The sequence below is a fragment of the Mytilus trossulus genome, chromosome 12 (genome assembly GCF_036588685.1).
Source record: "Mytilus trossulus isolate FHL-02 chromosome 12, PNRI_Mtr1.1.1.hap1, whole genome shotgun sequence".
Taxonomy (NCBI): Eukaryota; Metazoa; Mollusca; class Bivalvia; order Mytilida; family Mytilidae; genus Mytilus; species Mytilus trossulus.
This window is the reverse complement of record NC_086384.1, coordinates 11,572,013-11,644,101: the sequence shown is the minus strand read 5'-3', so window position 1 is coordinate 11,644,101 and position 72,089 is coordinate 11,572,013. Positions and strand designations below refer to the sequence as shown.

At 31.4% G+C, this 72,089-nt stretch overlaps 2 protein-coding genes across 4 annotated transcripts; one reads left to right on the top strand and one right to left on the bottom strand.

Moving 5' to 3' along the window:
* Positions 1-1,404: 1,404 nt before the first annotated feature.
* On the bottom strand, positions 1,405-6,924 carry LOC134692211 (uncharacterized). The gene is made up of 2 exons (XM_063552661.1): positions 6,729-6,924; positions 1,405-2,999 (listed from the first exon to the last, which is right to left on the bottom strand). Exon 2 carries the CDS (start codon positions 2,986-2,988, stop codon positions 1,405-1,407), a length of 1,584 nt encoding a protein of 527 aa, XP_063408731.1. The 5' UTR covers positions 2,989-2,999; positions 6,729-6,924.
* A 25,509-nt stretch (positions 6,925-32,433) lies between these two features.
* Positions 32,434-58,675, top strand: LOC134692857 (period circadian protein homolog 2-like). Of its 3 annotated transcripts, none has more exons than XM_063553465.1 (23): positions 32,434-32,698; positions 37,871-37,957; positions 39,822-39,908; positions 40,593-40,762; positions 41,386-41,477; positions 42,203-42,289; positions 43,005-43,128; positions 44,823-44,883; positions 45,265-45,425; positions 45,753-45,834; positions 46,480-46,586; positions 46,972-47,125; positions 48,022-48,133; positions 48,606-48,687; positions 49,335-49,390; positions 50,865-50,956; positions 51,583-51,671; positions 52,258-52,331; positions 52,877-53,438; positions 53,969-54,087; positions 54,607-54,726; positions 55,331-55,582; positions 56,077-58,675. In XM_063553465.1, the coding sequence occupies exons 2-23, from the start codon at positions 37,911-37,913 to the stop codon at positions 56,995-56,997; spliced, it is 3,651 nt and encodes a 1,216-aa protein (XP_063409535.1). In that variant the 5' UTR covers positions 32,434-32,698; positions 37,871-37,910; the 3' UTR covers positions 56,998-58,675. The 3 variants fall into 3 exon arrangements, with proteins under 3 accessions (XP_063409535.1, XP_063409534.1, XP_063409536.1); XM_063553464.1 differs by lacking the exon at positions 32,434-32,698 and adding an exon at positions 33,728-33,906; XM_063553466.1 differs by lacking the exon at positions 32,434-32,698 and adding an exon at positions 33,755-33,933.
* The last annotated feature ends 13,414 nt before the right edge of the window (positions 58,676-72,089 follow it).

Here is a 72,089-nt window from a genome sequence, read left to right as displayed (position 1 = left end):
CAAAACTAAAATGTGCATTGATCCAATTGAAAAAGAAGTATTTTTCAATAGTTATTCATAATCTCTGCTTTTTGTAAGTGCAAATTCACTAAGAACAGTAAGATATTGGTTTTCTACAAAGAAAAAAAACGTTGTCATTTTAGCTTCTATGGTCCTTTTAATATAATTTTTTATACTTTGCGTAATATTAGTACCAAAAAAATGCCTTCGTGGTTATTCATACTCTTTTTCGAAGCGTTAAGGTCCATAAACTTGAGGGAAATTAACAGAGAAAGAGATTTCGGAAATTTTATTGAAAAAGGGGAGTGTGTAAAAAATGTAAAAAAATCCAGAATAATACAGTGATAATGATATGTTTTAAACAAGTTATGAACTCTTGAATAATACGAACATCATTTATTTTGGTTTCGAGCCGAAAATATCTAAGAAATGAAAAAAAAAATATGAAAATTGGCACCATTTTTATAAAAAAAAATCCAAAATTGTTACAAAAATCTTTTATTTTTCGCAAAGATTACTTCTTTTATTTTTGTAAAGTATTTTTTTATACATTGACATGTTAAACGTACATAATTTTTGCATTGTGACAACAGAAAATAAAGCTACACGTTATTGTTTTCACGCTTCAACACTGTTGGTCATTTTTCAATTTGGAATTATTTCTCGATTTTTATTCAATTTTTACAAAAATTGCAACGTACGATTTTTTTACGACCGACCAAAAAAGGAAGTTCAGATATAATACTTTAACATATAAAAAATTCAGCTGTGTGTTAGGTGGGTGCATTAAAGTCACTTACTAAGCGTCTTTTCTGGAAATGTCACTCGCCTATATACTGAGTTAATGTTTTTCTTTAAATGTCCTGTACCAAGTCAGGAAAATGGCAGTTATTATCTTATAGTTCGTTTCTCTGTGTGTTGCATTGTCGTTTTGGTTTTTTGTTCCACTTCAGTGTTTCTGTTGTTTCATTGTAATCCTCTAATTGTTGGTATGTTTACCTCAGTTTTAATTTGTAACTCGGATTTGTTTTATCTCAATCGATGTTTAACTTTCGAACAGCGGTATACTTCTGTTGCCTTTATTTAATACTGGTATAAATTTAAATCTGTAACACTCAAATAATTGCCAAATGATTGATCAGTTAACTCGTCAATTCCATGATTTATAGAATTTAAAACATAAAACAAAACCAGACTAAATTACAATGCTTATATTCTTAGTTTTCAATAAAATCATAAAAGTGAAATTGTTAAATTTACATACGCACACACACACTCAGGTATAAAAATATATTCTACTTTGCCACATGTTCTAATGCATCATTTTTCAAAAAGTTAACTTCATATCATTGAATTATCAGTCATATTCAATTAAGTACTCTTTGTTCTGTTAAAACTACGGAATCAACGGCCAACATCAAAAAGCATTGCTTTGTTACTATTATCGGCAACTAATAACTGATTAGTATCTTTATTATAGTCAAGAGTATACGGTTCAAAAAGGTCATCACTGACTATAAATAGTTCCTTATATTGTGTTCCATCCGCAGATATAACTACGACATTAAAAGATGCTACCCCCACTACGTACACATTACCGTCGTTGTCTACAGATATACCACGTGGCTCCTTTAGAATATTCTCATTCTGGAATGTCCATTGGTCAATACCGTGTAGATCTAAACACGTGACGCAGTCTGTTTCATTATTTGTATGGTAAACTTTGTCACAAAATGTAGCAACGTAGCCACCAGATGGTATTTGTTCTGAGACTATATCATTCGTGGAGTTGTTGAACATGTTGATGACTTGTATTCCATCATCAGCCGCAGAACAAATGAGCTCGTTCTCTTTTATTGCTATGCCATAACAATAAGAACCAACTGGTATTGTTTCCTTCATTTGTTTGTTTTGTATGTCAATTAGTGAAATGGATGGCGTATCTGATCCTCCTGATGATACAGCTAACGTGTTGTCTTCACTAATGTACGCTATGTCACATGCACATGTTGCTGTTTTCACATCAAATGAAAATGATCCGTCAGTGTTGAATACTCTGATAGTTTTACTATAGTAATCTGGAAACGCAAGTCTACCATCTGGAAACGTGCAACATCCCCATGTGTTATCTCCCGTAGAATCTATAGTTTTTATCAGATTTAATTCAATATGGTCCACCGTTGATAATGATGGCACCAATAGTTGTTCTTCTTTGAAGTTTCTTCTTTTTATGACTATATTACTTTGTTTTGTCTCAATCGTTATAGCCCCGAAATTGTTGATATCGATAACGAGTTTTTGAATGGCGGCATGTGCTTTATATGACAAATTACGTTCCTGAAAATTTTCTGTGTCGATCATTGATTGGAGGAATTCACCTTTGCTTGATACTTCGTTTTCAAAATATTTCATGAGGAGATAACTCTTAAGATCTTTTGCATTTTTCTTGATTTCCCCCATGCTTTTCTGGCATTCGCTTATCTCATCTTCTTTTTCCTTTAATAGTAACAACAACGTGACAATCTTGGTGTTTTCTTCTACTTCCACTGCATTTAACTTTTCTAGTATGTCATTTTGTATTTCATCTAAATGGTTGTTAATTGTAATCCGGGTTTCTTTAATTTCTTTGACAATCTGACTCTTCATCTTAGCTAACCTCTGCAGATTGTTTTGTTGGTCATGTCGAACTGCTTTGATATTGTTAACAAGTTCCTTTAATGAATGCTCCATCTCGCTAAAAGCATTCGTTGGTTTGTTCTTTTTAATATAATCAGCAAGCTTAGCTAAGTTCCGACATTCGTTATGATCTTCTACAATACAACCACTGCAACAGGGACATTCATGTTTTTTGCAGTAAATTGTGTACTTCTCGTTATGTTTGTAACATACTTGACTCATTTGAATTATATCCTTCGGAAATGGTTGAGTTATTGTTGGTTGTGCTATGGGTGGTTTTGTGATCTTGAAGACAGACTTTGATGAAGCCATAATAAATGTAACTACAGAATTAAAAAAATCAACTTCAATATTTATATTTCATAGAAAAATTATATTATCATTTTGTGAACAGTATATGTAATAATTACTAATACAAATAGTTGCTGTTACTTGGATATGCTCAGATCAGTAAACTGGAAAACTTACCAAAATTGCTGGGATTGGAGTAGCGTAACTTTTGATTTTGATTTGTTTTCCAACTTTTCATTTCAAAGCTATTGTAGTACAACCGTCAGATGTAAGTTGATTTTTTACGTGTCACACACTAGCACTAATGCACTTGACTTTATGATGTTTTTTTATGTTTTTGTTCATGTTTTCAATTTAAGTCCATTCTTTACCATTATCAATCGCAATTTACATAACAAATGAAAAACAAAATACATTTTTTTCAACTTTGAATGATATCACCACTGTGACAAAGCATTTTTACTACAACATATTTCACTGTTTCACCTGTAGTTTTGTTGTTTTGTAGTTTTATTAAAAATACCCTATAAAGAAAAAAATGTAAAATATATTATTTTTAATTAAGTAGTAGATAATAATTTTTTTATCAACTCCTTTTCAAAAGCTTTTAAAAGATGGGCGGAAGATTCCAGAGAAACAATCAAACTCATAGATGGAGAATTAACTGAAAACATCTAGTATTTGTATGTATATTTCAACGCATCATGTAAATGTAACGGAATTTGATGAGACTGTTATTAAAGTGAGAGGGTTAGCGCTATAGAACCAGGTTTAATCCACCATTTTCTACATTTGAAAATGCCTGTACCAAGTCAGGAATATGACAGTTCTTGTCCATTCGTTTTTGATGCGTTTTGTTTTTTGATTTTGCCATGTGATTATGGACTTTCCAAATTGATTTTCCTCTGAGTTCAGTATTTTTGTGATTTTACTTTTTTCTTATAACAAAGACAGATTATACTTTCTTTACAAAAGCACGATATTTTAGAAACAATTTTTAACCAGTATCGATCGTCCATGACATTGTTTCACTATTGATTAAATCGACTTTTTCATAAGTAGAGTTATTTTCCTACTGATCTCGCATTATTGGTTTGGTCACTGCTAAAAGGTATTTTAAAGCGTTTTAAAGGGCTCGTTTAAATGAATTGAGGCATAAAAAATGTGAAACGTTCCGTGAGGTAACCTTTTGATAAGAACATTTCATTTTGGTATGATTTTAGATCAAGATAATGAATATACATTACAAATATAAAGAGAGATAAAGAAGAATACCAAATTGACTTCGGTTCAACGAAAATCGTACATCAAAGACAAAAATGTTTTAAACAATACAAAAGCATATCAACTCAGGGAAAGGCACTTTTATTTAAGAAATAATAGTGTCCATTAACATTTTGTCAAAATAATAACTTTAAAGGTTATACACAATGTTAAAACCCTTCCTTTATTCAAAATAGCAACACAAGCATAATCGTGAAAACTTTTGTCTTTTTCTTTTTCACGTTTACTAGAAGCCCTTGTTACGGTATTCATATTATGATTTTATTGATACAAATAAATGAATATTACAATTTTATTGATACAAATAAATGAGTATTTCAAATGTGTTTATTTTCCTAGGAAATTTTTTATAAATCCATATTTTTATTTTTTCTATAAAAGGTCCCTTAAAAATTGTATTTCTCAAGATATTCTTTAAAATTAATTAAAATTAAAATAAAGGAAGGAATACTACGTCCATCATTACAGTCTGTGATACATGCATGGATTTTCCTAGGGAAAAACACGCATATTTAATAAAAAGAAAAATAGGGAAATATTAACGTTTGAAAACATAAATGAAATAACATTCCATTGTGTAGACGAAACGCGCGTCTGACGCAAATATAGAATTTTCATTTTGGTATCTATTCTTTCATTACAAAATTCCACATTAAAATAGAAGACATGGACAAAACGTCCTTGGGGTATTAATGCCCTTGACGTCAATTCCCCGGAAATTCTTATTAGCGCATATATTTTATTCAAAGATTACTGCGCAACTGTTAAACAACAACAAAACATAAGAATTAAACGTATTAGTTTCGTAATTTTATTTTTAAATTAAGGAAGATGTATTTATAAAAAAGCATCGCTCTTGATTTCTAGTCCCAATCGTTCAAATATTTGTATATTTCGTGTTTGTTTACCTTTGTGGCCATACAGTTCTACATATGTAAATAATTTAAGAATTGTCATTCTGTATTCTTACTTCAATAAATTAGCTTGGAAGTTCCTTGTTGATTACCATGCTAAGACTTCCGACGTTACCAATAAAAGTAAAATAAAACGTTACTAATGATCCAAACGGATATTAAAAGTTTCTACTCACCGGTGCCATATTGGTAAATCCAGCGTGGAAAATTATAAAAATTATAAGTAATGCAATATGTATCTATTGTTTTTTTTTTTTTTAATGTTTACTATTTCCTCCCTTATTAAACACTACGGTGGATGAAGATTAAAAACGTACGATGCAATCGAACACTGTATTATGCGGAGATTGTATTTAATCGTTACCGGAAAATGAAAAAATATCTAAAACAAGAATATGACAGATATTTAGGCCGCATGTCTTTCTAACCAAAATTTTGTAAACGTTGGCTGCTTTTCTTTCTTACCGAAATTTTGTAAACGTTGTGTGGCGTTTGTTGTTGTTTTTCTAAAGGCTACGAAAGTAGAAACAAATACAACGTTTAATAAGCCTTTACTGACCCTGTTTGAACTTTGAATTATACATGCACATGTTGTTAGTTAACAGATTTTTTACAAACGTACAAAAAATATATCATTTAATCAAATTCAAGTTAGAAACAAATGTAGCGTTTGTACTAACAAACGACGAAAGACAAACTGTAGACGCATCTTTAGCGAATGCATAGTTTTTCAAAGTTGATGTAAACTTTGCAAACGTATGCTAGAAACAAATGATCAAATCATGTGCGCGCTTAGTCGTTTGCATCGTTTGTGTTAGAAAGAAATGCACCCGTTGGGTCGCGTTTGTTGTTGTTTTCTTAGCGCTACAAAAGTAGAAACAAATATATCGTTTAAAAGTCTTTACTGATCCTGTTTGAACTTTCAAAAATGCATGCACATGTTGTTGGTAAACAGACTTTTTTACAAACGTAGAAACAAATACTTCGTTTAATCAGGTTTAAGTTAGAAACAAATATAGCGTTTGTACTAACAAATGACAAACGGCAGACGCATTTCTAGCGTGAGCATAGTTTGTCAAAGTTTATGTAAACTTTGCAAACGTATGTTTGAAAGAAATGATCAAAACATATACGCGCTTAGTCGTTTGCATCGTTTGTGTTAGAAAGAAATGCACTCCTTGAATGCATCATTAGGGTACATTGATCAATGAATACAATCTTTAACAAATCATGATAATTTTTAAGAACAGGTAAACAAAAAATAACACTTTCATAATTTAAGCTGAAAAGCGCTATTCTGGATTTACTTTCATCGGAAACGTTCATAAAATAACCCTTGCAAACCATTGATGTACACATACGTAGTAATGATAGGAGCTGTATATGCTCAAATAGGCACAAAACAAGCAAAATTAATTCATCTAAGGCTAACTTTGCCACACACTGTGTATGATTATTTCTTATTTTTCTGTTATTGAAAACCGAAAGCAAGTTCTTTTTGACAAGAACGACAACCCGAAACCTTTTGATTAATAATTTATAAAGTTGACAAAGGTTACTCACCTCATTTAAGATATACTATTATTTGTTTATCTCTGTCATGCGACATTACTAAGACAGTAATATACTGGTGTTCGTGTTAAGTTAACCAATCTATATATATTAAAAAGTTTAAACCAGTTAGAACTACATATCTTATGAATATGATATTTTCCATTGGTGAATTCGATACAAATGAAGTTGAAGATCTATAGACGAGTAAACAAAGGTTTATGGATTTTGCACGTTTATTCGTTGGAATATTTGAAAGTCAGGTTGGCTAAATAAGATTACCAAGATTACAAGTTATTGATGTATGACTTAATAAAATAAAGCTGACAATTTCGTTAACAATTTACAGAATTAAAATAAACTATAATCTTTTAAATATGGGGTTTTATTGATCAGTTTAATAAGTCTATTAATTCACATATGTTAAACAGAAACAAAAGACAAAAATCGTTTTATTGCATATTAACGAGTTAAAGCAAGGCATTTATCCATCAAATATTTAACCATATTTGCAGAGTTGAAAGGACACGACGTTTAATCGCAGTGACTATCATTTTCCATCAAGTGAATATTTATAGATAATAATAACATGTCCATTGTCATATTGTCTCTGGTATCATCCCGAGACTCCCATATCAGTTATTGTAATATTTCCCTTTATTTTTGAATATGGTATTACAAAAAAGCGATAATTTGGCATAACTAGGGCTAAATCGATAATAGTTGTTTGTGCATTCTTACTAGTGGCCATTGTAGCAGAATTCTTATATTTTTTTATACAAACACCTGTACCTGTATTTTGACTATTTTATTAATAATATCTGTTTTGTTCACGCATCGCTTGTAAATAAAACGGCATTTGATGAGACTGTCGTAAAAGTGAGAGGTTTAGCGCTATAAAACCAGGTTCAATCGACCATTGTCTACATTCGAAAATGCATGTACCAAGTCAGGAATATGACAGTTATTTTCCATTCGTTTGATGTGTATTGTCATTTGATTTTGCCATGTGATTAGGGACTTTCCAATTGAATTTTCCTCGGAGTTCAGTATTTTTGTGATTTCACTTTTTTCATTGATCGCCGTTCTCTTTCATGACGCAACGAAGTCTCGACATTCGGAATCGGTGCACAATAACGAATAACCAGTATTTTGCCCGAGAGCAGCAACTCGAGTAGGACAAATTTGCGGTTATTACATAGGCAAAACCTAGCGTTTCCAATTGAGATTTTCGTTTTCGTTAAATCAGGGCCAATTAATAAGAAGCTATTTATTATTATTTGAGGTACTTAATCAAGTTCATTTGATAGTTTTAATTTTGTTTGCAGAAATGATGACTCAGTCATTATGCTTGGAAACATATTAGAATCAATAAATCATTTAATTTGATGTTGAGACAACACTTTGCGGTTTTATGATAAAAGTTGTGCAGGCTGTTCTTGTCCTTTTGCTGATGCATGTTTTCTAGCTGCTGTATATCTTTAATTTGTTAAATTTGGAATATAAGTACTCAATTCCTTGAAAGCGTAGTTAATACTGAAAAAATCTGCCTCTGTGTTACCCAATCAGATGATTAATCACAAGCTATTGATAACATTTTAAGTGTTTTGTCTGAGGATGTTGATGGGAATGAATTACTGAATCATGTACATTTAGCCGACTTTCTTTTTCTGGAGCAAAAACATTAACCACCTGTTCAAATATCTTTTGGTCTTCAAGGCTAAGACCACAGAATTGCCAAAATTAATCAAGTGCTAACGGTTCATTGTATTATCATACTGAGGGGTGTCAGAGTTTTCCATATGTTTACTTAGTGTCCGTATGACTTTTATGTAAAGTTTGTAAGCAAGAGAGCCGGTTTACACATAAATAACCTCTCAAAAAAATGTGTTTACTCATAATAATTCTTAAACCAACTATTTACGATTTTTTTTAAATTAACATTTGAGGCTACTATAATTATCATCAAATGCACAATTGACAGGTCGTAACTAAGGAGTTGGCCGCCATATTGACTTTCTAAAATCCAAAAATGTTCGATAAATGCAACAGAATATAAAAATAACTAGTATCTCAATTGTTTGTAAAAAAGGGTCTTTCCTGTAAAAGTGATGTTTTCGTAATATACTTTGTACGACCTTTCGTTTGATAAACGACAAGCATACCTTCTCAAACTTTTCGATTTTAACACTTAATGACCTCATCCGCCTACATTTTGGAGATCGGAAGTATGATATATGTAACAAAGAGTAGATGAGCTTTCATTTGATATGCGACAACGCCATGTTCTAGAAAGTTTGATTTTTGCACTAAATAACCCTATCCAACTAATTTTTGGAGGTCGGGAATTTGATATTTCAAATGTACACATCATGACCTTTCATTTGATATACAACAACCCTATCTTAAAAGAAAATTTATTTTTTGCACTCAATGACCCCATCCAATCCATTTTTGGGAGACGTCAATTTGAAATTTAAAATGTACGCTTTATGTTCTTTTATTTGATATGCGACAACCTTACCATCTGAGAAATTTGAATGTTTGCACTAAATGACCCAACCCGTCCCCCTGGGATGAAAAGGGGGTTTAAAATATTAATTTTTAAGTAGAAATTACTAAGACCTTCAATTTGATATATAAGATGACCCAATTTGACAAAGTGAAAATAATGATGCAATATCAACTATAGCAATAGAAGTTATGAAACTTACAAAGTCGATGCAAAACTTCGAAAATTTCAAATTGATTTGCTTGTGTTTTTTTCCATGGAATGTTTTGGGTATTTGGTCAAACATATAACTATGTTAACCCTTTTCAATTTCTAAAACATTTTAAGTGGTAAGCTCTTGTTGATTCAGAAATACATGCCGCCGCTCGCAAAACTTCAAACTGCATTATCTCTAAAACGACAATAGATATCTCAAATCTGTTAAATGATAAAGGATCTACAGTCGAGGGACAACATTATAGAAAAGAATTGGGACAATTTCAAAGTTCACCAAGGTCACAATTAATTATCAAATATATGATGCAATACCAAACTTAAGAACCGGAAGTCGTAGAGACATGGGACTAGCACCATTCAACTCAGGACCACTTAACCTTTCAACTATCACAAGGTCAAGGTCATAGTATACTGTGAAGTAAATAACCTCCTATTTTTTTTATGTTTATTAACATTGCCATATGTTCCTGTACATACTGTCATTTTCAATTCTATTCTATCTCTAATACTTTTTAAGAAAAATGCAAATAAAAAAAAGCTTCAAGGGGATATAACTCTCAAAGGGGATGATGACCTCCTACACAGCCTCATCTGGTAATACGTCATAATGAGATCTATCGATGGTCAATATTTGGTCTTGATGACTTCAATAGAAACGGGGGGAGGGCATGTCAAAGAAATGTTGGAAGAAAAAAAAACATTAGAAAAACAATAAGGTCTTTCCTCACGTAGGGGAAAGACCTTAATAAACACAATGTTAAAAAAAAATTACAGTGTTGAATCCTTCTACATGGTCTACAAAGGGTTAACATGTATTAAAAAATCTATAAATCTAACGGATCGTTTCCTAACTTCCTGGTTCGGTAAAGAACATCTCCGTCAAAATAAGGATGTGCTATAAATAAATTTTACAACAAAACTTCAAAAACAAATATGTATATCTTTGGAAGAATTTAGTAAAAGTTTTAAGTTATGTGTGGTAACGAAATCCCTTCGGTTTTTTGGAACATTCCTATCCTTGGATAGAAAACCCTTATGTGTTTGTTTCAAAAGATAAACACAAGCCGATCTTTGTAAAAAAATAAATTAAAAAAAAAACATTTCAAAAATGTTCTCAACATAAGTAATCTATTAACTTGTATAACAAGTGTTCGGAACGATTAATTATATCAAAGTTACAGGATTTTAGAAGAGAAAAATACAGATCTTTTTTGGCTGTAAATTTATCTTCTTGAGTGGTGATTTAAACTCCCCGGTTGTAGTGACTCAAACTAGTATGCCATCATATCGTATGTCCTTACAATTAAAACATGAGCAACACGGCAGGTGTCATTAGTGGAGCAAGCAGATTTTATCAATCGGGGGCATCTAATTTAAGCTACTTCAACTTGAATTTTAATTCGCAATCAGATGTTTATGCCACTGAAACAATGGTTTTATGTGTAATCATAAAACAAGAAAAAACCACGTGCACAATAAGTAACAGTCAGAGACATTATGTTTTAGCAGCCATGATAAACCTTCCAAATCTTATACAATTAAACTTGATTGCGTTACATAAACACGATGACCAAGACATCCGTTTGCCATCATTGTTTTAGTGAGTGGGCTTGTTGTGAAACAAACCGCGGGAACTTGATTGTGTCAACAGAACGTGTAAACTGTAAATCTACTTTTAGACTTTAATTGAAAGTCGATTTCAAAATATTAACAAATATATCGCCCTGTGTGAAAGACACGTGCTTCGCTTAACAATTGACAATCCCAGTTTTAAGATGTTATATTTCTTGACTATTTTGTGGCAATACATTTGCCTTCAAAAGTTTACATGATGTTTATACATTCAATGTACACTTATTGATGTCGACAAGCTGAAAACCAACAGAACAATTGAACGACATAACATAGGTAAGTCTAGATCTATATATTGGTAGGACGCGTTACAACTTGTGGATTTTTTTGTTTGGCAATTGTCCCAACTACTTTTATGGATCTTCGTACAGATGGAAACATCTGCGTGATTGGTCAACGATGAGTTTACTGGAGAACTCAAGATCACTGAAAGGAATATATTAACTTCAGAAACATTTCTGATAACGATCATATTGTTAGGAAACGATTATTTAACTTAAAAAAAAAAAGGGGGCGATATGGTTTTTTTTATTAAAAAAATATTTTGATTCATAGCCCTGTTTTTTTTTTATAAATTTCCTGTTAACAAAATTTTGAATTTTACAACAAAACTTCAAAAACAAATATGTATATCTTTGGAAGAATTTAGTAAAAGTTTTAAGTTATGTGTGGTAACGAAATCCCTTCGGTTTTTGGAACATTCCTATCCTTGGATAGAAAACCCTTATGTGTTTGTTTCAAAAGATAAACACAAGCCGATCTTTGTAAAAAAATAAATTAAAAAAAAACATTTCAAAAATGTTCTCAACATAAGTAATCTATTAACTTGTATAACAAGTGGTCGGAATGATTAATTATATCAAAGTTACAGGATTTTAGAAGAGAAAAAAAAAAAGATCTTTTTTGGTTGTAAATTTATCTTATTGAGTGGTGATTTAAACTCCCCAGTTGTAGTGATTCAAACTAATGTGCCATCATATCGTGTGTCCTTACAATTAAAACATGAGCAACACGGCAGGTGTCATTAGTGGAGCAAGCAGATGTTATCAATCGGGGGCATCTAATTTAAGCTGCGTCAACTTGAATTGTAATTCGCAATCAGATGTTTATGCCACTGAAACAATGGTTTTATGTGTAATCATAAAACAAGAAAAAAACCACGTGCACAATAAGTAACAGTCAGAGACATTATGTTTTAGCAGCCATGATAAATCTTCCAAATCTTATACAATTAAACTTGATTGCGTTACATAAACACGATGACCAAGACATCCGTTTGCCATCATTGTTTTAGTGAGTGGGCTTGTTGTGAAACAAACCGCGGGAACTTTATTGTGTCAACAGAACGTGTAAACTGTAAATCTCTTGTTAGACTTTAATTGAAAGTCGATTTCAAAATATTAACAAATATATCGCCCTGTGTGAAAGACACGTGCTTCGCTTAACAATTGACAATCACAGTTTTAAGATAGCATGTTATATTTCTTGACTATTTTGTGGCAATACATTTACCTTCAAAAGTTTACATGATGTTTATACATTCAATGCACACTTATTGATGTCGACAAGTTGAAAACCAACAGAACAATTGAACGACATAACATAGGTAAGTCTAGATCTATATATTGGTAGGACGCGTTACAACTTGTGGATTTTTTTGTTTGGCAATTGTCCCAACTGCTTTTATGGATCTTCGTACAGATGGAAACATCTGCGTGATTGGTCAACGATGAGTTTACTAGAGAACTCAAGATCACTGAAAGGAATATATTAACTTCAGAATATGTTGGGAAGGAAACGAAAATACGGCAACGTTTCTGATAACGATCATATTGTTAGGGAACGATTGTTTAACTTCAAAAAAAGAGGGGGCTATATGGGTTTTTTTTATTAAAAAAATATTTTGATCCCCAATTTGATGAAAACAAATATTGTTGTCAAATAAATGATAAAAAAAAATATTCTGAATCCAGATTTTCCCCATAACCTATAGTGTAAATTTAAAAAAAAAAAAAAATGATTGATAGCGTCGAAAAACTGTAAAACAAATGTTCGTCCTTTGCAATTTGATTCATATTCCGATTGGTCATAAAGCTTCACTAGTTTGTAGTTATTATTTAACCTTTGTTTTCTCATGTTTGAATTAACACGTTCCTGATTGAGGAAAATCCATGAAAGCGTTTTGAAAGTTATGTTTTTTTCTGTTCTTTTCCTGTTTTTATTTTTAGCTCTTTTGAATGGTTATGTTTCAGTTCATATTTTCTAAATTAGTTTATATATATGACAGAGTTGTAAAGTCACAATTGGAGATTTGAACATTTTCAGCTGGGGTTTAAGCCCCACAACTTGTAATGTTTGATCGACATATTTCTAATGATTTTCAGTGTTCATTTTGATGATAAAGCAACATATTTCCCCTTTAAAGCTCAGCTAGCCTACAGAGTCAAGTGAGCTTTAATCTCACTTGGCGTCTGTTGTCGTCGTTAACTTTATAAAAATATTCTCCCTGATACTACTGGGCCAAATTTAATCAATTTTGGCTTCAACCAAAAGACAATAACAATCAAAATCAAGGAGTAAACAAAGACTCATAAAACCAAAGACATTTACATCAACAGTTATAAATAATGAATAAGAAACGCACGAACTTCACAAAAAACCGGGGGTGAAATCAGGTGCCCCGGAAGGGTAAGCATTTCCTGCACCGTATACGGCACCCGTTGTATTATTTCTTTGTTCAGTTCGGTAATGATGGAATGTTATTATGACTGAAGAAGAATATCAGATATGATTTCTGACACACTTTTGTCATAATGGCCAATCAGCTCATGATGGCGACCGTAAAATGTCTTGAGTGATGACCTCAATTTGATTGATTCATAGCCCTGGTTTTTTTTTTTAAATTTCCTGTTAACAAAACTTTGAATTTTACGAAAAACTAAGGATTTTCTTATCCCAGGCATAGATTACCTTAGCCGTATTTTTGGAATTTTGGATCCTCAATGCTCTTCAACTTTGTACTTGTTTGGCTTTATAAATATTTTGATATGAGCGTCACTGATGAGTCTTGTGTAGACGAAACGCACGTCTGGCGTACTAAATTATAATACAGGTACCTTTGATAACTATTTAGCAACATTTTTTATATAGTAGTATTATTCGTTCAACAAAATCAACGTACTTTGAGCTAGCTCTAGAGTTACGTATCAATTGAGACACATATACTCCATATTCCAAAACTTTGCTGCAAACATTTCCACAAGATTGCACCAAACATTTGCTGCAAACTTGCCGCAACCATTTTACCATGAAAATGAAGGTTGCGGCAAGCTAGCTTGTTGCAAACATAATTATTCAAATAAGATTTACTATCTTGCGGTAATTGTTTGTTGCAAACTTGCAGGAATTACACAATATACTAATGTCATGTGTGAAGACACATTCAATTTAGGGGACGACCATTTGATATTCTGGGGGGGGGGGGGGGGAGGGGGGGCAGAAGGATTTTGAAAATAAATAACTCAGCCTTGATAATCACAAAATAAATGGTTTGTTCTGTGGTAGTTTGAAAATAAATTACCTGACTTGCAATGTATGGAAAATAAATTACTCATCAGGTATAATCTAAAGTATGAGATGGCACCAGATTCTTCATAAATTCATCTTTTTCCAAAAAAAATCGGGAAACACTTCCATATTTTTTTAATAACAAAAGTATAAATATTATTTAAATATACTTGAAATGCCTGAAAATTGGTTTCATTTAATTTGAGGTATATATTGTCTCAGAAAATCTTACCTCACTTTTATATTAACAGGGCCGTAACTACATGTAGGAAATTTCAAAACCAAACGCTTGTCTCCATATCAAATTGTGTTCACGGCCTTGCAAGAAGAAAGTTCTGATTTCCCGCAGACTTATAGCCCTGATTTTTCGGGATCAATGTTTCTTATTCTTTGTCTTTTGTTCATTGATTGCCCTTCTGTATTCTGTTAGTGTTGCATTCCTTTTGTAATCTAGTATTTTGTTATGAACTTGATTATAAGATGGAAAAAAAACAGCAGCCACAGACTTAACTATGTGAATTCCATTTTTGCTTTATCATGCACATTGGTCTTTTGATGTTGTCCCTAGAAACTTCAGTCTTTCACTGAATTTATACATTTTGCTTTGCATGCTTTGAGACCAAAATATTGTCAAAAAATTATTCAAACAAAACTTTATTTTCAGATTATGAAAGGGTCTTCGGAACACCCAGAAAGCATGCATGTTTTGCATCATTTGTTCCATAGCTTCTTCGGCCTTCAGTGTCCCAAAAACCCTTTAAAAATGTATGTTTGCCAATACATTTAAAAGTGCCTAGTTATAACAAAACTTTAATACTATGTATGCAATGCAATACATGTATATGCAGTTGGGAATTTAAAAAGATTCATTTCTGCAGAGCGGTTTGTTAATCTAATTAAATGGTACATAATGACTGGACTATACTATATGTATTATTTATAATAAACAAATCATTTTAAAATTGTATGTTTTTGAATATCAAAAATATAGTTGTGAAAATGAATTATCAGTCCCTTGCTTTAATGAAAATGAAAAATCTTCCTTCAATAGTGCAGAAAATTAATAATCTGTCCTCTTGGCTTACAAAAGTAAATAACCGATCAAAAACAAATCCTCCTGTCCCCCCCTTCCCCCCCCCCCCCCCCCCCCCCGCGAATATCAAATGGTCGTCCCCTTATTTCTTTCAAATTACACAGCTACATTTCTAAAAAGAATCCCTGCCTGTATACAAACAGACAAAACAGACATGGAAAAGGAATAAGTTTTGGGTATAAAGCTAGGTAATAATTGCAATACAGAATATAACTTTAATTTTATTAAACATGGTAGGGTACATCAGTTACAATTTATAGTTGCTTACTTAATTGTTTAAGATGGTGACATTACTGAATTATTTTATCAAAGCATGCAATTGTTTGTACTTACAGAATTACACATTGAAATATTATATTATTGAACTAAAATGCCTCCTTGATCTCATGTGAAATGCATTTTCCAGACACAATCAACATGACCTAGCCACAATTTCATAGTGCTAGCTTCCAGGAAGTGCCAACTCAGCATACCCAGTCAATATTGTGTATTCTTGCAATGTTCTGGCAAACATATAGAAAAGTCATAGTTTTCTGCGATCTTGTGGCAAATTTACGGCAATTATTGATGTTTCTGCAAACTTGCCGCAAGCTTGTAGCAAAAAGCTGCAATGGTTGCCGGTAGTTTTCAGGTAGTGCTGCAAACACTATTTCCTGTGTTCCTGCAAACTTTTTGTTTACAGCAAGTTTGTAGCAAATCTGCTGCAAGTAGTTTGCGGCAAACAATTCAGTTCCAAAAGGGTTTGTTTCACTTTCAATGTTGAAATTATTTCCCTTTGACAAATCTATTATTATAAACACGCACAGTGCATGTGTTATCCATCCCTAGCTAAGGGTTTAATTGAAATTTATACAATGATGAATAAGGATTCAATGAGGTCAAAATCATCACTTAATTTTGCAAGTGAATAATTCAACATCAATGTTTCTTAAAAAATTAGCTTAATTTGACCAAGGACTTTTATAGTAAGATGTTTCTTAATTACTATACAAATCCTTGATTTGACAATATAACTTATGTCTAAAAGTTAACTCCTAATTAGATTTGAACTACTATAGAAGTCTCAGATCGGCGGTATCTAATTATTGTCACACACTGGCATTTTCATATTCGTATGCCAATCTCTGTATTATATGTCTCTGGAATAATGAAGCAAGATTTAAATTTTTGTACATACGACGTGCATGTGTTGAGACCGATATAATTATAATTATTGTTAAATTTATATAAGTAACATGGCATTTCTAGAAATGCTTTATTAAGCACTTAATAACTTTGTGGTACCACCTCCTCAAATAATGTTAATAAATTTGGTATAATATCTATATATATATATATATGTAGAAGGGTACAACGAAATTTGTTTGACATGCACACGAATAAAAATTGCGGTTTTTATCCAACGCAGTCATAGGTTTGAACGTAGTTTTCAATTTAGACTCGTATATATATATGTATATATATATATGTTTGTATGTTTGTTTAGAACATACTCACCCCTTCTCGTCCAATGAAAAGTCAGTTTTTCACCCTCTAATTTTCATAGTACATGGTTTTCCATGCACTATGAAATGCTATATATGAATGACTTTTCATTGTCAGTTAATTATGAAAGTGAACTCTTAATAACTGCACTAATGAAGTGTACAATCACCTGAGGCATTTTCCCTTGGAAAAGAGTCTACTGATGAAAGATGAAAGAGCAAAGATTAAAACAAATTATTTTGAATTTTGCAAATTTTCATTAATGTTCTAATGGTACATATATATAGAATAAACAAAAACAGTGGGGGTAAGGATGGAGGTAAAATAATATTTATTTATTATAAACCGGGCATTTGAGGGATATTTTTTTTCCGTTTCAAGAAAACAATTTCAGACTGCTGATATATAAAGCAAGGGATTTTTTTACGGAGAAACACAATACATATAAAGTTATCAATTAAAAGTAAGCATTTAACGTTAAATGGTCTTTATTTAAATGCTTATCAGAGTTTTATATTTATAAAAAAAAAAAAAAAAAATCAAAAAGGGGATTTATATAACATTGTGCTGCTTTTTAAAATAAAAAAAATCTCAAGATATATCAGTATTAAATTTTACCTGAAGCAGAAGAAAACAATTTATATCCGTTCCGTCCTCACAAACTATGTCAGTGCTATTTCATTCCATCCATTGAAATGATGATAACCTATGTTTTGGTTTTCATTATAAAATGTGAACTCTTTTTAAGGTTTGAGTATTTCAATGGGAAGGCTAATTTTGTAAGGTCACTCGAAAGTGTGAATATGTTCTAAATTGGTCAGACAATACTTGCTCATGTTTTATGAAGATTTAAGCCCTCGGCTTCGCCTAGGTCTTAAATTTTCATAAAACATGAGCAAGTATTGTCTAACCTATAATTAGCACATACTCACAACTTCTCGTCCAATCAAATTGCTTGAATTTGCCTTCTAATTTTCATAGTACATACTTTTTCCGTGTACTAAGTAACTACGCATGAATGACCACAAGGGTAAGATGTCATTGTATTGTCATCAAGATATTAGAACAAAAATTGCTACTGGCTATTTTGAAATAAATTCTGTGTTCCAAATTAACTAAATAGTTTTCAAACAGATTTTTAACATCCTACTGATCAATCTTTTTATCTAAATTTTGTTTTGACGATTAAAAAAAGTTTCTTACAGTAAAATAAAGAGTAATAACTATGGTGCTTTCACTAGAAGCCCGATTTCAGTCTGAAACGGCCATTTTGGTCTGATCACATCTTGATTGACTGGATTTACCGCTAGAGAAATTCGTCCAGATATTTCAGATCGTTTAGTCGCCGTTCAGATCGATAGCCTCATCAGGTAAATCAGTTAGTTAAGGCGTATCAAGACGGAAAAGACTGAATCGTCTAGCGGGTTGTTTAGACCCGTTAAGACCGTGTCAGACCAAAACAGACCATTGATACAAAATTACGTTCAACATGTTCAGACCCTGTTTAGATCCGTTTAGTATACCGGTTTGATAACACGAGTTGCGCCCCTTCTACTCGATAATGCATTTTAGATTAATTTGTATATATGTTTTTTTTTATATTAGGATTTGTTTGAAGTATTATTTTGATTAATTACAAAGAAAAATTAAATCTTCTGTTGATTCTTTATTCCTTTTCTTGTTTTGTCGAGGAACTAATAAATTATTCGTCTATATATGTTGTTTATTTTTTTAATAAATGTTAGTTTATATAAATGTATATTGGTAATTAAATGCAAGGACGTATGTTAATTGTATACACACCAGAATGTATGCCATAAACCTTAAAATGTTGTGAACACCGGTGAAAATGTTTTTCGTATTTGAAGATTAGTAACGGAAAATCCTAAACGTAACCTAAAAAAGTTAAGGATCCACAGAAATGCACCGGAGGCAAATTAACACATGCATATTTTGGTTTTATGTATGACATTTGCTTTAATTCGTTTTCTGTTGATATATGTCCTAGTTAACCGTTGAAGCTGTTGCTTTTTGTTTGCATGTGTATTAATTTAGTGAGATTTACTCTATTTAAGTTGGAAAAAAATATTCCCGACATCCGGAAATTCGAAAAAAGACTTCTCGGATCCCGAAACCTGATCATCATACTGCATTCATTCAGTCTCTGTCGGGACAGTGTTAAAGTATCACCGTATAATATGCATTTTCTAATCCATATGATAGGTATACTGTACTTAGTATACATATGGCGTTAACTTAAACAAAATCTATTTTAGTTAAAATGGTTGAGTTCGATGGCACGTGCTAGTAATCAACCGGGTCAACAGGTAATAAAATCAATGATCCGTAAAGTAAGAAAGTACATGCCTATTATATATTACAATTATTCTCATCATCATTCTTAATAGAAAGGTGCCGTAGGGCTAAACGTTAATAAAGAATTAATGAATTTGTGTATACACGTATTAGTGATGTCTGATCGTCAGCTTTTAATATACATGCTTATGTTTTCAAGATTTTAAATTGAGCAAAAAAACATGAACTGTTCGGAAGTTTGTTAAGTATTCAAAAGAAACTTTTCGCTTCTCTACTTATATAGTTTACAGAGTATTCCTTTAAATTATGTCAGTTAAATAAAGTAGTGTGTATTTGTATTCTATTTATTTTGCTAATTGTATCATTATAATATTCATTTTGTATTACACTACTATATATACTTTAAGTTGTAGTGCGATTGATTGTTGGTTGTTAAAAGTCCAGTGGCAAATATTTCATGCATTTTCAGGACCAGCTGTAAGTTGAAGACATATATGGAACTCACCGGTGTAGTTTTCACGTGTTATAATAGATAGAAGAATAATTAATTTCTAAAATATCGAAACATAAAGGAGGCAAGGCGCATGGAATACCCGCACTTATCAGTTCTTTTCTCTGTTTTGTCTTAAAAAATAATGTTATTTTTTTTTTATATGTTTATATAATTCACGATAACTGCGGTGTATACGTGCTGTCAGACGAAAGATAAATATGTGCCCTTTAAATGTCTTTTTTACCATGGATCGCTTGCTTTCGTCGTATTGAATGGAAGCTGCGCTCAAAGTACTAATTATTTGGCGTATAACGACCAACCATGATGTGAACAATCTTTTAAAGATTAATTTTGAAATGTCTGACATTGTAAAGTTCGTCTACAGTAAAACTTGTAAAATGCATTTTTTTGTACAAAAAACACTTCATTTTGTTATAAAAATTTTAGTTCGAAAAAACCTTTTTTTCATACATTTTTTGTTCGATTTAAAGCCAATGTTATCATTAACTACGTTTCAATATTATTTTACAAATATTTTATCATATTCCATCCAAAATAAGAGACTAATTTTTCATATTTTAAAAAATTAAGGTGTTGCAATACTTTTTTCCATGTGTATATATGTTTCTGCATGGGTGATTTGTACAGTTATATAAATACAGATTTAATGTTTTTACAAAATGCATTCATTTACACGTAATGAACGAATTTGGTAATTGTCATTGTTTGTCGGGAATACACGTACTTGTAATAATTATCCATTCATTTGACTGTTTTTCCCCGAGGGCTAATCATAACCTATGCCATATGGCATGGAGAGATTAATAGAATAGTTTGAAAGGGTTTAAGCTATTATTTCGGGCGATATCTATTTGTGCCAAAAAGTAACTCATTTGCGCCACAACTTAATTGCGCCAATACTTCTTTGGCGCCACTTAATTTTCAAAACTATAGGTATCATTTGCGCCAATAAAATAATCATCTAATTGCGCCAATTTTTTTTTATTTATATAAAATAACTAAATGATTGACTTCCCTCCTTCTTTATCCGGGCTCGGGATCGGCAGTTTACCGACTGGCGGAGTTAAAGTCATTTTAATAAAAAAGTATGCTGAATTAAAACGTTCACTTGCATAAATATACACAGTTACACCTTAAAATGTCTCTGTACATCATTGAACTAAAGGCTGGTATTTGTAGTTGAGAATAGACACATATATAATGTCCTATCTTGAAGCCATGCATGTATAGTATAAAGTTGTTTGAAATATTTTGGACAAATTTTATAGATACCAGCAAAAACTTCCTCTGAAATTGTACACAGAAATTTTAAATTTTAAATTAGCTTTGCATCCTAATAAAATGATCCCGCTTTCTGGATCGTTACACAATACAAAGTCATCATCTTTGTTTGTAACAACACCAATAGCATCCACTATTCAGTGAAATTCGGCTGGAATTTAAGTTGAGCCGGTGAAGTTTTCTTCTCTCTATATACATTTACTGACGCACATATTTTAAATCTTTCTTTTCTTAGTTTTCTTCCTCAATTTTGAAGAGCTCTGGATTTATTATTTTTTTAAGGTAGCTCTGACAACATACCATTTGCTTTTCTTTTGCTATAGGTAAAAAAATATTTACAGGTAAATATGGCGCAATTTCATTTAATTAATTGGTAAAAAATAAAGTTTCCGTCGTCAGCATTCACGCCGACTAATTCAGCATTAAGGTTCAGTCTGTGGTTAAAGTTTTGTTTTACATCAAAATCGTTGTCAAACATAATGGAATTTCGGGAAATTGGGACATTGGCTTCTTTATGTCCAAAACACAGTATCCAGGGGAAAATTTTGCATATATTTATTTTCATTTTTCCGTATTTTACTACTAGATGGACTTCGTTTTTCCTGAACAGTTAATTTCATGTTTTGTCTGAGGTTAAAGATTTTTGTGCAGCCATCAATAACCTGTTTGTTTAACCGTACAGTTGCAAGTTAAATGCATATATCCATGCAGGTCAAGATCATGATAATGATAAATGAATGTTGAAACTATTTTGTTCTACATGGCGCTGGACTTTCACTCGTTTGTTCAAAATGCAACAGTCAGACTGAGAGCATGTATATATCTTATAAGTGAGTGTGGCTTTTTTCCACCTATTTTCAAACTTGAAAGGAGACCTCTTTCAGCGACACGAGTCTAGAACATGTACATGTGGCAGTTGCAAGTAATAGCTATATAAATATAAAAGAGAAGATGTGGTATGATTGCGAATGAGACAACTGTCCAAAAGAAACCAAAATTACACAGACATTAACAACTATATGTCACCGTACGGCCGTCAACAATGAGCAAAGCCCATACCGCATAGTCCGCTATAAAATGCATTTCAAAGATACTATAATTAGAATGAAAGGTTATAGAGTATATTAAACGTACTTACAAAATATGTCATCTTGTAGAATGTGATTTCACAAATATATTATTTTCAAATTCGCAGTCCAAGTCAACGTAAAATCAGTTACACACATTTTTCATGCTATAAATCCATTTCAACAATATCATTTCAAACACACACTAGCTTGCCTTTTCATTAATTTAAATAATACAAATTCAGCTAAATTTTGTTTATTCCCATCAACAGAGAAATCTCACACTTATCCTAGACGTTAATAATACTCATGCACTTCAATTTTATTAAACAATTTATTGATACGGATGACAACACTTTAAAAATACGGTTACATCAGGGTGTAAAAAATGTGAATTTGTTTTAATTTGAATTCAAAGATAGATTAAACGGTAGCTTTAATAGTGAAATGTACTATTTTTTGAAGACTCGCCTAAATGTATGTTGCATAGATGTATTTGACCCCAACAATTTTATTAAGATCATGCTGTAAATTATATTTATTAAACCATTCATTTGTAAATACCGCATATATCTGCTCACTGTTTGAATATAGAAACTTGTCGATTTTATAATATTGAGACATATCCGAGATTTTGTATTATGTGTGATAAACAAGTAATTGAAGATGAATATCATTTTATTTTAGTATGTGAAAAGTAATGAACTTCGAAAGAAATTTATCAAACCATATTGTTGGAGGAAACCGTTGAGTCATAAACTTATAAGACGATCAATGCATTTGAACGGGGACATATAGTTGGAACTCGCCCCTTTTTTTTGTGTGATCGGTTGGGACCCCAATACAGGCTCATAGTATTTTGAAGCATTTTTGAAGTAATCAAATATAATAAACCAGAGACATATATAACTTGTAATTTATGTCTCTAAATGGACGAATGATAATTTTTACGAAAAGAAAGAAAAAGCAAGTCTATCCGAAAGGTGATTGTCTATTTGATATTTAAAAGGAAAATGTATAACTATAGTGTGTTCATTGTAAACTTAAACCATAATGCATAGAATTGTCTCTGCATGTTTATAACAGTCACAAGTCACTTCTAGAATTAAAGGTCAGCGATCGATTAAAAATTCGTGCAATTATATTTTGTCAAAATTTTCCAGAACACGTTAAATTTAATATCAGAGCCATATAATACATGTTTTATATCTTTGACTATTATGCTAGTAGACTAGTATAGTTTTCTCAGGTTATATTCTCCGTTGATATGTATCTTTCCTTTAAAGTCTTGTTTTTTTTTCTCTAACACTTTAGAATAGTATATACGGGACAACTTCCGAAAATAATCTTTCAAAATGCAAATTTAAAACTCGTATGTCAAATAATTTGACCACATGACAAAAAATTCTACAATAAACATTGGTCACGCTCGACAGATTTCGATATGAGACAGTCACACGTGCCGTTACAATAGCCAGTGTACACGCATCAGCGCACACATGTATGTCAAATAGGTCTGATTGGAGGAATGTTTCCGAAAACACGCCTACCTCAAACTAATACCCAATCAAACGCCTTTACCAGAAACATAAATAATACTTGGAGATTTGGTTGCGTATTATATTCTTTTATTATTTTATTATTTACTTAATCTTAAATTTTTTACTTTTTTTATTCATTTATTTATCCAAATTTTTGCTATTTAAATTTTTGTTTTTATTAAACTTTCTCATCGTTCTAAATTATTTAAATTACCACATGGTAAACATATTAAATTATTTAATGCCCAAAAAGGCGCAAGCCAGGGCCGACCGTGCAAGGGCTGTATTGCCAGTCAAGGTCGTTAAAAACTTCCATTTGTTGGTTGCGTATTCAACATTTGAAAAAGTTTATAACACTCTTTAATTCGAGCTAAGAAGCAAAGAATATGTCCGAAATGCAAGTTTCCCAATAAATTTCAGCTATCTAGTGATGAAAATAAATTAAAAAAAAAATACAAATTAAAAGTTTTTCGAGTTATATAACTATAAGTCTTTTATCTGGCAAGAACAGCCCAATTTAGCGGACAAGCAGTCAAGTTATTCTTTTTGCTGTTACTGAATATATCAAGAAAGAAAATAAATCCCGATATTAATTTGAAACTTTGTTACTGAATACTTTTCCAAGAAAATATTCACATCTCTTGGTAACATGCATGTCGGAACAGAATATTCTCTTGGGACGTCCAGTAGCATATATATAACGTGCATGTTGGAACAGAAAATTTGGCATACAGTACTTCAGAACGATGTTCACATTATAATACATTATACCCAACAATTGTGATGACGAATTCCTTCCTTTGTTCGAGAACAATTTTATTTAAATAGAAATCTGTGATTTTACTTTGTCCATTACTTCGACGAACCAGAGCAGGTTAAATATCGACCTGTTTTTAATTCAAATTGGTTCTCTTCTTCTTCTTTTGGTATACAATAGTCCATCGACATCCCATGATAACATGCTCAGTGGCGGACCCAGGAATTTTCGTAAGTGATGGCCCACTGACTGACCTAAGAGAGGGACCGCTCCAGTCACGGTTCAGTGATTCCCTATATAAGCAACCAATTTTTTTCCCAAAAAGGGAGGGGGCAAATTGCATGTTTATTTATGTTTAATTGTCATTTTGCTTATTTTCTTTGGTTACATCTTCTGACATCAGACTCGGACTTTTCTTGAATTGAATGAATTTTAAATGTACGTATTGTTATGCGTTTACTTTACTACATTGGCTAGAGGTATAGGGGGAGGGTTGAGATCTCATAAACATGTTTAACCCCGCCGCATTTTTTGCGCCTGTCCCAAGTCCGAAGCCTCTGGTCTTTGTTGTCTTGTATTATTAAATTTTAGTTTCTTGTGTACAATTTGGAAATTAGTATGGTGTTCATTATCACTGAACTTGTATATATTTGTTTAGGGGCCAGCTAAAGGACACCTCCAGGAGCGGGAATTTCTCGTTACATTGCATTGAAGACCTGTCGGTGACCTTTCGCTTCCTCTTCGATACATTCCCCATTTCCATTCTCAATTTTATTTCTTTCTTATGTTCAATGTAAAAATGTATATAATTTTAAATTGCAACTATCTATAGTTCCGTAACTTTCTATCAAGGCGTATAAAAGAATGGTCGTTAAGTGCGTATATATATATTTTTGTTAAATCAATTTTTCTTGTATGTTTCAAACTGGCCTTTACTTTTGACAACGAGTACTTACATTTCCCCAAATTTACCATTGGAAAAAATGTGTAAGCAAATTTTTATTTTATCAAATCTCTTTTTTGGAATTATTTAAATTTTTATGAATAATATTCTTTACACCAGAAATGTTATTTATAAACAGTAATGACTAGTGTATCACTATCGGACACGCAGGACAGAGATGTATATTATCAAATGATTACCTATGCACCTGAAAGTTTAAAATGGAAAGATTCAAGTTTTCGGTCGTGTACACTGACAGAAGTGAAATGATGCATGAACTTGCAAGTCCGACAGGAAATCGCTTGAATACCTGGAGGTGTCACCTGCCAATACATCTGGGAGTAATACCTTTAGCCATGCTGGTGATCAGACAGGTGAAGGTCTGAATTTATTTAAATAAGTTTATTACATAAAAGAATAATGGACAAATTAGATTTTTGAAAACAATTTTCACGGAACGTCAGGGTAATACTTGTACAAGACATTAGTTAATTTTATTTACTTTACATTAAAGTAAATAAACCCAAGTCAGGAGCCTGTTATTAAGTGGTTGTCGTTTGTTTTTGTGTTACATCAAGGATTTGTATAGTGAGACACTATACAAATCCTTGGTTACATATTTTTTTTTTGTTAATTTATTTTCATAAATAAGGCCGTCAGTTTTCTCGTTTGAATCGTTTTACTTTTTCTTATAGTTATCGGGGCCTTTTATAGCTGACTAGGCGGTATGGGCTTTGCTCATTGTTGAAAGCTGTACGGTGACCTATAATTGTTAATGTTTGTGTCATTTTGGTCTTTTGTGGAGAGTTGTCTCATTGGCAATCATACCACATCTTCTTTTTTTATATTTAAATAGTCTTCCCTTAATTTTTTGTCTGTAGTGTTTTTGTTGATTGCTGTTTATCACATATTTGTTTGTTTGTAGCTCATGTATACTAGTATAAATCAAGTTGTCATCACTGTTGGGTTCTCGTCTGAATTTTTTACATTAACTCTGTTAGAAGCCTAGCTCTTTCCAAGCAGAGCCATTTATAGGGTGCTCATCATGAAGTTTAAGTTTTTGGTCTTTGCTGAAGGGTGTGCAGTGACCTATTATATAGTGACTAAAAAGAAAATCACTTGGTCTACATGCTTTATAGTTTAAGTAATGCAAGTCGTCTCATCAAAATTCATACCCAGTGGTGGATCCAGGGGGAGGGTTCAGGGGGTTGGAACCCCCCTTTTTTGGACGATCATGGAATGGGGACATATAGTTGGAACCCCCCCCTTTTGTCTTGGGTTGGGAACCCCCCTTTTTTAAATGGCTGGATTCACCCCTGATACCATATCTCCTTAGGCAAAACAAAAATTATGTTTGTTTCCAACATGTTCAATGTAGCTTACAGCTTCTGAGAAACAATTCAAACATTGATGACCTTCTGCTGTTGTCTGCTCTGTAGTCAGGTTGTTGTCTTATTGGCACATTCCCCATTTCCAGTCTCTAATTTCATTACGAAGTATCTGAGAAACAAACCCAACCATGTTAACATTGTATTAAACTGAAATAACCTAAATCACTTAGATTATCCATGAAATAAAATTAAGGTCAGGTCAACCTAACCTGATAGACAAGTAGACCTTGCAAGGTACTCATATACAATAAAATGTATCCAATTACATGTAATAAAATGTAACAGTATATTTTACACTCATTCCCTGAACCAGCTCTTTTAGCTTTTATAAATTTAAAGCTCTATTAAAAAAAGCTTACATCATCACCCCAAGACTGTAATACATATTTCTTGCATATATACAACCAACTTTCATGACTTTCATGTAAGGCGAGACAAAATAAATTGATACTTTGAAGTACATGTATTGTTTAATATGTTCGACTACTACATGTACTAGTATAAAATGCCAGTTTCAGAATGAACAGTAATTTAGAAGATTGTCACCATACATGTAGATTCATTCAGACTATTTGAACTACAAATGTATACAGCAAGCTGTCATTTGACTCTAAGTGCAACCAACAACCGTGCCAGGGCTGTAAAGCTTGTCTAGGTTGGTGAAAATTCCATAATCATGCATATATGACACTAACCAATTGTGACGGACCGTGACAGACCCTCACGAAAGGTCAAAAAGGTTTAACACTCCCAGCTGGTGGTACATGAAGCCAACAGTAGCAACGCCAGCACAGAAATTCTTATTATATCCAAATTCTTATTTTAAATGTATAATTATCCAAGGTGAATTCAGATATATATGATCATGATGATGCACTTGTAGTATTGACAATGATCATGATGATTGTAAGATAATCACTGAAACTATGAATTTTCATTATTCCAATTTCCTACTTTTTTTCCTATGAATTTCAAGTTTGCTATTTGTTCAATTCACAATTTCCTTTTTGTCCAATCAGAACATCCCATCAACATCATGGCATAATGCTGTTAGCTTTATCAACGTTATTTCCAATTGCAATAAGTAACTCAAAATTATGAATGAATCCACCGTTTCGCAATTTACAGCTACAGAGCCTGAGAGGTGAGGTACCGTATGAGAGTAATTTAGTGACACTATATATTTCCTATGTATATATGATATATATCATGTATATGCCCCTTCATAATCTTGCTTGGAATCATGCTCAAACCAATGTGATATCTTATCTACAAAAAAAATTTACATTAAGAATTAAGTATTTATAACTTGTATTACATGCGACTTCTATAACATGTATAAAATTAAATAAGTCAATAGCATTAATACTATTTTATATACTACTGTCAATTCAGAAATTAATGTGAGGTTTTTATTATTGCGAAAAATGCGACTGAGTTGTAAACGCAATAACTTAAACGCACATTTTATGATATTTTATATGAATTAAACAGGATTTTTCACAAAATCGTAAAAATTAAAATCGCATTTAAGTCTAAAATGAAAAATTCGCAATAATTTGCAAGCAATTATTTCTGAATTTACAGTAATTACATGTATTTGATTTGTGATATTTGTAGTAATAATAATTCAACAAATTCTTTTATTAATACTTTTTTATTTCAAAATAGAATTTGTAGAATATTACTACATACATGACAAAGCAATGGTATGCATAGATTATAACATGTTATATTTAAGTTCTACAAAATTTAGAGCAAAACAAATCATTGATAACAATTCAGGGGAGAGTCCAGCCATTTTGAAAACCAGGACAAAGGGGGGTTCCAATTACATGTCCCAATTCAAATGCATTGATCCTCAAAAAGAGAAATGGTTCCAACCCCTGGAACCCCCCTCTGGATCCGCGCCTGCAATTTAATGAAACATGCCTGGAAAATTATCTTAAATTTTTTATCACAAAAGTGTAAAAAATTGTCGTTAAGGACGCAATGCTGTCACATCCTTTGGAATCAGGGCACAATATCAATATACTCTTTTTTTTGCCCCCGGCAATTTAGAGCAATAGAGGTTATTGCATATGCAAACCCAAGCCTTGAAGGTATTCATAACAAATATATGTGATAAATTATAATTATTGTACATCACCCACCAGTGGCTATATAAATAGGTGCATCATCATTGTAACATACATGTGAAGATTGGTTGGTTATGAGTTATAAAAAATCCAGTGACAGATATTTCATGCAAATTTTAGGACGTGACAGTTATCAATACATTATTAAACATACAATAAATATGAATATGTAGGGTTACTCTAGTCCAAATAATTATGACGTTTGGCAAGGCTATTTAAATTTTTTTCTGGGACGCCTTCCTACAACGTCCTAGGAAGGCGTCTCAGAAAAAAAATAAAATAGCCTTGCCAGACGTCATAATTATTTGGACTAGGGTTACTCCATCAGGGGGTTAGGTCTGGTAATAGGCCCCCCCCCCCCAACCAAACCATTGTGAATACACACAATGGTTTAGGCAATAAACAGGTGTGTATCCAGCCCTTTTTAAACCATAGTTTATATGTACCTTTTTCAAATCATGCATTGATCTTCCAAAAAGGGGGGGGTCCAATCACAGGAATAATTTTTTTTACAAGCCCAAATTCTTACTTTGCCTTTAAACAAGTTACTGTACAAGAATGTGGTGTATTAGAAAGTCAATTCATACCTGTATGCACAAATGTAACACATGTGAACATCTTTCCTTCAAACTCTTGGCCGGATCAATGATTATTCTCATGTCTGATAGGCATGTTTTAAAATATTATTCATTTCTACTCACCAATTGTAATTTCCAGCTCAGCTTATATTGTGCTGTAGTGTCCATCTACCATCATTGCATGTCAACGAATTTGTGTAAAATAAATTTGCCATTTGAAGATGCCGACATGTGACAAGTAAAGAGGGTACGGTAACGTTAAATCGTTTACGGGCTTATTTTCCGTTTTTAATCAAACTTGTCATATTTGATTAATTATCGTCAGAAAATGTCCCTAATGGATAGTAATTCAAATTAAACCAGCTTTATTATGCTGTATTCATGTAATATATATAACCTGGTCTTCAAATGTACTTCAGGTACACTGGCCTTTTTCTGCTATAATATTCAAACTTTATCTTTTAACAAAGTCTTCTGGTGTGTAATATTTTTTTTATAAAAGGCTCTCGAATTATAGACTAAGTGAAAAATAAAGATGGAAAGTCAAACGCATGAGTCTGGCAAAAATGAACGGACAATGGCATGACAGTAAACGGAAAACGAGAAAAGACATAGATTCTAGTTAATATATATATTTTTCTCTGCCTGACTCAAATGCAATTTATATAGCCAACATTAAAAGTTAAATGAATGCATTCATTTACAATATTAAAAAATGTTACATCTTAAATTTAATTAAACATAAATATTAAGATCACGCGTTTTCAAGTGTTCACGCACAGGCACTTGTCTCAGAAAAAAAAATTCCTATATACCTTATTATAATAAGGTATATAGGAAATTTTTTGGCACTTGTCTCAGAAAAAAAAAATCCTATATACCTTATTATAATAAGGTATATAGGAAATTTATTTTCTGAGACAAGTGCCTGTGTGTTCACGGCCGACATCCGTAATTATTTAATACGGGTGTAAAAATGATCTATTGCGTCAACATGACAAATTTTTCACCACCCACGACAGTCTGTAATTGCAAAAGCATGTATTGTAATCACTTGTAAACCTTTAATATAAAGGTTCAGGTGCTTACATTCAATAAATAAATGTTATTTCGGCAATCTGTTGAATTTTTTTTAGTCATTTCGCGGCGGTTTGTTCAGCAGTATGACTTTGAGCTATTTTTTAAAATATATACAAAACATGTTAAATAGGATGTATAGTAAGAATTCAAATTGAATATTTTTTTTATTTAATTAACATGATTAAAGGGACGTGGTAGACTTTCAGTTAACATAAACCGTCTTCTTTCTAACTTTTATTTTATTTTTAAAAGGGGAGCAACCCCTGATAAACAATGGGAAAGTTTCACTCGTTTTGTGTCCAAATGATTAAAATCTGAACACGACTGGACACGGTCTGACAACATCTTGACGTAACTTTGTATCCATGGTCTGTTTTGGTCTGACACGGTCTTAACGGGTCTAAACAACCCGCTAGATGATTCCGTCTTTTCCGTCTTGATACGCCTTAACGAACTGATTTACCTGATGAGGCTATCGATCTGAACGGCGACTAAACCATCTGAAATATCTGGACGAATTTCTCTAGCGGTAAATCCAGTCAATCAAGATGTGATCAGACCAAAATGGCCGTTTCAGACTGAAATCGGGCTTCTAGTGTTTATACCTTGATTAAAGTACAACTCAATCTAAAATTTGTAATCCTTTATCTTCCATGCAATTACTTTGTACACAAAAAGAGTCAACCATGAATCTTTTGAAGGGAAATTATTAATAAAGCAATTTGATATCTTTAGTCATAAATTGGTCGATAATTGCATGAATTAGTTGCCTAATGTCTAGTGACAAATATTTCATGCATATAAACTAATCACTAGACAACCTATGGGTACATAACAGGGGCAGATCCAGTCATTTTTAAAAGGTGTTTCAACCAAAGATGTGGGAGGGGGGATCCAACTGTTTGTACTCATTCAAAAGCATTTTCAAGATAGTTTTAGGTTTTATGTGAAATTAAAAAAAATATTCAAGAATGTAAAGCTTTCACTGCAATTTAAGAATTGTCTGCTCTAGGTCAATTCATTTTGTCATCTTTCCAAGTAAATAAGTTCCTGTATAGTAAAACAACGCTTTATATCAATAAACATACTTACACCAGCAGCTACCTTCTTTACATTCTAAAGTCAAGGGCCTTTTGAAAACCTTTTTTTACAATGATATTATAGTGAGTAGATTTACAAAACTATGTAAATGAGCTACATCCAGTCAGCCAAAAAATGCCAATAGACTAATTGCAGGATTACTCAAGTTGTAAATATGTGCTAAATTGGATATTGTATAGAAAGGTATATTCTATGAAAATAAGAGCTTGGGGCAAAGCCCCGCGCTCTAATTTTCATAGTATATACCTTTCTATACAATAACCGAGACGTATAACAAAAGTTGTATTGTCTTGGTATCAATCCTGTAATTTTGGATTTTAAACCAATAAAAATTACTTACTTACTTACTTATTCGAAATATTGTGTAAATTGAATTTTGAACAAAGACATAACTCTCTGTTGCTTGCTTACGAATATTTAGTTAATAGATCAACCTTTTCTCCCTTTGAAAATGCCGCGTTTATATTTTCATTCTATACTTCTCGAGATTTATTCACAACGTGTAAACAAAAACAATTCACGTTGGTAAACACGTTTCACATGGCATTGTGTACTGTGTCCGTAGCTAAAACGTTGTGTTCGAAGTTGTCAATAAATTGGAATAATATAGAAGAACAACGAGATAGTTAATTGAAAGAAAAAGTTTATTGTTTAATGTGGTTACGATCAGACACTGAACATTAATATTTCGTGGTATTTGTGGAAAGAATTTATAATTTAAAATTTATAATATTGTACTCAAATGTCATCCCAAACAGGAAAAACAAAATGTAAGTAAAATCTTATTTTATCTTCATTATTCATGCACATTTATTAAATTTTAAATCAAATTCTAGATTTTAAGAATAACAGTAGGGGGAGGGCAATGCAGTGGTCACGAGCCGGGCCACATGAATTTAAAAAGGGGTCTTCTCAAAACACATAAGATTTACAATACCTGTGTGTGAACATGTGCCTATAAAAAAATAACTTCTAGCGGGTAACAATAAAGAATAGAGTATATTTGATATAAAAAAGAGCAAGGAGAACATATTTAATAAATAGATAAAAGACTATAGGAATGTGTTTTGTCAATAATTGGGGTCTTTTGAAATTTTACTAATTTTATAAAGGTAAGCTCCAGCCAAGGGGGTCATTCCTGGTAGGATGTATAAATCAGTGTTATTATCTTTTGAAGTCATAGATTTAATTTAAGATTCCATGTGGTTATCCTCAGTGTTGGATCAAGAGTGGGGTTCGGGGGTTGGCATAGGCAGATACAAGCCCTCCCCCTTTTATGGGAAAAATTGGGTTGATTAAATAAAAAATCATTGAGCATGAATGGAGTCATTGGTGGATCCAGGGGGGGGGTCTGGGGGTTGGAACCACCCTGTTTTTTTGCCCGATCAATGCATCTGAATGGGAGTATTATACTTGGAACCCCTCCTTTACATTGGGTTGGGGACCCCCCCCTTTTTTTAAATGGCTGGATCCTCCCCTTAAAGTATTTGATATATAAAATTGATAAAAATTTAAATACTTATAATTAGCTGAATGAATTAAAAAAAACTGTCATTTCCACTTAAAAAATCATGCTAACATGTTTTCCACTCTTAGGTTGGGTTGTCAGTTTCTTTGACACATTCCCCATTTCCATTCTCAATTTCATTACACTATTTCTGATTATTTTTTTATGATAAGCTGTTCTTGATTTTTTCAAAAGTTCTATAGTTAAAAGGTGTGTGCACATAGTTTCATGGATATATATTTGATGTTAGTTATCAATCTTTCATCTTTGAGACGCGCCCCGGGCATCAGTCAACATTTTGTGGTTACATCCGGGCTTTGTGACAGTCGGAACTTCTCGACCACTTACATGTTTATCGATTGATTAAATATTGTCAACAACAAAAATGGCTAATGGATGAAAATGGAATATGAGATTGGAAAACAGATGAGATTTAAAGACATGACCAATCGTTCGAAATGCAATATAGGGGTAAAAATACATATGTATACATGTATGGTTCGTACAAATGTGTAAATAAACACCACTCAAATAGTATCAAAATAATGTTATTCATATCGACATATGAAACGATCGATAATGATACTTTAAAGTACACACGATTTCTTGATTCACGTTGCTTCATTAACAAAAAAAAATGTTTTGATGTGTGTGTATAAAGTAGCTTATGAAGGTTTGTGATGCGATGGGTTCATTTAAAATTATAATTTTTGGATAATATGGCATGGAAATTATTGAATCTACACTCAATGATGATTTATTTGATTAGTCCAAATAGTTTTGACATCGTGAGAGACTAATTTATTGTTTGCTTTAATTTTTTCCCTTTGATACTGCAAAAGTAAATAATCATAATTATTTGTACTATATATTATATTTCCAACAGTGATTTATGGTGTTAAAAGCATTTCTGATCATCATTAATATGATAATTATTATATCAATGTCATGAATGTAGGAATGAAATAAAAAGAAGTTTCATGTGTGACAATGAGACCACCAGAAGCTTGATTACGTACATTGAAGCTGCATGTCCATTAGCATAATTACAGAAACCACACAAGAAACCGATTTTGTTCAGTATCATATAGTGACCTTTACCGATTCAACATGTTCATTTACACCTTTTGCATCGGATTTTTCTATTTCAAACAGAACATCTATAAGTGATATAATTTAGTTATAAATATAATTATCACCCTACCTTTATTAAATCATGGGTTGAACTTTTTGAGATTTATTTTTTACTAATCGTGAATTGTCAGTGAAGCTTTATTCAGGTAAGGTGTTTTAGATAAATCTCTCCTATTGGTAATTTATGTAACTGTTTTGGCTTTTACTGCAAGCTAAGATTTTGTTAGAAAATGTGTTCAATATCTGACCTTGGTTACACATTGCAATGTTTTCTTTACATTCCAAATCTTATTTTTCCAATGCCAAGTGTAGCATGTGTAATTGCAAGTAGAACTGTGAGATATCTGTTTTGTCATGATTAATTTTTTCAAAAGAAGTTGGTTGATAGTTTTCCATTTTATTTTATTTATTAAATAGTAATACTATTCATCCCTTTTAACGGGGATCAGAATTAGTACCCATTAATTTTTTAAGCAAGTACTAGGTATCCTAAACTAGCTCAGGGTACACATGGTCAATGATGGTACAATATAATATACATTTAAACATGCAGCTACCAAAGTGATCATTCCTAAATGTAAAGACTCAGGGTACACATGTCATGACAGGGTCAATTATACATCTAGTATTGGTTTTACTAAATAATGCTGGACAACACTTTAATGGGCAATTTAAAATATTGTCAAGCTGGAATATGTTTATATACATTGTACATGTACAAAAATGTACATGAGTATATACAAATTAATAGAGCAAGTGTTCAACAATGATTTTTCTGCATATTTTGTTCTGTGCAAATTTTGACATTGCACAAAATCCTGTCTAATCCTATGTGTCCCACAATGTTAATTACTGTATGAAATCTACTCTGAAGGACAGCTGCTGATATTATTATTTGAGCACCGTTTACTAATCATTTGCTAATTAGTATGATAAACTTGCTATTGATTACAGTGGGAAATGTTTAAAGTGTTTAATTATGTTAAGGTGGTACCTACATGTAACACTACAGGGAGATAACTCTGTAAAATCAGCTAAACGTTTTAATTATGTTGTGTTGTTAATGGAATAGTAAGCTTCTCAATGATCAAAATTACTGTCATTCAAACTGCTATGTAACCAGTGTAATTTTTCTGATAAAATGGTTGGTTCATTTTTTTTGGAATTTTTATATTTTTGTCAAACATGTCAAAGGGTCAAAGTAAATTCTCTGTCAAAATTTTTGGAAATTAAACGAGCCAAATTAATTTTAGTGCAAGTGTTGGGTACCACCTTCATAGATATGGTAATACAAATATATGAATTGTAATCCTCTTACAATACTTGTTTTAAGCCCAACCATAATAAGTTACTGATGGCCTTGGCCAGACGGCTTATTCAAGTACTGTTAAACATGCTAATTAATTTCATGAACACATTTTTTTTGTTGTTCATCTTAAATATATCTAATTGAGATTTTTTTTTAAAGAGGAAGGTTAACAAAATATTAACAACAGCACCTTCTGGTATATCTATGGGTGTTATGAAAGCATTTATGCAGCTAACAATTACATTGTACATACAACAGCTATAAATTAATAGTCTTCTGTCAAATTCAACCAATGAATCGCACATGTTTATAAACGTGATTACAAAAAATGTATATATGGCTGTTCTCATTAAGATAAATCTATTGATTCTGAATTTATCATTTTCTGAGCAGATGAGTCCCAAGTTGCATAATGATTCTATTTACACTGTACGTAACTCTAATAAACATGTAATATATAAAGGTTATAAGACGTAGATGAATTTAGAAATCTTTATCCTGACCATGTCATTATTTAAGATAATTGAATTACAAATGTAGATACATGTGACTGCAATTAATCCAATTTTCTCTCAGAATGACTTTTATTTTCTCATGTTTCTAGCAGTTGACTGAAATTAATGAGTTAACGCCTTAATAACATTGCTGTTATTGATTTTATAGAGATTGAACAAAGAGAGGAGACATTTCATTTCAACATTAATAAATGAATGTCTAGGGTTATACATATATTGTGACCAGATAGCGTGCTTCCTTAATGTTTACAAAGCTTTACAACATTAATGGACACCTACATGTATGAACACGTGCAATACTAAGGGGGATAATTAGACAGACCCATCTATAAGAGCAAAAATCTCTAAATTGAAAAATAGAATTATCTTAGCCCAACTTTGCCTGAGGGAGTTATGAGTTGGGATCTTTGTTGCTTTATCATGTTAAGTATGATCTTAATTTTTAAGATAACAGAAAATTTTAGATCTATATTCTATAAATTACATGTATGTTGGTACCAAAACACTGACTCATTTATCTGAGGTACCGTATAGACTGGTGACCCAGTGCATGCAGTGCTCATTCTGTATAAATTTGGTTCATTACTGGATTAACTTTTACCAGATGGACTCAAACCTTAAAATTTGGCCAACATTTTTTTTTACCAAAAATGGCCTTATTTGTACATACTGGTATGTTCAAGATGATGAAGTGTTCAATGCTTTTTTATTTGATTTTTACTTATGAATATCTTTTGTTATTTGATACAACTAATTTCACAGATAAAAATTGAGAAAAAGGTGAATGTTCATCATTATATAAACAAGAGCACAAGGTGTTATATTTATATTACCATTTCTTGTCTTTGTGCGATCTTGACATTCAACAACTGTAAACTATATTATCACCAAGCCGTCCAATACCAGTAAAATCCAATAACGAGGTATAAACATGAGCACTTTATTAAATTCACATGGAATAAAGTATTGCATCACTGACCCTGATTTTTCTCACAAACTAAAATGTTATATATATAACATATTCTCATGATTATTATAGATTAAAATGGCTACAAGAAAATAAATTATGCAATTCTGCTGTTAATGGTAAGACCACAGGCATAAATAAAATTTATCCTGAGAGTAGCCATTGATATACATGTATTTATATATATCATTTTCAAGGAGATCAATTGGCCCTAAGTCCCTGGGTGACTTTGAATGCTATTTATATTTTACATGTCCATCATGTTGATGCATCATGAGCATTGCCGTTTTAATTTATACATTCATTGACCTTTCCATTATACTATGACCATGATCAAATTTACAACAATTTTGTACAATCCAAACACAACTTATTTACTTATACAAGGTAAGCCATGTTAGATAATAGCTATCACATGCATGGTCACTGTGTATATATATCACTAAAGTATACTGTTACCATAGTTACTGTGATGAATTTTGATTTAAAAGTTTCTTTTTTTCTTTTCAGGTTTACTAAAGTGTACGACATTAGAACATAATTTAGCAACATGGACAATCAAAAATTTATTGATTCAACTTATGGCTCATTCAGTGGGTAAGTAAAACTTAAGATTACAGCTAACTTCCTTATGCCTGTAGAGTAAAACTTTGGTTGGCTTGCTTGCTTTGTTTGAATAATTGTTTATTCAAGCTTTCTCCAAACGATATATATGACATACATGACATTGTTAAACCTGTATGTATCATGTTTAAATTTAATTGCCCCCAATATAATGAATACAATGTTTTTTTATGACAGTAAAATAATTAACATATAGAACAATGTAGTGTTAGACTTAGTAGTGGAGAAAATCATTTAATATTGTATGGATTATTTCCCCTGGCACAGTAGCAAACAAAATTACAAGATCTTTAAGCAAAAGGAGATCTGGGTTTCTATTTCAACCCATTTACAGAGTTAACACTGTTGTGGTACTGTTATATGAAATATTTGTCACTTGGCCTTAAGTATGGAAGTAATGGTTATTTCTTTAAATTTTTACTGTTTTTTTTCTAAATTTGCAATCATGCTGAATATTTGAAAGATGGTGATACTTTTCTAGTAAAAAACAACATTGTGTAACTATGAACTACAATTCAGCATATAGACTGAAACAATTGTAAAGGTATTTTCAGACACGAAGTAAAACATTTTTGGATGAAACATACAAATGTCAAACTACATTATTGTTAAAAAACTACGGTAGTCTTAAGTAAAAATTTATGGTAGTCCAAACCTTAAGCAACACATGTTAAGAAATGTGTCTCTTTCCATTGGCCAATGACTCAAGAAACATATTGTATTCATTAGCACCTTCTTGTTAGAAAAAACAATGCAATTTTGTCTTCTCCACATGTACAATGATGTATGTGATGTTATAAGTGTGACGTCAGTTTTTTATCGGTGATAAATTTTTTCAAAGTTAGAAATCCATCTTAAGTATTCAGGAGTAGAAAAATACTGAAAACATATTGGTGATAAGCCATGCATTGACTATGTGTGTGTGTTTGTGTTATTTAAAAAAGTGCTTTATAAATTTTGATACATCTGGATTTTTGCATTGGTCAGCATGATGAGGAAACATACAATAAGGACTGTCAGGTATATGTTCATTCAATTTAGCAAATGTACTTTTTTATACAAGTCAAATTGAAATAAGGTGTTGGGATAAAGATAAAACGCCATTGATGCAATTTTAGAAAGAGTTGTTTCCCTGTGATCACCAAGTTAGAGTGGTCTACATTTGTTTAAGTACACCATTTCAACTTGTTATACATTTACTGAAAACTTGATCATATATGTCAATGGTATTTGCATTGGAATATCTTATTTCAATGAAAACTATTTGGCCCTATACTTAATGTACTTTCGTCATTGATCTTTAACATGTTTTACTTAAAACATGGTGCATATAACATTTCAAAATTCTGCTATTTAAATTTCACACATTTGCATATCTGCATCTTCCATCATTGCATACAGGTAAGACATTTATCTGTGTCAACAGTTTGTATTTTACATCCTGATCCGTTGGTCATTGTGGGATAGGTTACTGTGTTTCATGGTCAGGTGTATAACACCTATCCTTATTGTATATGATACAACATCAAATAAAGGTAAATAAACAATATATTTGTTTTAAATTTTTTTGAAAAAAAAATTGTTTACCTTTCAACTTGGGGGTCTATACTTTTTAATTCTGTTGACCTGATAATATGTTGTTTTTTAAAAGGATTGACTCTATCATGTTTATTGTCAATATTTGAATCCATTTTGATAACATTTATAAATACCTGCAGTAGCCCAAGTGTTTCAGGCTAGAAGTGATTTTAATAAGATGTATGCAGACTACCGTACTACAGTACAAACCGTTGTAAGATTTTCCCTTCGTGAAATTAGATTATTTATGTGATTTCAGATTTATAAGCAGTAACAGTAGTTCTTACAGTATGTCTCTTAGTGATAGTGAGTTTCCCGAGGAGCCACCCTCAACCAGTGGATGTAGGTAAGTTATATTTGAGTGAGTTATGGATATAGGTTTGTACCGGTAAAGAGTTATAAGATAAACTAACATAAATAGCTATGTGACAAGATTGAATATTCAAAGGAATACTAAGTATCTGTTTAAATAAGTTGTGTGTTTAAATATTTGAGACTCAATATGAACCCTCAGTAAACAAGTATTGCTTTGTTCATGTTGTTTGAATCATCATCATGTTAATCAGTAATTTGTTTCTTTCTGTAAATGTTTATTTCAACAATCAGAGTTATCTCTCTTTATTCACTAACTGGACTTGTATGATTTAAAATTTATATGATCATGTGATGACTTAAATATATATGATCATGTGATGACTTAAATATATATGATCATGTGATGACTTAAATTTATATGATCATGTGATGACTTAAATATATATGATCATGTGATGACTTAAATTCATATGATCATGTGATGACTTAATTATGTATGTTCTTTTGTACTGTATCTTAATCAGAGTGAGTTGAGAGAGAAAAATTGGTACGAAAGTGTGAATGATTTTGTTGAATTGTAATGAGTAATGGCAGTGAGAACCATATGATTAAGGAAATAAAGAATTTGAATTTATATATATATGTATACTCTCAGTTTGTCTCCATATTCTGCTTCTAGTCCTCTACAATAGATTTTTTTTCTTTTCTTGAGCAGTAGTGATTTTGCCCATAGTACCATTCAGAAGGATAAGAGGAAAGAAAGACTGAAGCAGTATCTGAGACAATTAAAACAGATAGTTAACCCTGCAGCAGAAAGAGGTGCCCATGTGTCAACATTAGGGGCATTACGACATGTCATTAACTCAATACAGAAGAATAAAGAAGGTATGTTGTATCTCTAGTCATAGGGTTAAATGGTTGTGTAAGTTCAAAAGTATCTCATGTATGGGGATACATATTGTAGGTAAATAATGTTTTTTGTAAAGAAAAAATATATTACCACAGGCATTTCTGATTCCAAAAAGTTTTAGTTTTGCTTTTTGAACTTAGATATTTTTACTCTTTTGTATAGGTATGCAATATTGATGAAATTTGCCTACGGCCAAAATAAAAATATACCCGCAAGAAAAAAGGGGAAAAAATACCAGAGGGACATTCAAATTTGTAGATCAAAAATGAACTTATAACTCAATACTAAAAATAGAAGAAGAAAAAATCACAAATAATAGTACAAGACACAACATAGAAAACAAAAGACTAAGCAACACAGACCCTATCAATAACCTTTTTTTATTCCTTTCTTTTTTTATATAACTCTAAATGCCTTTCCTTCACAGTTTTTATTGGTATCTTTGGTACTGAATCATAACAAAGTTACAGGTGTATAAACACTCAGGTAAAGACCACAACAAAAACACCTATCTAACCTATGTATGAAAACAAATAAACTTTAGACCTAATTTTTTGTTTGGCATATCAGAGTTTTAGACAATTGTTTATATTTTCAGATGAGAAGAATGTATCATCAGAGAGGTGTATCAGTATCTGTAGTACATCAGAAAGCGAAGTGGAAATGAACATCCTGTCACTCAAAGCTGTGGTACGCTACTTTTTTTCACTCAACTGTACACTTTTTTATTAAAAGCAATCACTAAGTTTCCAAAAAACATATCTTCCTCAACATGCATGAAATATTTGACACTGAAACATCTTGTCACTCAAGGCTGTGGTAGGCTACCTTTTTTTCACTCAACTGTACACTTTTTTATTAAACACAATCACTAAGTTTCCGAAAAACATATCTTCCTAAACATGCATGAAATATTTGACACTGGACATTAAGCTACCAATAATCATTTAATCAAATTATTGGGAAGGTCAAATATGTTGATATCTTTGAAAATTGGAGTTATCTTCCTTTGTCAAGAATAATAGTTGAATGAACTACAACCAATAGTTACTACAATGTATTATATAATTTTACTTCCCACAGATAAATTTAAGCAACTTAATTCTTCAGTGCTTACAAGCACATTGATTTTTTATGTGATCTCTCCTCTTGTATTTGGATTTGTTATTTTTTTCTGGGTAAGTGCCAGGATTCTATACGATTATGATGGTTTTATTTTCGATAGTCTAAGGTAAAGCAGTATAAGTAATTAAACCATAGCATTTATAAAATATTACAGAATTGTAGTATGGAAATGAATTTTATTTGTCGAAATTGACCAGGTATTTGGGTATCAACTTTAAACAATTTTCTTTTATTGAGACTTTTTCTGAATGTGTTAAAAATCCAATGTAAAAAATGATTTTATTTTCTAGGATGACTTACAGATTCTAGTTAGTACAAAAGGACTGAAGATAGTACAGGTCTCACCAAGTCTGAAGAAGATTCTAGGTTACCCTGTGGTAAGTTATGTAAGATAGTTCATGTCTCACCTAGTCTGAAGAAGATTCTAAGTTACCCTGTGGTAAGTCTTGTGAGATAGTACAGGTCTCACCAAGTCTGAAGAAGATTCTAAGTTACCCTGTGCCCTATGGTAAGTCTTGTGAGATAGTGCTTGGGTCAATAAATGATTTTGGATTGTGTATTTAGGTCCTTTTTTGGATAAAGCTTGCATGAAATGCATCCAAAATCCAATGGTACTGACTTGAGATACAAAAAATATACTACATATATCATAACATTTTAAACATCCTATTCTTGAATTTTTTCAATGAAATATAAGCTTGGATATTCAAATTACAAAATTATGTTTTACTTGTCATGAAAATTACATAACTTGTGGAAGATGCAGTAATCTAATATTTGTTCTGAAAATACCAATGATATCATTGTTAAAGTAATTTGTAAAATTAGAGTTATCTTCCTTTATACATGTATAATTGTAATGGTAGTTAAATCAACTACAATCAATGATTTTAGAATGCAATGTTTAATCTCCCTTCCCACTGAAAAAATTAAAGCAATCTTTACTAGTGCTTTGATTATCATTTTGCTCCTCAAATATTTATAAATTTAAACTTGGTCATCTAATGTTTGGTTTAAGCGTTCCTTGTGAATATAAATCCAGACAATTGCTTTAGAAGTACCATATTTATAAAATGTCATTTTAATTAACAGGACAGTTGGATTGGCCGAGAGTTGACCAGTTTCTTACACAGGAAAGATGTGGTCACTGTCAACAGCAGTTATGTCCTAGACGAACAGGACAAATTTGATACAAATTTAAATTTTTCAATTAAATGTAAGTATATTTTTATCTTTTAAAAGGAGAGTGTTAAGATTCAATTTGACTCTCAAATCAAACATACTTTAATCTATCTGATTTTCACAATCAAATGTTAAATTATGTTTTTTGATTGGACATTGGTTTGTTGGTTAAATATAACTTTTGATGGGTTAAACAGTCATAAATGACAGTAGTTTGCAGCATTTACCAAAAATGATGACTTTTTGACTTCAGGTTGCTTTTAAAAAAAAAAAAAAAATGCAACTGTTGCCTGAAAAGATGTTTTAAGATGACAATTTTGTGTTTTATCTTTTCACTTGCTTAATCTTATTTTTGCAATACTCAATATATGCTTCATATAATTTATTCAAAATTTTCTTTATAAGAAAAAAATACTTTCTAATACAGTTAAAACCAAGCAGATGTTATTCACTAATTTACTTATAAAAAAAGGCAGGTGTTATCTAACTTTCAGACACGTGAAGCACCCTAAATCCCTATTTGGAAATCTGTCCCGCTTGAACTATTGACGTCATTCAACAATTAATTTTCCATTGTGTCCAGATATTAGAATTATAATAAAGGATCACCATAGGTCATCATGGTTGAGTTTTCTTTCTCACATGTTTATAAATGTGATATGACTGGTATTGATGGTCATATAATTATCAGTTGTTTAGTATGAAGATCACACAAGGTGTAGTCAGTGATAGATCGTCATATAATTATCAATTCTTAAAGGTCAAGATCACACAAGGTGTTATCAATAACTGATCGTTAATCTGGCAGGTTTTGTTGTCAATAATAGGGTTTTAAGAATGAACATTAAAAGTCATGTTTCTAAATTTGGCTTTATTTTAAAAAAAAATGACATGTTAGTAGTCTAAAAAAAAGAAGTTCTTGTCATTAAATGTCACTTTACTTCTATTTTTTTCATTTAACACATGTTTGTAGGAAATTTATCTTAATGGCAGATTCTCTGTAAAATTTAATGTTTCAAAACTCTTAGTTAACTTAGAGATTGGTATCTTGAATAAAAAAAAATTTTTTTTTACCTCCTTGATGTACACATCCATGACATCTGTAAAAGAAGAAATGTTTCTTGAATTAATGTATTGCTTTCAAATATAGGCGAATAAACTAATTTTTGTCATTATAAGATAAACAAGTCAGGAGCCTGTATCAGTGGTTATTGTTTGTTGATGTATATCTTATTTGTTTTCTGTGTCTGGTTTTGTACATAAATCTGGCCTTAAGTTTTCTCGTTTTCCATTTGTCATTTTGGGGCCTTTAACATATGTTTAATAGCTAACTTTTCATTATGGTTTGTGTACAGTGACCTATAGCTTTTAGCTTCTTTGTTATTTGGTCTCAGGTAGAGAGTTGTTTCATTAGAAGTCATACAACAAATTGTTATGCCCCATTTATGGGCATTATGTTTTCTGGTCTGTGCGTTCGTCTTTCCATTCGTCCGTCTATCCTGCTTCAGGTTAAAGTTTTTGGTCAAGGTAGTTTTTGATGAAGTTGAAGTCCAATCAACTTGAAACTTATTACACATGTTCCCTATGATATGATCTTTTCCCCCATTTTCATGGTCAACTGAACATAGAAAATGATAGTGTGGATGGGGCATCTATTTACTGGGGACACATTCTTGTTCATAACGGCAATGCCACCTATTTTATTACAACTTGTTTTATTTATTTTAGTTGATGAAGATGGCAATGCCACCTCAGAACCACCTAAGAAGGTTTTATACTGTAGATTAAGGTAAGTGATCTTTTCATCAAAATCTGAAATACCAAATAATGTCACTGTAAATTCATTATTTTTCGTTGGATACCAAAGCTCTTAAATACATTTTTACTCTAAGAAATATGAAGAGAAACCATCATTAGGCCGTTAGTTTATTCGTTTGAATTGTTTTACATTGTCATATTGGGGCCTTTTAAAGATGACTATGCAGTATGGGTTTTGCTCATTGTTGAAGTCCATATGGTGACCTATAGTTGTTAATGTTTGTGTCATTTTGGTCTCTTGTGGACAGTTGTCTCATTGACAATCATACATACCACATCTTTATTATATTGATAATTGATTAATGCACAAAAATAAAGAATATTTTTTTAAGGTATTTTAATTTTATTTCAGGCACTATAAATCACTGAAAAGTGGTTTCAACCTTGAGAAGAAAGATCAGTATACATCATTTCAGGCATCAGTTTCTATGAAGAAATTTAATTCAGACAAATTCAAACCAAAACAGTTCTTATTATTAGAGTGTCAACCTTTGAATTCTGCATATAACGGAAGTAAGTATTTATAACATGTGTGTGAGAAATTAAGAAAAGTTTTAACATTACTCAAGTAAAAATGTTGTAACACTTTGAAATAATGTGGTTTATAATTCTTAATATTAATATTTCTATCTAGTTTAACCAATGTATACTTTCAGAAACTATGATCCTTGATTATTTTTTTTGAGAGAGAGAGAGAATAACTTTCAACTCCCAAAATGGAAGCATTATATTTTCCTTTACATACAACTGTTTTTACATTAACCCGTCCATACCATATAAGTATTATTGTACAGTAAATTAAATACATTTCTTATTGTGTTATTTAATTTTATTTTACAGATTGGTCAGAAATGACTACAGAGAAGAAAACCTTTGGCACAAGACATAGTCTCTTCTGTTCTTACACATATATACACCCAAAGTATGTATAATTTATAGTCCATTCTGTTCTTACACATATATATATATATATATCCAAAGTAGGTATAATTTATGTTTACACATCTAGAAAGCAAAATACAGTTCATAAATTAAATTCAAATTGAGTCTCTTAATATTAAACCATCCCTTTTTCCTGGCTTTTTTACAAGCTAACTGTTTGTATCAAACATGTATGAAGTATTTTTCTTCCATTTTTTTTTTTTATTTTTTTAATTTTTTGTCTATTCATCCTAATTATTGAAATCTTCAAATGAGTTATTCATGTTATTGTCAGCATTTATTATGAATTAGAATAAATCACAAATTTATGATCAGTTTACTTTACATGTGAAACAGGGTAAATTGCTACAACTGGATATCAAATAAGATGACACAAGCTGGTGTTCTCTGAATGGAAATAAATTATTAGATTCACATGGTTAACCTAACAAAATCTTTGTTGGTAATTTAAAAAGAAATATATCCAAAAGTTAACATATTTCGTATTGTTTTAATATCTGTTGGGGATTATTGTAACATTATTTTAATAGGTGTATTTTAGTGCCATACTATTATTACATTAATTTTGATTGGTTTATTTCAGTGCCATACCATTATTACATTAATTTTGATTGGTTTATTTCAGTGCCATACCATTATTAGGATATTTACCACAAGATATGGTTGGAATGTCTATCTTTGACTTCTATCATCCTGAAGAATTTGAACAGCTTTATAATATCTATAGACAAGGTTAGTGTAAATATGATATATCTTTTGGCTACTAATCTGATCCTTGGTCACTGAATATTAAAATATAGTGAGAGTGTGGTGGCATCATTATCTCTGGAAACAGATTATAATTTAAAAAAATGTGCCATGATGTTCACTGGACACAGAATTTTATTAATAAATGTAATTAAAATGCAAACACATTTTTACCAGATCCAAATTAAAACAGTAAAATCAAGAAAATACTGAACTGAAACACATTAAACCAATGGACAACGACTGTTAGATTCCTGACTTGGTAGAAAATGGTGGATTGAACATGGTTTTATAGCGTTTAACCTCTAAACCAAAGAATTGCTAAAGTGTTTTTAGCTATGACAGTTTTAAAATGATTTTTTTTTTACAGTGGTAACTTCAAAGGGCACAACCATCAGTAGTCCAAAGATTAGATTCAGGACCCACAATGGGGACTGGATTTATGTAAAGACAGAATGGTCCAGTTTTATTAACCCCTGGTCCAAAAGATTGGAGTTTATCATCGGTCAGCATACAGTCATCAAGTAAGTTTGAATATATTTCCTAATTGGAATTTTCATGGAAGCAAATACATTAACTTTGACCTTTTACATGATATTCAATAGTTCATAAGGCCATTAAAGAAATATGTTTGTTTGTTTTAACCTATCCTACAAAAAATAAAGCTACTTATTCAATTTTTTTTTTATTGTCCTAATGTAAAAAAGTGTTTTTAATCAGATAGGCATGAAGACTGAAAAACCTGTGACACTTCAATTTCTCTTTGCTTATAAAAAAAAAGAGAATGCCGTCCAATCTACTCAACATCTCTACCTTTAGCTAGGCTTTGGGCAATCTAAGTATGTTAATTGTCACCTAAGAGATCTCTTTTCGTATTAGTTGTAAAAGCTAGGGTTTAATTTGAAATTCTTTAATTCTTAATTGAACAAACAAACATATTTTTTACTTTTACAAATTAGCAATTTTTGAAATGTTTATTTATGTTACTTTGGGTCAAGTAAACACAGCCAGGAAGCTTTTTCTTCTTGGGAGATGAGTATTTTATTGTTGATAAATTTTAATGAATTTTTGCGATGTTTACTAACACTTTTTTATGCAATTTTGCGATTTGAGGAAATATTGTATGATTGCCATGGTGACATTTACCACTAAAGATCGTAGGCTTTTATTAAACTTGCATTCACAGGAAATTGCATTGAAACGTCACAATCGTAAGTGATAATATGAGAAAGAACCAATAGGACAAAAGATAACTAATTAACAACTTTTTCACGTGTTTTGTCAAACATAAACGCCCATTTGTTTTCCCTATTCACAACATTTTTATTTTTTTGTACCAATATTTTAATTTAACTATTTCTTTACACATGTGAACTAACTTACTGGACATCAAGATGAAATTGTCAATGTTTTTTAACAGGGGACCACAAAACATAGATGTTTTTTCACAACCACCCCGTCAGGAATGTATTGCAGAGGAACCGGAGCAATATCACAAAAATCTCAGATTAATCAGAAAATTGTTACTACAAGTGAGTTATTTTTAACATATACAATATCAGTCTTATGTTTTCCATGTTGTGCTTTGTGTACTATTGTTTGTGAGTTGGTCTTTGTCTTTTTTATTGCCCATTCAGTGGCAAATTTTTTAGGAAAAATGATATTGGTCAAGGTAGTTTTTGATGAAGTTGAAGTCCAATCATCTTGAGTTCACATTTTTCCCTGTGATATAATTTTCTAATTCAATACCAAATTAGAGTTTTTACCCTAATTTCACGATCCACTGAACACAGAAAATGAAAGTGTGAATGGGGCATCAGTGTACTAAGGACACATTTTTGTTCTTGATCTTTCTTGAGAACAATTTTCACTCCAGGGGATCTTTTTCTTTATAAAACTACTAAAAAAATTAAAACCCTTGCAACATTAACTGCCTTTACTATAGTAACAACATGAACAAACACTAATTGTTATTTTTATTTAGAAATAATTTGATTTTTTCAGCCTGTAGTAGATGAAGCTAGAACTGTGGCACTAAACATCGTAGAAGAACCGACTGAAGACGTTTCTGCTAGTCCAACTCCTGGTAAGAGCAATTATAATCAAACGCTTAAATAAAAACTATACATGATCATGGGGAACTTATTACAATCTATTAGTCAAACTCATCGTTAAAGCTTTTACAATCAAACGCTTACAGCAGAATGCATTGTGTGTAGGTAAAGGTAATATCTTTGGTTAGCTTGCTTGTTAGCTGAACTGTGAAGTCATTATTAGGTTAAGTAATCTACCCTTCTTTAAGAGTAGACTGGTCCCACAGATAACCAATCTATCTGTCTAAAGGACTAGACTTCTCCAAAAGGAGGGTAGTATACCTTATCTAATAATGACTTCACAGTTCAGCTAACAAGCAAGCTAACCAAAGATTCTGCCTTTACCTACACACTCATTGCATTCTGCTGTAACAAAAAACAATACATGACATGGGAAACCTCTCCAATCTGTTAGTTGAAGTTCAAGTAAATCATTGTGGGGTGTGAGCTGTAAGGTTTAATTTATTCTTGTGTATTGTTTTCACTGACTTCTAATTTACATTTCTATTATTTTTATCAGTCTGAAAAACACTAAAAAGGGGGGGGGGGGGTAATTTTGCTCACTAGAATTTCTGTGGGTTTTTTTTAAAGATTTTTTAAAGATTTAAAGATATTTTGATTTTTAAATTATTAATTTCAGATGGTGACACAGAGGAGACTTCAATCAGAACACAAGAAGCTAAGAAGAAATTACAGGTACTATTTGTGAAAAAAATAATTTTCATGCAGTTTTTTCATGGTAAAAAAACAATATTTTATGTCAAACAACTGTAAAATTTAACAGGAGCTAGTGGTACATTTCAAACACAATAAATGAAAGGGACCTATGTTCCGAATATATAGTTATCAAAAGTACAAGGATTATAATTTAGTACGCCAGACGCGCGTTTCATCTACATATGACTCATCAGTAACGCTCATATAAAAAAATTTATTTATCCAAACAAGTAAAATGTTTTTAAAGAAAGTCATTTTTGGCAGCCAAATTGGTAGTTTAATACAAAATGCAGTGATTTTCTGCCACTAAAAAACTCAGAATGAACCCTGTATTTTTTGAATGGATAGAGGTATGGTCGAAATTTGTAGTTGTAAGTCATTAAAATCACAAAGTGTTACATTCCATTATTGTTAAAACATGATGTCAATATAAACTATCAGAATTTCACCTGCGTTTTATCCAGAAACAAAAAAAACTAATAAAGTTGATAGACTTTGAATAAATTAGTTGGATTTCACCTGCGTTTTATTCAGAAATAGAAGTGACCAATAAAATTGATTATCAAAATAAAGTAGAAAAACTTTCACCTGCCTTGTATTCAGAAACATAGAATTTAATTAATTGATTGTTTATATAAATTAGCAGAATTTCACCTGCGTATTATTCAGAAACTAAAGAAACTAATAAAGTTGATAGACTTTGAATAAATTAGTAGGATTTCACCTGCGTTTCATTCAGAAATAGAAGTGACCAATAAAATTGATTATCAAAATAAATTAGAAAACTTTCACCTGCCTTTTTATTCAGAAACACAGAATTTAATTAATTGATTATTTATATATATTATCAGAATTTCACCTGCGTTTTATTCAGAAACTGAGTAACTAATAAAGTTGATAGACTTATTTAATTAGCAGAATTTCACCTGCATTTTATTCAGAAACAGAAGTTACTATTAATTAAAAAAGATTGTTTGTCAAAATAAATTAGCAGAATTTCACCTGCATTTTTTCAGAAACTGAGTAACTAATAAAGTTCCAATCTTAATTGACTATTGTCAGTTTTCCTATCGAAGGTCAGTGGTTTTCTCCGGGCACTCTGGCTTCCTCCACCAAGAAAAACTGGCCGCCAAGAAATAACCCAAAAGCGGTGCTTAAAAGTGGCATAAAAACACTAAAAAAAAAAAACAACTAATAAAGTTGATATTCTGATTTGATTAGCAGAATTTTACCTGCATTTTATTCAAGAACAGAAGTTTCAAAATAAGTTGGTAGAATTTCACCTGTGTTTTATTTAGAAACATAATTTATAAGTCAATTGTCAAAATAGATAGAACTTTATATTGGATTGTGATCCCCTAGTTATAAATGGGATCAACAATATTATTGGATATTTGTTTATTAATTTAAATTTGTAAACAATTTTATGACGTAACTGATTTTCTTTTTGCAGTCTGCCACACGAAATGAACAGTGTAATGAGATATTGGATGACAATTTGTCAGGAACCTACGAACAACTTAGCTACACAAACAATATCAAAAGGTTAGTTATATATACAAACATCATCAAACTTTGTTGTCAAAAGGTCTTTCATAAATCGTCAAAAGGTCATTCATAACTCTATGATGACTAATATTTGATTTGACGAAAGACAAAAGTAAACAAACTGTGAAAGACACAAGTACAAATGTTGTGAAATATTTTCAATTGCATTTGTCTCTACTGTTACGTATTTCAAAGGAAAGTATGACACGCCTAGCTAAGTGTTAATTGACTGGCCAAGGCACTGTCATTGTAAAGGTCAAAATGTAAAGTGACTGACATTAAAGGGCACCTGGTACAGCTGTTTATTGCTTGATGAAATGCCATGTAAAAATACCTTTTCTTTGAAACTGAATAAAAAAGATTTTCTAAAATTTAATCTGTAATAGCCTTTTATAAAAAGTTATTACATGATGAAGAAATTAGTCTGAATTTTATTAACAAACATAAGTAATTATCGATATAGACATTTCAGGTCCCATTAAATTTACATTTCTTTAATCATGAAGATATATTCTGACTAACTTATTGTCTGTAAATAAATTGCAGATAAACAGATAGTGTCAATAATTGTTAGACCATTTCATCCAAACTTTAGAAATATTAGATTTTTTGATTTTTTTTAGATTTTTGATGAGCCAACCAAAAACCTATTCATCATCATCCGATAAAAGAAGCGGGAATGACAGTTACACAGACGACAGTAATGCCATTGGTTAGTATTTATAATCAATTAATTGTTAAAAAAAATATACCATCAATTATGTTTTTGGTAAAATGTATACAGAAATGCACAATCTAAATGATTTTAGCACCACAACACCTAATGAAAATAAAATTATGTCTGGTTGAAAATATCAATGTACAAGACATTCTTTACAAATTAAGTTTTGGTGTACACCTTTAAAAATATTTCCCAGAATGCATTAGAATTTGGAATGGTGAATTCTCTTTACCTACAGGTGATAACAGATTTTAGATAAATTACAAGAGACATTTATTAAATAAAAAACTTAAGCACATGTTTTTAAAAAGAAATAGAAACTTGATGAACCATGAATTTATTAATCAGAAGTAATTTCCTATTCAGTTTAATTTCATATTTCCACAAATAATAATTATTTGCGTTCATGTAAAATTATAGCAAATGTATGAAAATATGTGATGGAGTAATTAAGTTATCAAATTCAGCTGAAAAGATATTCTATTAGATTATTTACAATCTGACATGTTTTATTGCTGTCTTTTGTCTCATAAGTCAAAATGATCATTGGAATTATATGTTTTTAATATTTTTACAGATTCTGATGAAGTACCTGATTTTGGAGTTGACATTCCATATCCAAAACCACCCAGTTTTTGTAGCAGCACTAAGGTATGTACTATATAAATAGAACAACCATAGAATAAACTTGTGTAGTCATGAATAATATATTGTGATGAGGATTAAATTACTTTCTAAATAGCAAATATTCTGAATTCAGAAAAATTTTGGAAGTATTTTCTAATTATTCATTGTGGTATGTTTATTCTAAACACACCTTAATCGAAAAAATATCACTTTAACAATAAGTGTTTGAAATTCACACCTGAATTGTCACAAATCATGTATTCTTCTTCCTTTTCACACCTATAATCTATTTTAGATCTTATTAAAGCTATGGAAATTTTCCCTAATTTGTGACTATTTGCCCCCACTTTGTGCCAGTTAAATGTGCATACAATTTAAGGTGGTACCTAACACTACATAGCTTTAATAATTTTATCCTCATCACAATATATTATTCATTTCTGAATTTACAGTATAAACCATCCCATAAAATAAATCTTGTTAAATTATATTAATTTAATTAACAAAAGTCCAATAGTGAAGAAGTTAAGTTTTAGCGCCTATGTCAAATTAGAATTTGTATCTTGCAGGTACTTGTATCTGAGAAAGAAGACATGGTCCCTAGTCCATCTTGTCAAACAGAAGAGATTGGAGAAGAGACCAGTAGAGAAGCACAGATTATACTTTTACCTATTCAAGAACCTAATGTTCTGATGTCATTGACACAAGAAACACTTCAAGAACATACCAAACAACAGGAAAAGATGTATTTAGAACAGGCAAAACACGATAGCAATCTGGTCTTACTCAACATGACCAGTAAATATAGTGTACAACAGGAATCTTCTCAGGGGCTAAAACGGGGACATTCCACCGATCTCGATGAAACACGTAGATTTAAATCATTCAAAGCAGAGGATGTCAGTATGTTGTGTCCACCTTTTCCCATGACCACAACAGGACCTATGTTGAAACCACCAGGTGGACCGCCCAAAATAGCCTTTTCTAATATGTATGGAATTGGTTTGACCCCACAGGGTACAGGGGCAATGTATCAAGGTGGACCAATGCCTGTTGTTCAGTTGTCACAACAACCACCAATCACCAATGGCAACCCAGGAAACATACAGTGGCCCTACTATCCACAATCAGGTTAGTTGAAAAAATGTTTGAAATTATATTGGTTGGAATTAAATGCCATTATTACTTGCAGAATATAAGGTGCTCAATTAACCAGTGCTATATTGATTATATAAGAGGATTTTATTTGACAAATAAAACTCAATTTTATTGATAGAAATTGACATCTTTTTGGATATTTAGATCAATAAATTTACAAATATATATAAAAGATAAGGTGGGAAAGATAAATATTTTCACTTTCATAAGATGTAAAATTTGGTAGCACTTGCTAATTATCTCCCCCTGAATGAAATATGCTTTGCCCAAAAGTTATCTTTTTTGGCAAATTAAAATGACTTAAGTTAAAAAAAAAAATAATAACTAAAAAATTTATAAATATGTGCTTCTCAGGCACTGACAGGTAAGGAAATGTTTCTTTTTTTTATTTCTTTTCATGACAGTTATATTGTTTTAGAAAGATTTTACCATTTGTCATTTTCTCTTATTCATGCTGTATATTATGATCATGCTTTTTAATAAAATGTATCGTTTGATTTCAGGTTTATCATTTTACCCACAAGTGATGGGAGGATTTTACCAGCCGATGACTGTTCTATCATACCCCATGCCTTTATGGACAGGTGGAGATACCAGAGGGGTGGCCACAACCAAGCATAAGGTAAATATTTCACATCATCACTAAAAAGCAAAGCTTTTGCAATCTGTTTGCCGTCTGTAGTTAAAAAATTAAATCTTCTCCTTGTAAACTTTTGAATCAATTCAAACTTAATTCCACATGACTGTATAACTAATTAATTGATAATGTTTTTATGCCCCACCTACCATAGTAGAGGGGCATTATGTTTTCTGGTCTGTGCTTCCGTTTGTTCGTTCATCTGTCTGTTACACTTCAGGTTAAAGTTTTTGGTCAAGGTAGTTTTTGATGAAGTTGAAGTCCAATCAACTTGAAACTTAGTATAAATGTTCCCTTTGATAAGATCATTCTTATTTTAATGCCAAATTAGAGAATTTATTCCAATTTCACGGTCCAGTAAACATAGAAAAGGATAGTGTGGACACATTCTTGTTTAACTTTTCTTTTAGAAACAAAAGATTCCATACTTATTTTTAAACTCGTTTTTGATCATTTCTGTATTTCTCTTATCATTGTTTCATTGTAAAACCTGTCTGTTTTTAGGCGATATTCACCCAGGCTGGTGACAAGGGTAGCACTGCAATGTCAATCTCAGACTCCTCATCGGGAGAGAACACAAGTTCTTCATTGATGTACCTACTGGAGCTTAGTAATAACCAAGAGGTAAGCAAACATTAATATCAAGAAGAAATAAAATTAAACATATATATCAAGAAGAAATAAAACTAAACATGAATTTAAGGTGGTACCCAACACTTTCACTAAAATTAATATGGCTCGTTTAATCTTCATAAAATTTTGACTAAGTATTTACTTTGACCCTTTAACAAAAATGTAAAAAATTCAAAAAATTCTAACCAAGCATTTCATCAGAAAAATTACACTGGTTATATAGCAGTTTGACAAACACTAATTTTCCTCATTGAGAAGCTTTATATTGCCTTCACAACGCAACATAATTAAAACATTCAGCTGATATTACAGAGTTATCTCCCTGTAGTGCTAAGGTACCACCTTAAAAAAATATCGATTGCTTACATAGGCCTTTGCCACCATTATACCTTATTACTATAAATATGAAGAAAATCATTTGATACAGTCTTCTATCTTTTATTACAAAAATTGCTAACCTAACACTTTATTTAGGGTACATACATTTTTTTTTGTGATCAGTTCAGATCAAAATCAAGAGAAATTTACACACATTTTCAGCATTTTTGATTAGATCTTTTATTGAGTATGCTAATTTATTATTATGTTTGTTCAGATTGCAAAAGCCAAAGAATCTAAAGCTTCAGCTACAGCTACTCAGAGAAAGAGGCACTCAGACCCTCCTTGGTTGTTTGGAGTTCTCTGGGTAGAGGGGATACAAATGAGATACACAGTACCTAGACGGAAATTCAACAGAATTATGAAAGAGGACCGGGATGCATTAAAGCTATTGAAGCAATCTGATGTGTTACTGAAACAAATGGACGAATTAAAACAAAATATAGAAAAAAGTCAGGAGCCAACTGAAGTAAGTTCAATGTTAGGAATAATAGATGTAGCTTACATATCAATAAGACAGCAAACCAACAACACAAATAACCAATAGACATCTTATATTGAACATTTGTAGATATAAGAAGATGTGGTATGAGTGCCAAATAGACAACTCTCCATCCAAGTCACAATTAGTTATAAGTAAACCATAATAGGTCAAAGTACAGCCGTCATGGAACCTTGGCCTGCACGAAACAGCAAGCTGTAAAGGACCTTAAAAACAACTTGTGTAAAACAATTTTTACAGAAAAACCAACAACCTATAAGTATGCTTGAAGGTCACTTGCAATTTATAACTAAGTAAAGAGACGAAATAAGTTTTTGATTGATAAATATAAAACAATTTGAAATTAATGCCTAATAATAGGCTTTATTCAAGTATTGAAATGATCTGTTATAAAAATAAAAAGGGGGATTGATTTTGTTAGTAAAAATACAAGTGTCTAAAGTGTCCATTATTTTATTTAGGATGAAGAAGCAGACTACCTGTTTATGATTGACCCTGATCTGTTTAAAGACGATATTTCAAGTGATTCACGAGAAATTGTAGCCAGTCAGAAACTAAGGTGCTCAATGAATTCATTTTCTGTTTCAAAAACCACTGACGAAACAATTACTAAGTCAAGTGAGGATAAAAGTTTCTCAGAAACTTGCAATTCTCTCGCTGGTGATGAAATGGATGAACAGGAAAAGAAGAGCGAGTCGGAATGTGATTCACTGCAGAAGTCTGGTTATAATGACAGTTCTATTGACATGGAGTCACAAAGCTCAAAGTCCAGTGATCTCACGCCTAGTGATTCTAGGAGTACTGACGATAAAGGAAGTTCAATGAAAGAGTCCGATACACAATCGTCAAAGTTATCGGAGGGGAACAAGGACTCAGAATCGGAGAATGACGTAAACCAGACTCAAAATCTGGCTCGTCAATTTGATCAGTTCTTTGTTAAGAATCCAACCCAATTTAAACATTCCAAAAAAGGCTTCTGGATTAAAGAAGCTAATATGAATGAAAGAATAGCAATGGAGTATACTTTAAAAAACAATACAAGGAAAGATGTTCTTTTAGATGATTTGAACAGGTTGAATGAAATGAACCAATCAACCGTGGTTCAAAACCAATTGTCTTATCTGTTAGAAGACTTAAAAACTGAAGAACAGAAAATTTCTTGTCGTTTTTGTGAATCTCTGGGAGAAATGTCTTCAAATACTAAATGCTCAAATTGTATTAGGGAACAAAATATGAAAAAAACGAACGAGAACTTTTTTGAGAGTTTGTTCATGCAGCCATTGTTCCCACAGGACATGTCAGAAGCTTACTCGTCAGAGCATCCAATCAGAGATTCACCAGACATGGAGGACTTATGTGATATTATGGATGCAGTGGACTAAACATTTTGAAGCGGTCCATTGTTTCTTGTCAGTTTCATAGACGACTTTCACCATCATGCATTTTTGAACATTTCCAATGTCCCAATGCTAATGATATTATTGAAAGAAATCATTTCACCAATTTACAACATGATTTACCTAGGTAATCTTATTCATAAAAAGAACTTGGAAGTTGTTTTATTGTAAATGGTTATATGGTGTTCGTAAACATCATGAGGTCACTTCTCGTAAAGAAAGAAGTCCCAAAAAGGAATGGGGTTGCATCAATGCTTTCCAAATGCGAGCAGAATTACTTAAAACCAGGCATGCATCTAAGCAAGAAATAAGAGTGTATTGCTTAGATAAAGAAAATGACAAAACCACTTTCTTGTTGTTAACAGTTTTATGTTGAACCATTTATATGAACAGTAACAATTTAAATTGCCAGTCAATTTTGTTCAAATTGTATAGGTCTTGAGACTTTTACGTTCGATTGGTCAATTAAAGAAAAAGTTTGCCTTGTAAGAACTAAAATAAAACAATACACTCTTAATTATTTCAACCAGAGATATGATTAAAGTTTGTAAAAATTCAGTTCAATAAAGATTCCAAACCTACCCCCATTTAATTGAAAACTGGGATATTGTCTTATCATGTAAAAGTATTGACAACATCAATCTGACAGGACTGACTTTCTGGCAATCAAGTTGTAAAGATTGAATATATATACATTGTGTAATTATTGTGTATTACTGTTGTTTTATGAGAAGAGAGTAAGTGTGTAGATGTGTATACATGTGAATATGTTTGAATAATTGTGTATAAATGTGAGTTAATGTTTTCCTACAGTTAAATTGCGTTTATATCATGAGCATGATGAATGTGAGTAAAAATGTGGCAATGAAAATTAAATAGAAATCATGGATATTTGTAAAGTTTGTTACCATTGAATAACAATCAAACAGAAGTTATTAAACATGATCTTGATGCATTCTAAATGTTCTGTTACACATTTTATTGTTTTAACTAGCAATTTACTATCAGGTTTTCAAAAGTTGTCAATTAAATATCCTCTTTGATATGAATTTATTTGAGCTACTGTCATGACTGTACTTCATTTTTCACATATAATGCCTAACAAAAAGTTGATGCATACAGTACAAAAATAACAAAGAATTAGAGGCTCTATGAAGTAGAGATAACTTTTGACAATCTAACATTTAGACCAAAATGTGTAAGGCTTTCATTGATAAATTTATTTTTAAATATACATCATAAATCATTTACCCAATATATGTTCATTTTATAACAGTATTGAATATGTTTAAGGATATATCAATGGAGTTGTGCAATATGTCTCAAGTGCTCTGGACTTTTGTTTAAAACAAAAATCTAGAAACTAATCATGAAGGTTAAACATGAGAAGTTAAAAAAAAATGATGAAAATATTGACAGTATTCATGGTATTATTACATTTCATTTGTGTAAATAAACAGATTGTGCTGGTTCAGAGTTATATCTAAAATGCAGGAAGCTAATCTGGGACATGAGACAAAAATCTTTTTTTACAATATTGTACAATGTGATAAGATACATTTATTCATGAAGTTTATTATTTGTAAGTAAAATAAAATATATTTATATGTTGTTACATGTATTGAAATGTTTCAAATACTGAAAATAAATTATTTTCATGGTATTTTTTTCTTTTTTATAAATTTTGTGATTTCTTTTGATTACAAAGAGGCAAACCACCAATTTACTGTTGATATGAAATCATTTGATTTTACTCAACTACATATTTTGACAATAGATACTAAGCTTGTGTCAATAGTGCAACTTGAACTATTAAACCTTACTGAGAAATTGAGTACACCACAAGTTTGTGCTGGGAATATTTGCTAAATATAAATAAGATGTGGTATTAGTGCCAATAAGACATCTCTCCATCCAAGCCACAATGTATAAAAAGTTAGCAATTATAGTTCAGAATATATCCTTCAACACAGAGCCCTGGCTCAAACCTAACAACAGATATAGAGGGCAGACAAATTACTAGTGTTAAACAATTCATACAGGGAAAAGGTTTAATCTATATGACAAAGAGAAACATGAAACGCCTAAATATAGCTATCAACCACACCAACACAACTATTGCAATTGTTTTCTTTTTTATAAATTTTTGTGATTTCCTTGGGTTACACAAGAGACAAACCACCAATTCACCGTTGAAATCATTTGCTCATCTATATATTTTGATACTCAGCTAGTGGCGCTCGAACTATTTAACCTTACAGAGAAATGGAGCTCACCACCAATTTGTGTTGGGAGTTACTCTATCGCTAGTCTTCTGTATAGTGTTCATGTGTTTTAAATGGTTACTGTAAATTCAGAAATTATTGCGATGCTTTTATTATTGCGAAAAATGCAACATGGTTATAAACGCAATATTTTAAACTCACAGTTTGCAATAGTGTAAACTCACAGTTTGAAATTTTCATAAGAATTAAACAGGATTGTTGTCAATATGAAAAAAAATCAAATCGCATTGTGGTCCAAAATGACAAAATCACAATGATAAATACACACAATAATTTCTGACTTTACAGTATTTAATTTTGAAATACTTTCTGCTTCATTTTATATGTCAATTACAGTTGCTTCTTATTATCATGCATATAACGTATGGGAGTACGGTAGTTCAGATTGAGGTTTTTAGCTAGAATATCTTTTACTGAAGCATACCATCTGGCCTGTGATTGATGCTTAAATATTCAACAATATAGAAAGCGAGTTGTGCTTTTGTGGCCAACTGGTCTGATAAAATTTATGTTAATAAAATCAACGGTACCAATTTTGTTGCACCAGATGCGCATTTCGACAATACATGTCTCTTCAGTGACCAAAATATTTGAAATCCAAAGCATATATAAAAGATGAAGAGCTATAATCCAAAAAGGTCCAAAAAGTATAGCCAAATTCGTGAAAGGAATCTTTAAGGTTTCACCAGCCATGTCTCATTTTTCAAAAGGGAACTATACACTTTGGAAATGTGAAATGCAATTGGACCTTCAACATGGAGAAATAGCTCTCACACCTCACTATAGATTCAAATAATAAGAACACCTCTTAATGACAATAGAGCTTGTCGTTTGTCGTACACATTTTTCTTGATTAAGACTGCCCATAGCAGGAGTATGTGCAGAATTCTTTGTTAGATGTTCTGTGCATTGAAGATCAAGGTAATTTTTAAAAAATGTGCTATTTCAGGAAAAAATATCTGACAAATATTGTCACAATCTTTCGTCAAATCTCATCAGAATATACAATATTAATACAAGTATCATATATGAGTATATATTTTATATGCTGTAAGAAATGTAACCGTCACTAATGGGGATAACTTAAGGCTATGGTGATCTTATAGGAGGAACTATTTTGATATTCTCCTCTCAATAAGCTACAAAAAATACACGTAGATGAAGGTTCTTGTAGTGATGTTTATATCCATCGATGACCATAAAAAAATCGCAATTGATAAACAATTTTAAAGCAAAAAAGTAATGAATCGACAATGATTTCTACATATATAAATGTTCAACTTGATTAAAATTTCCAAGCATGGATGTTGCCTCTCATCAATCACTGTGATAATGAAATACTTTTACCGAAATGAAAATCTATAAAAAAAACAAAAAAATTACCGGATACAATTCATCTTGTATGAAAAGGGATTGATTCGGTCTTGTTTTTTTGCCTTGTTAAATTTCTTTTCAAATATACATGATTTCGATTGAAGAATAATATAGAATGACAAGTGTAACCTTTGTAGAAATGCATGCTCGATACAGTTTGCACATTTATGATAGATAAAACATTCATACAGATCAATCATTTAGTGTTTATTAAGGGAACCAGCTCCCATTATTGTCACAATTGGACAATTGTAACCTTTATACAAATGCATGCTCGACACAGCTTGCACATTTAGGATACTAGTAGATAAAACATTCATGGAGATGCAGATCAATCATTTAGGGGTTGTTAATGGAATCAATTCCCATGGTTGTCATGAACACTTCCAGTATCTTTGATTTACTAATACCAATTTTGTTTAAGACATTATAGATCTTATTTGACGTTTCAACAGTTAGATATTTCACAGCTGTTTCTTTCGTGTGTTGTAAGTTTGTCTTTAGTTAGTATTTTGTATGTGTTACTGTTTTTAAATAAAATAGAATACACATTCAATGTAATGAGAGGCAAATGTATTCCAGTCTTTATGACTACTGCGTATATGAAACACAAATTTCTCCTTCAGAATAACATAAGTTTAGTAAATACTAGTACTAGAATACAAAAACTTTAAAGGTCATCTGCCAATTTTACTTTAGATATGTACTATTTGAATTATGCCAGTACATACACCATTGGACTTATAGTCCTTCTAGATCAAACTCCATGTTAATTGTTTAAATACAGTCAAAACTGCTGCTTACGAGACCATCTGTATTAAGCAAAAATCTGTGTTAAAAGATCACCAATTTTAGATCCATCTGTAGTACATCACCTTAAGTTGTCTCTTAAAATAGTTTTGAATGTATATATGCAAGTGAACATGAACACTATTACCGTGAAACCATTTATGCCCTAGATATTAAAAAGGAAAAGTTTAATGTGGTTTGATTGTCAATTAAAGCAACTATCAACCAAAAATATTCAAAAACACAAAAGTCTTCTTGATAACCCTATTTCATTGATCGACGAAGTATTAAGAGCATACATCATACACAGGTAAAATAGCTACGGATGTTTTACGTCCGTAAAAAATCCGTAATACGTCCGTATTATACGGCTCGTCTACGGACGAATAGTACCACGGACGTAAAACGTCCGTTGCTATTCATCCGTAAAACATCCGTGAAACGTCCGTAGCTATTTTACCTGTATACGTTGACGAATTTTTTTTTTTTTTTATATTACAAAATAAAGATGTTAACGCCAAACGCATGGAGATTGAGATCTCCCTGATTTGCAACAGCAAAAAGGTAAGCTGTTAAATGTTTCAAATGCAATAGTATAGAAGACACTATGGATAATGTTTCTAGTATGAGCCTGTAATAAACAAAACACAAACACTTATTCAGCTATCCTGAAAATTTCTGTGCAGAACGTTTTAAATTAAGCAACACACGTTGATGGAAAATAATAAACATTTTTAGGTGAATGTTTTAATAATAAAACCCTTATAACGTAGACTTAACATGTTAAATTAATGCCTATCGTTTTGTTTTCATTTTTTTTTTTAGCTTAGAATACGTCAGTCAGAAACGAAATTCAACCATGCGGTCTCTTTGACGTAAATTTCCTGTTTTATGTTCAAACTTCATTCACGCCATATGCCAAATGCGTCAATAAGAGATGGAAGTCGTTTTATAGATGTAATGCTTACTTTTGATGTTTACCACTAGACAGTAGCAACAGCATGTTAAATTAACACCTTACAGTTGTCTTTATGTTTAATTCAGCTAATAATACAGGATAGCTATGAACAATTTCATACACAGAAGCCACTTTGACGTGCATATACTTAAATCTTTTGTGCTAATTTCGGCCGACCGACGCGATTACGATAACACATGGAAGCAGTATGAGTAGGATGGCTTGATTGTGACAATCTGTGTGTGAACAAACAAGAGTACTTATGATTTCCCTTAAACAATAATGATATCAGGCATCCGATATTACTAGAATACATAAACCCCCGGCAATCTCACAACAAAATTAATAAATGATACAACTATCATTTTTTACAGAGGTGTCCCCTGGTAAGATTGGTATCAGGCATAGCATTTTAGCTGACTCATCTGATTAAAATACACAAGTTGTGTTTTGGGTGCAAACATAGTTGCAAATCATAATGATACGAAATTTGAAAAATAAAGTCAAACCATATACATGTGCACTTACGTATAAACATATATCATGAATATAAACATTTATAACATATAATTCAAGTTTTCAAAAGAGAATTTCTGACCCTGCTACACCCTCCACTTCCAAATAGTTAAATTATCATCTTAATTTGCATGCAATTATAGTATCCAAAATGCATTAACAGACAATAATATTTAAGTATGTACTATTTAAATTACGCTAGGTCCAAAAACACTCTTGCTTTTTTAATTCTTCTAGAACAGACCCAATGTTAGTAAAACGGAAATATACCAGTAAATATGAAAAGTATGATTGTAAAATAATAAGAAAAGTCAAATGTTGTTTGATTGCCTATGATACAACTATTAAACATAAGATATTAATAAAACACAAAAGTCTTCGTTATTTACATTTTTTTATTTATCGAGGGAGAAAAGTTAAGAGTCTAAAATATAAATTGACGGAAATTATTTGGTATAACATTAACAATACAACAAGATGTGGCAAAACAAACTGGCGATTAAAATCTTTAAGATTTGCAGTCGGAAAAATGTCAGCTGTATTATTGTCTAAAATGAAATAGTATGAATTTAAAAACACATTGGAAAACGTTTATGACGACCGCAATAAATAAACACTTATTTAACTTTAATGTAAAATTCTCTTCACTTAAGTACATTCATAAATTAAGCAATATACAATGCATACGTAGATGGAAAATACTTATAGAATTGGGCGAAACGCGGATCGATAATTATTTTTCAGTTTTTATTATTGAGAAAAATGCAACATGGTTATAATCGCAATAATTTAAACTCAGAGTTTGAAATTTTCATAAGAATTAAACAGGATTGTTGTCAATATCAAAAAAAAAATAATGGCATTGTGGTCCAAAATGACAACATCACAATAATAAATACACACAATAATTTCTGACTTTACAGTATTTTATTCCACCGTTTTAAAATACTTTCTGCTTCATTTTATCCATCGGCAATTGCATTTGCTTCTTATTATCATGCATATGATTTAGAAGCCTCTTGTTTGTATTTGTACATGATATACAGATATTATCTTACAATGAATCACTTAAACACTGTTCCACCTAAAAGTGATACAAACTATATTAGTACGGTAGTTCAGATTGAGCTTTTTAGCTAGAATATAATATAAGCGAGTTGGGCTTTGGCAGCCAACTGGTCTGATAAAATTTATGTTAAAGGTTTCACCAGCCATGTCTCATTTTTCGAAAGGGAACCATACACTTTTGAAATGTGAAATGCAATTGGACCTTCAACATGGAGAAATAGATCACACCTCACTACAGATTCAAATAATAAGAACTCCGCTTAATGACAATAGAGCTTGTCGTTGGTGGTAAACAATTTTCTTGATTAAGACTGCCCATAGCAGCAGTATGGGCAGAATTTTTTGTTAGATGTTCTGTGCATTGAAGATCAAGATAATTTTTAAAAAAATGTACTATTTCAGGAAAAAAAATCTGACAAATACTGTACGTCACAATCTTTTGTCAAATCTCACCACAATATACAATATTAAGGTCAATATTAATACGAGTATCATTTATGAGTATATATGTTATACGCTGTTAGAAATGTAACCGTCACTCATGGGGATAAATTAAGCCTATGGTTATCTTATCGTTAATCCCGGCTGACCCGGCCGCTTGAACTTTTGACGCAAACAACAACCACTTTTCCATTGTGGCGTCAGATATTTTGTTCTATGGCGTAAAAATTTTACGGGAATCTGTGTGATTTCTAGTAATGGCGGACAAATAGAGATAAGGTGTATAGGCTACAAGAAACACACGAGATATTCCTAAATACCTCATAAGTAGATGAAGTTTCTTGATGTTTATATCCATCGATGACCATAACAAAATCGCAATTGATATACAATTTAAAGCAAAAAAGTAATGAATCGGCAATGATTTCTACATATATAAATGTCCAACTTGATTAAAATTTTCAAGCATGGGTGATGCCTCCCATCAATCACTGTGATAATAAAATACTTTTACCGAAATGAAAATCTCTAAAAAAAAACTAAAAAAAAGCTACTGGATACAATACATCTTGTATTAGAATGGATTGATTTGCATTAAATAATTAACATTTTTTAGTGTGAATATTCTAATAATAAAAACCTTATAAACTAGCCTAACATGTTAAATTAATGCCTATTGTTTTGTTTTCAATTTGATTTAGCTTAAAATACATCAGTCAGAAACAAAATCCAACCATGCGGTCTCTTTGACGTACATTTGCTGTTTTATGTTTCAACTTAATTCACGCCATATGCCGAATGCGTCAATAAGAAAATAGAAGTCGTTTTATAGTTCGAATGCTTACTTTTAATGTTAACCACTAGACAGTAGCACCAGCATGTTAAATTAGCACCTTACAGTTGTCTTTATGTTTAATTCAGCTAATGATACAGAATAGCTATGAACAATTTCATAACAAGAAGTCACTTTGACGTGCATATACTTAAATCTTATGTGCTAATTTCGGCCAACCGACGCGATTACGATTACACATGGAAACAGTATGAGTAGAATGGCTTGATTGGGAAAACATTAAATCTTTGCATGGACGAACACGAGTATTTATAATTTTGCCCAAACATTAAATCTTTGCATGGACGAACACGAGTATTTATAATTTTGCCCAAACATTAATTATATCAGGCAAAATGATCTTACTTATCAACTTCGTACTTTATTTGGCATTTTTTACTTTTTTGTATTCGAGCGTCTCTGATGAGTCTTTTGTAGACGAAATTTATATACTAAATATACTAAATTTAGTCCTGTTATCTATGATGAGTTTATTTACTAGGATACATGAACTCCCGGCAATCTCACAACACAAATTAGAAATGATACAACTATCATGGTTTACCAGAGGTGTCCCCTGGTTAGATTATTATCTGGCATAGCTATTTAGCTGAATCATCTGATTAAAATACACAAATTGTGTTTGGGTGCAAACATATTGCAAATCATAACCATGCGACATTTGAAAAATAAAGTCAAAACATATACATGTGCAATAACGTATATACATATATCATAAACATGAACATTTACAACATAATTCAAATATTCTAAAAAGATTTTTTGACCCCGCTACACCCTCCACCACCCAAACTTACTTTCTGTAATAATGAATAATAACAAGTTTTAAAAGTCAAATTTAATTTAGCATCTTAATTTGCATGCAATTATAGTGTCCACAATATATCAACTGACAATCATCTTTAAGTATGTACTATTTAAATTACGCCGGGTCCAAAAACACTCTTGCTTTTTTAAATTCTTCTAGAACAGACCCAATGTTAGTAAAACGTATATATACCAGTAAATATGAAAAGTACCATTGTAAAATAATTATACCAGTAAATATGAAAAGTAATATTGTAAAATAATAAGAAAAGTCAAATGTTGTATGTTTGCCCATGATACCACTATTCAACATAAGATATTACAAAAACACAAAAGTCTTCGTTATTTACATTTTTTCATTTATCGAGAGAGAAAAGTTAAGATTGACGGTCATTATTTGGTATAACAAAATAACAACACAACAAGATGTGGCAAAACAAACTGGCGATTAAAATCTTTAAGAATTGCAGTTGGAAAAATGTAAGCTGTATTATTGTCTCAAATCAAATAGTGTATGAATTGAAAAACACATTGGAAAACGTTTGCAGTATGACGACCGCAATAAATAAACACTTATTTAACTTTAATGTAAAATTCTCTTCACTTTAGTACATTCATAAATTAAGCATTATACAATGCATACGTAGATGGAAAATACTTATAGAATTGGGTGAAACGCGAATCGATAAGTATTTTTCAGTTTACATAACGTTTTCTAGTATAAATGTTCTTATGATATAGCAGTAAAACGGGAGCCTCAGGATGTTAAATTAATGCCAAACGTTTTTCATTTGATTTTATTAAGTTAGAAATACATAACAGTCAGGCACAATCTCCAACTCTGCGGTCTGTTTGACGCACTTTTGTTGTATTGTGTTTCAACTTTATTTAATGCAAAACTCTCATTCCTTTCACGGATTTGGATATACTTTTTGGACCTTTTGGATTATAGCTCTTCATCTTTTATATAAGCTTTGGATTTCAAATATTTTGGCCACGAGCATTACTGAAGAGACATGTATTGTCGAAATGCGCATCTGGTGCAAGAAAATTGGTACCGTTTATTTTATTACTACCACTGGGTCGATGCCTCTGCTGGTGGACTATAAGTCCCCGAGGGTATCACCAGCCCAGTAGCCAGTACTTCGGTATTGGCATGAAAATACGGATTTTTTGTGTTATTAAAATTTCCTGTTTCAAAATATAAGAAATTATTATAAATTAAGGAATGTATCTCCCTCATGCAAAACTCTCATTCCTTTCACGGATTTGGATATACTTTTTGGACCTTTTGGATTATAGCTCTTCATCTTTTATATAAGCTTTGGATTTCAAATATTTTGGCCACGAGCATCACTGAAGAGACATGTAATGTCGAAATGCGCATCTGGTGCAAGAAAATTGGTACCGTTTATTTTATTAAGTCATATGTATATATATATTTATCGCTATTTTGTGCATTTTTCGTTTGATCTTTTTTTGTGATAATTTTCATATCATGCTTCTCGCTTGAGATGGAATAATTATCACTAGAAACTAAGGAGGCCACGTGGCGTTGCTAACGAAATTGACATGAACATGATGAAATTGACAACGTCGTCATAGGTAAAATAGCGATAAATAGATTATCCTTGGTCATCTCAACTCGATTGCTTTTCTCACTTTCGCTGTACCAGCTCAAGCGAGAAAATCAATCTCGTTGAGATGATCAACGATAATCTATAAATATATGTCCAATCATAAATGATATCTGGAAAATAGATCTAACAAGGATACATAAACTCCCGGTTACCTGACCACAAAATAAACGAATAATACAACTATCATGTTTTACAGAGATGTCTCCAGGTTAGATTGTTATCGACATAACTTTCTAGCTGAATCATCTGATTAACTACACCAACTGTGTCTTGGGTACAAACATATTTGCAAATCATAATGATACGACATTTAGAAAACTAAAGTCAAAACATATACATGTGCACGTTTCGATATTGAATCGACTAAGACTTACCTATATACATAAATAATCAACATGAACAACCTAACATGATTCAAAACAAGGATTCTTGACCCTGCTACCCCCTCCATCAACCAACACTGGCTTACTGTAATAATGAATATAAAAAAGATTTAATAGTCAATTCAGAATCTTTGCATAAAATTATTATTTTTCAAATACATTAACTGAAAATCTTTTAATATGGTGTAAGTGGTTACTACTGTAATCACTAGCCAGTCAACATTAAGTTCGAACCCCGCTATTGCGGGTGCACTTCACTTCAATCTTAATTGACTAGGATTGTCAGTTTTCCTATCTAAGGTCGGTGGTTTTCTCCGGGCACTCCGGCTCCCTCCATCAATAAAAATTGGCCGTCACAAAATAACCTAAATGCAGTGCTTCAAAGTGGCGTTGAAACACCAAAATTCAAATCTTTTAATATATACTATCTTATTGGTAGTTATCAAAGGTACCAAGCTAATAATCTAATACGCCAGACGCGCTTTTCGTCTTCATCATAAGACTTATCAGTGACGCTCAGATCTAAAAAGTAAGAAATCCAAACATATAAACTACGCCAGTGCCAAAACACTCTTGGTCCTGTTATTATTCTAGAACAAACACAATGTTAGTTATGAAAAATGTACAAACGAGTAAATATGGAAATTATCATTGTGAAACCATTTATGCTTTTGATGTGAAAATAAGGAAAAGTCCAATATTGCATGATTGTCTATCATACAACTATTCACCAAAAGTTATTACAAAGACACAAAAGTCTTCTTTGTTTACCTTTTTTCATATATCGAGAAGAAGAGATGAGAGCTTAGAACCGCAGTTGGTGGTAATTAAAGATTCTTTGTCATAACAAAATAACAACATAACAAGAAGTTTGGAAAATTAATATATTCAAGATTTGCAGAAAAATTTAAAATGTATTATTGTCTCAATCGAAATGAAATAGAAACTATCGAAAACGTGAGGTCTATGACACCTATTATAAACAAAACACAAACACTTATGTAAAATTCCGTTCAGAGCGTTATAAAACTAAGCGTCATACGTAGATATAATTCAAAATAACTTCTACAATTGTGTGCGTTACGTGGATGTCTTAGTATTTAATTTACATAAAGTTTAAAAGTGTGAATGCATCAATAATATAACATTAAAACGCACCATCAGAATTTGTAATAAATGCCAAACGTTTTTTGATAGATTTTTTTCGACTTAAAAATACACCATAGTCCGGAACAATCTCCAACCAAGCGGTCTGTTTGACGTAGATTTGCTGTTTTATGTTTTAACTTTTTAAAGTTATATACCTATATTTCATTTTATATAACTTATATCAGTCAAAGAAATCTTTATATACATAAACTTCCGGTTATCTCACCTCTAAATAATCGAATAGTAAAAGCATAATGATTTACACAGATGCTCCAGGTTCGATTGTTATCGGCATAACTTTTTAGCTGAATCCTCTGATTAAACTACACAAACTGTGTCTTGCGTACAAACATAGATGCAAATCATAATGATACGATATCTAAAAATCTGATTCAGGGACTTATCTTTTTTTTTACCTAGAAAAGGGATGGAAGCATTTGAATCTTCAAGTATATCCTTCATATCATGTGTCAAAGGTAGTTGTTTTCCATATCATAATGTTGGCAACTTTAGATAATAGAGGGGATACCACATTTTTTATTTTAATGTTTTTTTTAGGGTGGATCAAGAAAATTTCAAAAGTTAAAATTTAAAAACCAGCCAGACCCCCTCCGCTTTCCTCTAATTTCCATGTAAAAAAATTCCCGAAAGCCAAACCATAAACTTTTGAGTAGTTAATCGAAGAGGACTAACATATTAATACATATCACATGATAAGAGTATTTGAATTTTGAAAAAAAAACATTTTCAGGACGTTTCGTCCATTGAACTTCTTCAGTTCTTTATATCATGTGAAAAGTCACAAAAATATCTACCAAAAGATACTACAAGACCACAAAAACCTTTTTGTTTAACTTTTTCATTGGCCGAAAATAAAAATTAAAAATGAAACCTCGAAACAGCGGTTGAATGAAAATGTCGTTGATGTAACAAAATAGAGATTACATTACGTTTTTAAAAAGTAACGTATATTATTGTTTTGAATGAAACAGTATAAAATACTGTAGATAACCTTCTAAAGATACTTATGCAGCATTGAGTCTTTAATAAACAAAACATAAACACTGATTCGACTATCATATATAATTCTGTTTTCAACATTATAAAAGAAATAAGGCAAACGTTTTTTATTTACTTGACTTTTTTTAAAAGTGTGAATGTTTTACACTTAAACGGTGTAACGTAGCCTCATCATATTGAGTTTGTTGTTATGTTTTATATTTTATCATGCTAACAATACATACTAGTCATGAAAAATCTCCCATTAAGAGGTCACTCTGACGCATTGGGGTTGTTTTTATTTTTCTAAATAGCATATACATGTATGTCAATAAGTGATCCTATATGTTTTATTGTGTGAATGCTAAACAAATATGAAGTAGTTTGTTTTGTTTTAGATTTAATTAAACCAGGAATACATAATTGTCAGGAATAATATCCAAACAAGAGGTAACTCTGACGTACTGCAGCTGTATTTCACTTAAGTTGGATCTAAATGTTAATAAGAAAAGCCAGACGTTTTATTGTGCTAAACAAATATAAAATAGTATGTTTTGTTTTAACAAATCTCCCACCAAGAGGTCACTCGGACATTCATTTGATGTTTTTATTTATATCTTAAATTAGGTCTAATGCGTCAATGAGATATGTAGGTTATATGTCAATTAATCGTAAATGTATATACTGTATTATTTCAATATGATGTAAATAAAGGCAACAGCAGTATGCCGCTGTTTAAATGTCATAAATTGTTTGAGAGAAAACAAATCCGGGTTACAAACTGAAGCTAACATAAAAAAATCAACTACGAGAGGAGGGCAAATGAACATCAGGAACACTGAAATTCAACAAAAACAAACGACATCATACATAGAAACGAACCATTTCATAACAACTGACTTGGTTCAGTACCTTTAAAGAAAAACTAGTGGTTGAACCTAGTTTTATGGCTAGTCAAACCTCCTGCTTATATGTGATGTTACAAAATATCACTAAATTGATAACGCTGTGTGACATAATTATAGCATACTCACTAGCAACAACACTAATTATCGAGAAACTCGCAAACTAATAATATCCAATTTGACACACCATGCAAAACACAGAACAACAACGAACATATTTTATCAAAGACAGACAGTACGGGACACCACAAACAGTAACGCACGAATGAAACGAATATTTAATTGGAACTTTATACATATATAATGTAAGGTAAACGACAATGAGATATGTTAGATATAGAGTACTAGTAAATGTCAATGATTTGAGACAACATAGGGTCCCTCAATTAATATCTTTGTTTTTAACAATTTTTCTATTTTTTCCATATTCTCTGTGTACATACTCCACCAGACACTCACCCATACTGGCTATTTTATTATTGTTTCGCAGGCAAATCTTTTTGTGTAACAGTTTTGGATATATTGTTCAGTGTAACCTGTGTAATCCGACACACTAGGGGACCAGAAAAACATGTCGGATGAAACAGTGTTTCGGAATACTCAGGTTTTTTTTGCAAGGAAGGTCATATTTTGGGACCATGAAAATGTGTCGGTTTAAGCTGGGTGTTGGAATATTCAGGTGTCGGATTAGGCAAATGACACTGTATAATTTTTTGTTTGTCCGAGCAAATGTATTTGAATAACTTTTTCTGTCATCATGATATGTCAATATTCCAATCTTCCTTTAAACAAATTTGATTTAAGGAACAAAGCTTGTATATTCATATTGAATTGTATATCAGACGAGATGTCCCCAATATGTACCCGATATCCTGGTCTAATATTTTGTTATGGATGTTAGAGTAGAAAG

Coding starts and splice junctions, on each gene's coding strand:
- LOC134692857 (XM_063553465.1), top strand. CDS start 37,911: ATGGACAATCAAAAATTTATTGATTCAACTTATGGCTCATTCAGTGG. Junction 48,134..48,605: donor TCAGAAAATTGTTACTACAA/GTGAGTTATTTT, acceptor TGATTTTTTCAG/CCTGTAGTAGATGAAGCTAG. Junction 52,332..52,876: donor GTTTTTGTAGCAGCACTAAG/GTATGTACTATA, acceptor TGTATCTTGCAG/GTACTTGTATCTGAGAAAGA.
- LOC134692211 (XM_063552661.1), bottom strand. CDS start 2,988: ATGGCTTCATCAAAGTCTGTCTTCAAGATCACAAAACCACCCATAGCA.